At 32.3% G+C, this 72,089-nt stretch overlaps 4 protein-coding genes and 1 long non-coding RNA gene across 6 annotated transcripts; 2 read left to right on the top strand and 3 right to left on the bottom strand.

Moving 5' to 3' along the window:
• Nucleotides 1-2,278: 2,278 nt before the first annotated feature.
• Nucleotides 2,279-4,954, bottom strand: LOC143078363 (uncharacterized). Its single transcript, XR_012979192.1, has 5 exons — nucleotides 4,754-4,954; nucleotides 4,066-4,193; nucleotides 3,376-3,468; nucleotides 2,953-3,087; nucleotides 2,279-2,517 (listed from the first exon to the last, which is right to left on the bottom strand). It is a non-coding gene; the product is annotated as an uncharacterized LOC143078363 (long non-coding RNA).
• Nucleotides 4,955-14,748: 9,794 nt separating this feature from the next.
• Nucleotides 14,749-21,527, bottom strand: LOC143080521 (large ribosomal subunit protein eL13-like). Its single transcript, XM_076256397.1, has 4 exons — nucleotides 21,501-21,527; nucleotides 18,961-19,213; nucleotides 16,554-16,727; nucleotides 14,749-15,006 (listed from the first exon to the last, which is right to left on the bottom strand). Exons 2-4 carry the CDS (start codon nucleotides 19,204-19,206, stop codon nucleotides 14,788-14,790), a joined length of 639 nt encoding a protein of 212 aa, XP_076112512.1. The 5' UTR covers nucleotides 19,207-19,213; nucleotides 21,501-21,527; the 3' UTR covers nucleotides 14,749-14,787.
• An 8,455-nt stretch (nucleotides 21,528-29,982) lies between these two features.
• Nucleotides 29,983-55,138, top strand: LOC143080516 (uncharacterized). Of its 2 annotated transcripts, XM_076256388.1 has the most exons (15): nucleotides 29,983-30,132; nucleotides 36,330-37,252; nucleotides 37,794-38,428; nucleotides 40,607-40,760; nucleotides 41,311-42,114; nucleotides 43,129-43,304; nucleotides 43,782-43,938; nucleotides 44,424-44,540; nucleotides 45,149-45,264; nucleotides 45,492-45,653; nucleotides 48,884-49,087; nucleotides 51,082-51,179; nucleotides 51,637-51,802; nucleotides 52,504-52,649; nucleotides 53,116-55,138. In XM_076256388.1, the coding sequence occupies exons 2-15, from the start codon at nucleotides 36,367-36,369 to the stop codon at nucleotides 54,173-54,175; spliced, it is 4,881 nt and encodes a 1,626-aa protein (XP_076112503.1). In that variant the 5' UTR covers nucleotides 29,983-30,132; nucleotides 36,330-36,366; the 3' UTR covers nucleotides 54,176-55,138. The 2 variants fall into 2 exon arrangements, with proteins under 2 accessions (XP_076112503.1, XP_076112504.1); XM_076256389.1 differs by lacking the exons at nucleotides 29,983-30,132; nucleotides 36,330-37,252; nucleotides 37,794-38,428; nucleotides 40,607-40,760 and having other exon boundaries at nucleotides 41,302-42,114.
• LOC143080519 (centromere protein N-like) lies at nucleotides 54,864-65,883 on the bottom strand. Its single transcript, XM_076256391.1, has 9 exons — nucleotides 65,641-65,883; nucleotides 64,642-64,690; nucleotides 63,209-63,268; nucleotides 61,737-61,822; nucleotides 60,640-60,816; nucleotides 59,447-59,548; nucleotides 57,980-58,055; nucleotides 57,463-57,590; nucleotides 54,864-56,666 (listed from the first exon to the last, which is right to left on the bottom strand). The coding sequence occupies exons 1-9, from the start codon at nucleotides 65,797-65,799 to the stop codon at nucleotides 56,340-56,342; spliced, it is 1,164 nt and encodes a 387-aa protein (XP_076112506.1). The 5' UTR covers nucleotides 65,800-65,883; the 3' UTR covers nucleotides 54,864-56,339.
• Nucleotides 65,884-65,894: 11 nt separating this feature from the next.
• Nucleotides 65,895-71,452, top strand: LOC143080522 (COX assembly mitochondrial protein 2 homolog). Its single transcript, XM_076256398.1, has 4 exons — nucleotides 65,895-65,979; nucleotides 68,777-68,871; nucleotides 69,825-69,896; nucleotides 70,668-71,452. Exons 2-4 carry the CDS (start codon nucleotides 68,791-68,793, stop codon nucleotides 70,785-70,787), a joined length of 273 nt encoding a protein of 90 aa, XP_076112513.1. The 5' UTR covers nucleotides 65,895-65,979; nucleotides 68,777-68,790; the 3' UTR covers nucleotides 70,788-71,452.
• Nucleotides 71,453-72,089: the final 637 nt, after the last annotated feature.

Here is a 72,089-nt window from a genome sequence, read left to right as displayed (position 1 = left end):
CTCAAAAGATATTCGATTTCATCAACTACACAATTAAGTTATATCTTATAGCTTATCATAACTTAATGTATTGGACCAGTTCTGTCAATTGAGGATGAAAATCAACTAAATATACAGATTGTTTATATAATATTTGCACTTTTTTACACCAACAACCTCCATATTTCCGGCCCAAAAATTTGGTGAAGGAACCGATTAAGGGCATACGATACAGTTTTGATCCCGTGTTTAAAGTTTTATGAAAATTTCAGTATATGCTATTTTTTGCCTGATTAAATCAATTATGTAATAAAAAATATACCTTCATGTGCTACTTTTTTAGTTAAATGAGGTCGAAATTTTGTATATTTGCTAAAAATTCAGATTTGTGGCCGCTTTTTTCCCTTTCGAAAAAGAGACATAACCTTTTTTGTTTTAAAAGATAAACACAAATTGTTTTTTGTTAAATAATTTGTAATTTCTGTATTTTATAAGTATCCTATACATTTATTCATTTTTTATTCAGAAATAACTCATATTTATCAAATGGTCATGAATTGAGAAAAAAAATTGCACTATTTACTGTCTTTTAAAATTTGGTCCACATAATCTCCCTGCAAAATGAAACAAAATTTCTTTTAAAAAAGGGGTCCATGCACTCGTTTCAAATTTAAATCAGTTCGAATTAAAAAAAATCAGTCGAAAAATGCACCTTTTTCCGGACGTCCCGAAAATTACATTTTACGTTAGCAACGTCATTATATCCCCTGTAACTGTTTCTTATGCCCTTAACGCTCTTGTACAAAGAATATATATTCTTCTGAACAACACAATAGCCGGAAGTTCTATAACAACTTCTCATCGTTTTCAATATACATATAAAAAAATCCAAATACAAAATATTCTCAACGGTACTACAATCTGTTGATACCATTTAGTTTGGTATTGCACAAGGTCGTGTTTTGCTCTGAAAGTTAATGACGTCTTTATTCTAAATTTATCGGTTGTTGGGACTTTGCTGATCGATACTTTTACAAGATTTTTTTATAAGTCGTTATTGGCTTTGAACTAGTTGTCAATAACTGTATATACTCATAGATCTGTACTTTGTGTTTTGTTTGTTGTTGGGTATGTATAAATATCATGCCACGTCCGGTTTGGTTATTATGATGTTTTTCTGCTTTGTATCTAATAACAAAAGTATTGAACTCCGAGGAAAATTCAAAACGGAAAGTCCCTAATCAATGCAAATGACAAAATCAAACGATAAAACACATCAAACGAATGGACAACAACTGTCTTATTCCTGACTTGGTACAGTGATTTTCAAATGTAAAAAATGGTGTATTGAACATATTTGCCACTGGACGTACGTTAATATACCTTAAGCCCTCTTAGATTAAGTTTAATAGTTTGTTCTTTATTATGTTTTGATGTAACACCACTGCCCCAGGTTAGAGGATGGTGAATCGATCACAAACCTGTCCAACCCTGATTCATTCTTTTATGTGCCAGGTACAAGTAGGGAGCCTGTTGGTCAATGGTTGCCGTTATTTCATATCAGCCATAGTTGTTTTTTGTAAATCATTTTGTTATTAATAATGCTGTTAGTCTTCACAAGTGAAATGTTTAATGTTTGTATAAATTTGGCATATCTTGGAATGCTAGGTTGATTAACGCCCATAAGCAAATATGTAACACATGTGTGGGACGATTGGTATGACTATCTTTATTTTGCTTGCTGATTTTGGTAGTTCGAGTATGGATTAAGAGTTTGCAACATTTAAAAAGGGGCAGAAAAAAATAAAAAAGGAACATTTAAACTCATAAGTTGAAAACAGAATGACCAAGCCATGGCAAGAATATAATTACAACATAAAAAAAACTGAATACTTAGCAAGACGAACCCAATCAAAAACTTTGGTAATCTCAATTGGTGCTCTGGAAGAGTTCGAAAATTATTCTCCACATATGGCACCCGAAATATTGTTCTTCAAAGGTCAAATTCATTAATGTCACAATTGAGCGACAGAGGACAAAACTGTTGCTTCTAGAATTAAACTTATCTGTTATCATAGCAGATAACGAAACAGGCCCACCATATCATCTCTGCATATATTTGTATGCCTTTTATACTTTATGAGGTTTTTGCGCTGCATTGTTAAAATGCATACAGTGACTTGTCATAATGTTTCAGTGGAAGTAATACGTTCTTCTTCGTATCAATAGACTAAGATACAATGCATTTCTTCTTTTGTTAAGGTATTCAAAAATTAAAAGCCGATTTTAACACGTTTAAATTATTTATTCATTAATTGACATGAAAACTGGTTTTGGCTCTCACATCTTCAGCACTTGTATCTTTTACATTCACAACACTGTGGTAACCTTTTCTCTATTCTGATGTACTTATACGGGAATCTACGGTCACCAGTTGGACAAGCTATCCACATATAAAAGGAGCGTTTACAAGATGGAACACATCGGTAAACGTATGGGGTCCATTGATTACACGGAACGTTACTGCAACTTTGCTTCCTGAAATGAAACAAAAAGGTAATCATAAAAATTGCTCAGTATCATGTTAAAATGAATTCGAAAAAATGGGGGAAACAGATAGCTGGAGACCTAATGGGACATTATTGAAAGAATGAAGGTGGTACCATACACCTAGACTAAAATTAATTTGGCTGGTTTAAATTTCATCAATTTTGACAAAATATTTATTTTGACCCTTTCACAACAACATACAATATTCAAAAAACTTGATCAACACATTTTATTGGAAAAATGTCATAGAGAAGTTTTGACAAGCACTAGTTTTAATCATTGAAAAGTTTTTATGCATTTCCTTAACAATTAGAACGTGATTAATACGTTCAGTTGATTCTGACAGAGTTATCTCCCTGTTATGTAATGATAGAGACTGGTTATTTTGGTACTAACAACATTAAAAGTTACACATGTACTTACGGACAATATACGTGTCTCCAGATTTGATACCAGAAGTAATGCAAGACATAACAACCATTCCCTTGGTACACGACTTTTTTGGAAGGTGCATAAGATCGGTATTTATATCTACACATTCCAACCGTCGATACAAACCTGAAAACAAATCAACAATTGATATCATCCATCAATATGTAAATAAAAAAAATAGAATCCTGATTAAAAATATCTAAAAAAGCAATCAACATTTATTCATCAATTTGCATGATAATTTTTTTTATCCTGTAGAAATAATTTAGCTAACTGGTACTTTGACAGTAACAGTTAACTGTATTGTTTTAAATATTGAATCGGATAATTTTATTACATTTATTAATTTTTTAACATTTGTCTTTACTTAGTTAGTAACTTTTTAAACTGCAGTACAAGAGTATAAAAACTTACACTGGGTTAGCGTCAAACATTAACTCATTGACAGCTTTATCTGTTTCGACCTTAAGCATTGTGTCCCTATCTAAACCTTTCACTATTGCAGCTCTGAAAATACAAAAAAAAATGTATTTTGACACAAACACTACAGACAAACTTGATGTTTTTATAACAAAAATATAACACTAATGATGACAATGAAAGATGGAATATAAACAATAAAAGATCAAGTTTCAACAATAATCAGAAGGATAAGGATAAAGATGATCTACAACCTTTATGATAATCATATTACAAATTAAAGTAACATAAATAAGTTTTCACATCATTCTGAGTTGTCAAAGATTCAACTATTTAATCAGAACAAACATAAGGCACATTTGGCCGCTTTAAAATCTTCTCGCTCTCCCTTGCCACCATTTGCTAGTATTGTCTTGAGAAATGATGACAGTACATCAGAATGGGGACGTTAAATGGCTGAACCGTGTTATGAGAGAGCCATATCTCTTGCACGTAAAATACATCCTTGTAGATGTCGAAAAAGAGCAGGCTAATGCCGCTACAAGGCAGCACTCGCACTTGCAAAGTGGAAAGGGATTAGAATAAGATGCAAAATCTTGTTTCCCAATTCACTATTAATAAATAAACTAAACGTCAAATTTAACAGCCAAATTCCAATAGACTTTATATTATAAATTTATTTACCTTATGTTTTCATCTTTCTGCTCCAAGTCCCCAAAATAATCATCATCCTCAGGTGCTGGTGGTACACATATTCTTGTAGGGACGGAAACTTCAGCATCAACAGATTTATACAGGACAACTAACACAACCTACATAAAACTTTTTAATGAAAAACTAACACAAATTACGTAAAACATCTTTGTAAAAGACTAACATTCCATAAGTAAAAATTCAATGGCCAAAAATAAACAAGACCTTTGCAAAAATTCTATGGTCAAAACTACCACAACCTAGGTAACACTTCTAGTTGAAAACTAACACGAACTTCGTAAAAAATCTTTATAAATAAAAATACATTTGATACTATATAGTTACATTGCATGGTTCCAACCTTGATACACAAGATTCGCATTCTGACAAATTATCTTTTTAAGAGATGGCATAGGCCAAAAATATAGTAAAATTGGAAATACACGAGTAAAATGCTTTGCTAGAATAAATGTATACATACTTGTAGTGTATATAACGCTTTGGTATTTAGATGACAAGCACACATCGCTTACAGTAAAATAAAGCGCATGGAAACGAATTGAGAAACACGCATATAGTTTTTTTTTAAATATGAGCATTTTTGATAGCATCTATAAAATGCAAACACTGTATATATTTATTTTTCGTATTGTTTTACATAAATATTGATGTAACTTACGATAATTTTGTGAAACAACATGATCATCTCTGATCGTATCTAGAATATGTATTTATTCAGACCTACTCTTTCCTCTACAGTTGTACATAAACCACGTGACTTTGTTTCTGTCAATTTTCAGAAACTTGACGAAGACCTACATGATTGACATCTCCATCAGAAATATGCAAATGAAATTAATAATCACCACGTATATGCAACTGACACTGAAAAGACAAGATGTATGCAAACGATGAAGTTATTCATACAAAATATGTGACAGTTTGTTTTTAATTTTTTCTAATTGACGTAAATCAATGACGCTTAAAATCGTGATTTATGAGTTATCAAGAGTTGCCTTTTGGTATATTTCGCCTATTTTCATCATCCGTTAAAATTTTCGGACTTCTAGAAATTACGGTGTAGGGGGCCTTTCTCGGATTTTTTTTTTTGTGGCTGTGTAAAAGATTGTCGTTTATGCACATGTTGCCAAAAAAACATAGAAAGTGTTACATATTTGTTTTTCGTTCATTTTTTTTTTACATAAATAAGGCCGTTAGTTTTCTCGTTTGAATGGTTCTACATTGTCTTATCGGGGCCTATTATTGCTGACTATGCGGTATGGGCTTTGCTCATTGTTGAAGACCGTACAGTGACCTATAGTTGTTAATGTCTGTTTCATTTTGGTCTTTTGTGGATAGTTGTCTCATTGGCAATCATACCACATCTTCTTTTTTTATAGAAAGAAGGAAATAGAACTTTAACCAAAAAAAAAAATTATAAAGACAAAAAAGAGCAACGAGTCAATTAAATCATCATTATCATACTTACACAATTTAATCTGATAAATGTTATGAGTGTGGTCATCTGTTACAAAACGAAGTGTTTATTCTGTAGTAAATGGAACTTTGTCTAGAGAAAACTGGTCTAAAAAAAACTATCAATTCAGAAGACGTAAAATCGAAGACAAAACTTATGATTTCGGGAAAGCATGGTATATATACATTAAAAATCTGTACATGTTATGGGGGTATAGCCCACCCAAAGTAATCCCTTAACTTGAAACTATTTTGATGTTAATATATTGACGATATGTGCAAAGATCAATATTGTCTATATCAGACAGCAACGTCTCGTGTGACAACTGCTTTGTACCTATTCGGTTATACCACTGAAGACCCAAAATCATATCATATGCTCCAATTATTCATCCATCATGCATGAATATTTCTGTTGTGAACTATGACCGTCGCCGGAAAAGTGACCATCGACCAAGTCGTCTGTGTGCATTATCAATAAAGACACATCTTAATCTTGGCCAAATTAAAAATCGTGGTAAAATTCAATACATTTTAGTACAAAACTCAGTCGTTTTCTCGATATTTGAAATTTATATGTTCCTCAATCCATCAAATATCTCTACGAGTGCATAAATCATCTGTGCATAGGTAATCTTGTACAATACATTTCAGTGCTAAAAAAAATCGCAGGAATAGGACAGAATTTGGCATTTCTTACGTGAATGAACTATATGGGTCACCCGTATACCATACCTTAATTAGGACCAAATAAATGCCACCCATATCCACCCCTCCCTCGATCGGTGGGTGTAATTTTATCTAGAAAGTACAAATAAACTTTAAAGGAAAAGGTATTTGAATAAAGTAATATAAAATATGTCTAATGACTTTTTTTCTTGCGTATAGTTTAACGTTTACATTGGGATGTTTATAGATCAGTTGAAACAACCTGTTATCAACATAAAACTCATTAAATATTTCAATGTACTCATCTGCTTTCTTTTGCTATAAGCAATCCCTCATATGTGCATAATTAAGCAGAAACAGTTGTTAAAACGAGTTAATTATGTATAATACACTCGTGTTAATCAAGAAAAACACTTATGCATTGTATACTTTATCTCGACAATTTCTTCTCTTTTATCACTTTAATATATCAATTGCCCCCTGCATTTTCTTCATAAACAACCTGAAAGCCATCCTATGATTTTAGCCAACACTTATGGTCCGACTCCCTGAATAAAAATTAAAATGTCTTGAGTAGAAGGCCATCATTGCACGTTCTTCTACGTTTCACTTGGACCATAATTAACAGATATAAGTACACGATGTGTACCATTTTTATCAACGCTATAGATCTAATTATATGCTTCACATTGCTTTAGAAATGGGAATAAACTATTTAAATCAAATGTGGCGATACGATACAATTGTCCCCGCTTTCAGTCCTATTTTGAAAAGTCAACAGTAATTCTGCCAAAAGTCGCTACTCGAAACGAAATAAACTGTGAGTGATAATTATACATTAGGTACAAAATATCATGTCTATGTTTGCAGGAATTACTAAAAAAAATCATGATTCAAAGGTTTTAATTCTGATAAAAGTTGGTCAACTGGCACGAAACGCCACATCAGCACAAAACCGCTATATCGCAGCTACACTTTACATAGAAAACTGTAGGTTGGAAACACGAATCCCCGCAACTTAAGGGGGAACTTGGGTGTCCCGGAAGAGATTTTTGTGAAAACTGCTTCTTTAAAATTAGGTATTGACACTCTCGCAATAAGGTGGTTAATCAAACCGTTTACAAAATCGAATCTCCCTCTTGGTTGACAACTATTTCAATTCCAATTGATGTTGATGTCATTTCCTAGATACTCGGGCATCATATCGTGCACTTGTACATCACATTCAGCGCTGTAGGAGCGTCTTAGTGTACCCGCTAGTTTTTGGAATCAAGTCAGCACATCACCAATCGATTAAATCTAATTTAAGTTACTTATTTATACACCCAGCTCAAGCAACTAATCTTAACTGACAAGAAAAGTAAGGGTACACAACCGACATCAGTACTGCTCGGGTTACCGGTTTCATGTTACATTATCTCAACGGCATTTAATACATACAACCAGGCATAACTTTTCTTTACTAATGATTCATTTTTCCCGATTTTCAACCTCTTTATAGTGTTTTGGTCAGTTTTACCCCCAAAATGACCCTCAAACCCAACAGAAGCCAAATTAAAAAAAAATATGATAAAATCGTTTAACCCTTTAGCCCCCAATCCCACCTGTAGGCGTGATGGCGACAACCATTATTTGATGGCCCGTATGACTCTCCATACTTTTTTTAACTGTCCCAGCTGAACTGTAATGATAGCAGATACTTCAACCAAGCAATTCATGGTCCATAAACTCTTCTCAGATGTCTGTTCATGAAAATATGGCAGTTTGAAAGCCGTTCGAGAGTTTAAAATCGGAAAAACGTGAAAAGTAGCCAGAATCAGGTGGGGTGGGCATCTTTTGATGGCACTACGTAACTGGAAGGGACTGTAGGTATAAACTATTATCCTAAATGCATGCATAGTTGGTACAGGAACACAACGAGGTATAATATGGCCAATAGGAATTTAGTTTGTAAATTCTAGGTCACCGTTTTGTCAAAAATCAGTAAAAACGGACATTTATGCAGACCTGACTTGACAATAATAATTCCCAAGCAAGACACTCAAGTCCCACATATTCCCAGTTAGCATGAATGGACTGCTGTAACGATAGGGTAAATACCCTAATGACAAAAAAAAACACAGTGTTGTCAATGTTCACCTCTCAAGGTCGTTTTAAAATTGGAAATAGACGGAAAATTACCATTTTTCAGTGGGGGTGGGTTCAAACCCACGAGAAAATGCTGGATGCCAAACCTCATTTCACCTTTCATCTTTGAAGAATTCTGATACGAAGATATGTATTCCTTTCAACCGAATACAATTTAGCTATTGTTTGTAAATAATATCCGAGAAACTCAAATTCACTATTGTCGAATGAATTTTAGACATGAGGGAAAGGTAAAAAGAACTCTGCAGGAAAGACAAGTACACCGTAGAATATGGAATTAGATTATTTATTTTTACTGTTTCCACGGGTCAATCAAAGGGAATCAATAATTTTTCTTGACAAGCAGTATCACAAATAATCAATTTGAAAGTGCTTGCTAGCATGCTCCTTTTTTTCAGTGGAAAGTTAAAATACGCATTGCATTACGGACGAAAAGACAACTCTATTTTTTAAAGATTACACCATTGATGATTTCAGACCATATATTAGATTTCTGCACCTTGCACAAGCTATGTAATTTTCTCGACAAATACAACATCATTTTATAACTTGAATATCTGGAAATGTTCATGGATAGGATGTTCAGAAGGTTATGATGAATGCCCTATATTTTGTGCATCTCAAAATAAAGTGATAACCCTAGGAAGATTTAGATATTAAATGTCAGTACCATAGGGTTTTGATTGATTTTCATGCATTCTTTAGCACAAAATGGGTGCAACGGGTTTCAAATTCTTCAAAACTCCATATCGATTGTTAATTCAACTAGCCCTTCTGATAGGGTAAATTTCATCTTTCAAAGCCACATACTTCTTAAATTCAATATGTGCAACATGTGCAATGACTAGTATCAATCCACCAAAACAACTTATTCTAAATGATAACCAATGTATCACTGTAGTGATGTGTATTTATATCTTTTAATATTGTTTTTATCTGTATTAATATTTGTTATCAGTAAATTAAAACCATACTATGATGGTTATACTTATATATTTAGTTTCATTGTACTAATCTGTTGATATCAATATTTTGGCATGGCACAAGATCGGGTTTTTCTCTTGACTGTTACTATTTGATGTGTACTGATTTATATTTTATATGTGCCTGTTCAAAGCCAAGAGCATGTAGTTCAGTGGTTGTTGTTGGATCCTGTCCCGTTATATTTGTTGTCTTAGATTTTCTGAAAATTCTTGTAGGGCCTTCTACAGTAGACTATTTGCTATGGATTTGTTAAGAGTACCGTATTGTCGCCTAATATGCATCGTTGCTACATGTAGCCAAGAATTAGAGACCAGTCGTTCTTTAAAATGTTGGCTTGATCTGCCAAAGATGGAGAGAACTTCTGAGGAAAGGACTGGATTGCAGTCCTTGGCTAGCGAAGATGTCTTATTGGCAATCAAACCACATCTGCATGTACTTATTTTTATATTAATATATGTAGATCATATTGTTGTGGTGATTTTTACTATCTAAAACTTGTATCCATCTGCATGTGTTTAAGGTTAATAGCAAATCAAGAGCTGCACCATGAGGGCATGATACAACCGTCCCTTTTTTAATTAATTAATTTCCATAACTCCTCAATGTCACCAGAAATTGATGGAAAAACTTGCGAGGTTATATTATATATAAAATTAATTCCCCCAAGTTTCATGCAAACAATGTTTAAGCATTGTCCAAAATGTTGATAACAGAAAGATAAAGGTATACCATAATACGTCCTGTAAACGGGCATATAAAGATTACTATAGACTTGATTTTGGTTATATTGTTTCTCATTATTCAACTGCTTGTACATCATCCATCCTTGGCATTCAACATTTTGGGCTTTATATGGTTTCTCATGAAAAGCAACTTTTCCATTCCTGCCCACATTTGCTTTACTACAACTATATTAAAACCAACATGTCAGCAAGGGTCCTAGCCTGCTTGCCAAATTTATTATGTGGTACAGAGACTAAAGTATACAAAGCTGTTTATGTTCCCGGATTGTCAATTTTAATAAATTTGAAATGACCTCCAAAGTGTTTGTCAATGAATACAAGTTTAGTTAAATAGATTGATTTTTTGGTGCTTTATCGCCACTTTGGAAGCTCGCGGGTACAAAAATTTCAATGATAAATTAAAAGTTTGTTTTTTCATTATAAAATTTATTTATTACACTATTAATTATTACTTGATGATATGGTACAAAAATCAACCACAAAAATCGATTCTGTTTCGCACCAGATGACTTAAAAATATTTTTATCATGGAAAAGTTCCAGATTATCTCCCTTTGATGTAAAAATGCCATTTCACATTGAAATTGAAATATCTTTTTTAACTCATCGATGACCTATATTTTTATATTATTGTTTTCAAATAAGCTGCACATACACTAAATAATTGTAAAATTAAGTGATTTTTGTTATTAAGTTCTTTTTTTTATTTCAATATTACCTCTATTTGAATTTTCTCCTATTAGTTCAACAGAAAAAAAGACTTCCAACAAAAATGTATGCTTCTTTCGGATGCAGATTGTTAGCTTAAATGAACGGTGACCCCATTTTTTTATTTCATTTTTGTATTAAGTATATGGTAAAGTTGATTTATAAAAAAAAATACAGCGAAATCCTATATTAAAAAATACAAGAGGCTGTCACAACGACAGCAAACCGGATTTATTAACATTTATTTGTGTCCTGGCAATATCACAAGAACCATTACTGATGAATGGTGAAAGTGAAAATCGTCAATATCAAATTTGACCTCCATTTTGTCATCAGTATCAACATATTAAAATTTGAAAAGCTTAGATTGAATGGATCATGAGTAAATGCAACAACGTGAATGGAAACACCATTTTGCAATCTTTCAAGAACCATAACTCCTGAACGGTAAAAGTCAAAATCGTCATTATTGAACTTGACCTCTATTTTGTCATCAGTAACAACATATAAAAATTTTAAAAGCTTTGGTTGAATAGTTCATGAGAAAATGCACGGACACGACTGGAAACACCATTTTTCAATCTTTCAAGAACCATAACTCCTGAACGGTAAAAGTCAAAATCGTCATTATTGAACTTGACCTCTATTTTGTCATCAGTAACAACATATTAAAATTAGGGAAGCTTTGGTAGAACAGTTCATGCGTAAATGCACGGACACGACTGGAAACTCCATTTTTCAATATTTCAAGAACCATAACTCCTGAACGGTAAAAGTCAAAATCGCCATTATTGAACTTGACCTTCATTTAGTTGTCAGTAACAACATATTAAAATTTTAAAAGCTTTGGTTGAACGGTTCACGAGTTAATGCACGGACAACATTTGATTGCCGCCCGCCCGCCCGCCCGCCGTACATCCCCAATTCAATAACCGACATTTTTGTCACAAAAATCCAGTTAAAAATCGATTTATACCACCGACCTTCAATAGACAAGAGTGCACACGCTGAAATGTCTCGCCTTCTATACTATTCATTGATATTATGTTGATAGTCCTAAGTATAAAGCTAAGCTTTATTACAACTGTCACATAATCTTAACATTAGGCAAGATAACTTAACAAAGACCAATGAACCTTGAAAATGAGGTCAAGGTCAGATGAACCATGCCAGGCAGACATGTACAGCTAACAATGCTTCTATACAACACATATAGTTGACCCATTACTTATAGTTTAAGAAAAATAGACCAAAACACAAGAACTTAACACTGTGCAATGAACCGTGAAAATGAGGTCACGGTCAAATAAAACCTGCGCTACTGACAAAAATCATAAAATATTTTCATACACAAAATATAGTTGACCTATGGCATATAGTATTAGATAAAAAGACCAAAGCTCAAAAACTCAACTTTGACTACTGAACCATGAAAATGAGGTCAAGGTCACATGACATCTGCCTGCTAGACATGTACACCTTACAATCATTCCACAAATATAGTAGACCTATTGCATATAGTACAAGAAAAACAGACCAAAACACAAAAATTTAACTATAACCACTGAACCATGAAAATGAGGTCAAGGTCAGATGACACCTGCCAGTTGGACATGTACACCTTACAGTCCTTCCATACACCCAATATACTAGCCCTATTGCTTATAGTACCTGAGATATGGACTTGACCACCAAAACTTAACTTTGTTCACTGATCCATGAAATGAGGTCGAGGTCAAGTGAAACTGTCTGACAGACATGAGGACCTTGCAAGGTTCACACATATCAAATATAGTTATCCCATTACTTATAATAAGAGAGAATTCAACATTACAAAAAATTTGAACTTTTTTTTCAAGTGGTCACTGAACCATGAAAATGAGGTCAAGGACATTGGACATGTGACTGACAGAAACTTCGTAACATGAAGCATCTATATACAAAGTATGAAGCATCCAGGTCTTCCACCTTCTAAAATATAAAGCTTTTAAGAAGTAAGCTAACACCGCCGCCGCCGCATCACTATCCCTATGTCGAGCTTTCTGCAACAAAAGTTGCAGGCTCGACAAAAAACTTGCAATCCTAGTCAAATAAGATTGGAGCAAGTTTAGTTAAAATCCAATACTATGTATTTTGTTTTTTGAAACAGACAACCATATTGCAATAGCAAACCATACTGCACTGTGACCTGGTGTCACATTTGTTTATACCTATATATCACTTCTGTTGAAATCAGACATGTAGACAGACGGACAAAGTGGTTACTATATGGCATCCAAATCAATTACCAGAAACTTAAATTAACCAATAGGAGAATCCCTATGTACCCTTGAATCTCCACCAAGTTATTAAAAACACAATTCAAGCTAAAATATTCTGCAGTCATGAAATGATTGTATTGATGCTCAGGCCTAAATTAAAATATTGTTTGTTTGCCATATTGTTTTTCCGACCCTTTATTTTGAAACAGGGTAGGTAGGTAGGTAAAATATTTTATTTTTTTCCCCAAAAAAATAACTTGGCTCGGTACATTTTTGTCATGGGTAGGCAGGTAGGTATAATATTTTATGTTATAGATACAAAATCTGACTGATATCATTTTTGTCTGTATTTGCTTTTGTTTTAAGTATGATTTTACTGATCTTTACATAATTATTAAAGTTTCTGGGACTATCCCAGGAAGTTATGAAAAGAAAAATATCATGTAGAATGTGAAGTTAATTCATATGCACTACTATGTTTTCAAATATCAAAATATAGGGCTGTGCAGCATATTTTCAACGTTTTTATGACTAGAACTTGTAAGAGTTTTAACTTGAACTGATATTCTGTACTACATACATGTACCTTGTACGCTTAACTCGACCGAGTGGTTTATTAATATCATATATCTTCCTAGCATGGTTTGTGAAACAGCTGTACAATGTGCAATCTATAGCATGTTCTATTCTGACATTCTACCAATTTTATCAAAATTTGAACTTAAATTATCAGAGATGATATCTGTGAAAAAAAGAATATTTGACTAGAATATAAAGCCACTGCCCAGCAGTGCATTTCCCACCATCATCGCCATGCAACCAGTTAAAAGAGCTAAAACTAATCATTTGTCTTACTTTACTTAAAACCCTAGAGACTGGGTGTTTAAATTTTCGTGTGTCCCGGTGTTATCAATAAAAATTTAAAAGACTTGAAACTCAATTGTCACGTATTTTACATCGCATTTATAAATGGTCTGTAAGGAAAACTTGGCGATTTTACTGTCAATTATTCTCCAATTTACAGGACTTCCATTCATGTAAGATATAAATAAATGATGTCAAAGCTGGTCAAAGGCAGGGTTAACATAATCATCCCGATCTACGGCTCACCAAAGGCCATCCCTACATCACTGTACATAGGATACAACGTCCGTTAACAAAATATTTTGTACACACGTTGATAATTTTGTATTGGACGAACTTATTTGAATGAACCCTGCTCTTCAAATATAAAGGGCAACGTTCGTCATACTTTCAACATCGACTTCAATCAAATGCTTTGAATCTCTAAATGCAAGTGTCCATGCCAAACGCTCATGTGATACCAAACGGACTTAACCTTATACAGGGAAGATAAAACCCGAGGATTCAGTTAAAAAAGTTTTGAGCGGGAAATACAAGTATAAGATTTTCGGTAGGAACGAAAAAAAAATAAAATTAAATATTGCCAGTAAGTAGAAATAAAAGATTTTCAGTCGGAACGAATTAATAGGGTCAGTCGGTAAAGGGCAAACAAACAATATTTTAATTTAAGCCTCATGTCATAAAGTCCAGTAGCATATATTTCATACATATTCAAGACTAATTAAGAAAAAATAGGACAAGGAATGACTTTTTCTCATAGAGCTAGTCATCCAGGCCAGGATATCTATAAAACTTTTTTCTCTCTCAAATAATCAGAAGAAATTTTTTCCATATTTTTTTTTTAATTGACACAAGAGTAGTTTATTTTTTAGGCTTGTTAGCCTCTTCCTCAGCCTTCTGTTTAGCCTTCTTCTCCCTGTATCCCACCAATCTAGATGCTGCACGGGCCTGTCGGAGTGCAGTGAAAGCACTGAATTTCTTCTCCTCATCAGTGATCTTCCTTGCTTTCTCTGTTTTAGCGATATTGGTAATAGGCATCACTGCTCCCTTAAGTTGTTTAGCCATCTTTATCTCTTCAGCCTGGAAATTAAATCATAAAAAACTTAATTACAGATAATTGTAACTACTCAATGACAGGTTATTTTCATATACCAATATGTTATTCTTTGTATATAGTCTGAAAACAGATTTACTTAGTATAGCACAACAGCAAGAATTTTTCAATTGAATATAAATTTAAATCATAAATAGTTTTAAGTTCTTTGAACACATTTATTCTGTGTCGGAAACCTATGTGTCAAATGTTAAATTACAACCTGTATCAAGCTTGAATATTGTGTCCATTTTTGCCAACTGTTCAGAGTTGGACCTCTGCAATTGTATCCAGCTGCTCACGGCCAAGCTGTTTATTTGTTAATTGTTTAATTATAAATCTGATTGTCAGTTTTTTTTTATTGTATTGTTTCACACTATCATGCCTTTCACAGCCAAGTTTAAGCTATGGAGTTTTCTCATAGTTGAATAGGGCTGAGTGGTTTAAGTATTAACACTTTATGTATCTTTAGCCTGTCAACATGGAGGTTGTGAGTTCGAATATGGCACCTAGCAGGTGTACTCAACACTAAACTCAATTGACTACGATTGTTTGAAATCAAAATACTAAAACACAAGTTATATATAATTCTTGACCTGAAACTAGTGTCTTGGGGCCCCTTTTTACCCTGTTTTTAGGATAGGACCATCACCCCCCTCCCCATCAACAACAATTCCAACCTTCCTTTAATGGTATTGAACCTTCTGGTTAAATTTTAAAAAGATCCATACACTTTTTAAAACTAAAGTTATTGTCTTAGTCCAGTCAAAGTAAGTTTGAACATCAGATTAATTGCAACAGAAAATGTGTTAACTCTTATCTATACCATTTAGCCCAAAGTATACACAGAAAAAAGTCCCATAAAATCTAACTGAAGGAAAACTCAAAATCAGCAACTGTTTACTGGAAGTGATGCGGCCTAGTAAAAACAGTAAACAGAAAGTAGAAAAAAAATGTTTTGACTTCAGGATTATGTAACTTTTTATTCTTCATGGCATGACCCACTTTTTTTTCTCGATTAAATCACAATTCCACATTAGTACATACATTATATGAACATGAATTTTTTTTTCTATGAATCATTTTTTATTTTTTTATCTTCAACGATCAGTTTTGCATGTACATTGTAAGCCTATGGAGCAGTCAATTAGAAGACTGCAACCTTTAGAGTTGTTTGTTATACTCTAATGACGGCTAAAATATCAAGAATCAACACATTCCTTTGAATAGAAGTAAGAACTTTGTATCAATTTTTATTGATATTTTTGCCTTTCTTGTAGTTATCTTATATTTCTATGCAAATCTCAACAGGAATTTTAAAATTGTTTATTTTTAGTTTTCCTCAAGTTAGATTTTGTTGGATTTTTTCTGTGTATATTTGGGGTATAATGGTAAAGATTTCTTAAAAATCTTCTGTTGCAATTACTCTAAGGTTAGGGTCAAATTTATGCTAGATTGACTGGACTATCTTGGCAATAATTAACAGGCGACTGCTTGCAAAATACTATGGTGGTCATAGCGGTTAAAAACTTACAGTGGCATCACCCTTCCTTGGTCGGCTCATCTTCTTAGGGAACAAAATCAATTTAGATTTGTATTCCTTTAGTCGCTGTGCATTTTGCTGTATAGACTCAATAGATTTGTTCTTTCTCCTGTAATCAACAGCAATACCAATGCTCAAGGCTTGTCTCTTATTGATACCAGCACTCTGTAACAACAATTCATTTTCTTTCAATTTTTGGCGAATTTTAATGTTTGTAAAAATTGTATCAATAAAAATAAACAATACAGCTGATATATACATGTAAATATTGGAATGTGAAATTCATATAAAATATTTCAATTGCTTTTAAATTTAAAATCATGATGCCAAATAAAAATATATGCGTGGTTCCAGTAACCCTACCGTCCCTACTTTTTCATCTTGAAATTAGCCTACCTTAAAGATTTTATTGTCATTTTTCATTAAGCACTGTTAAGGTCAGAATAATGCTCCCATAGACTCAATGTAAAAAAAAAACATAAAATAAAAAAACATCCCTACCTACCTACTCTAACTTTTTTTCAGATGTAACTGGAACCACACATTCTATCTTATTTGGCCTGTGCTGAAATAACTTGTGATTATCCCTCTTTGAAATGTCTCAAAATACATTTTTAGTTTATAGTTATGGAAAAAGTCCTAAAATTTTCTTTTTTTTGAGTAAGTATGATAAACAAACTACTAAATACCGTTCATATTATATACTCGGTTGATAACATGTTCTTGTTGATGGCAGTCGTAAGTGAATTAAAAGAAAACGGGATGCCAATAATTTAATAGCAGAACATTTCTGAAGAAATACAGGATTTTATTTTTAAGAAAGTCTTTGTACACATATTTAAAATCAATAGTAAAAACTAGAGGCTCTAAAGAGCCTGTGTCGCTCACCTTGGTCTATGTGAATATTAAACAAAGGAAGCAGATGGATTCTTGACAAAATTGTGTTTTGGTGATGGTGATGTGTTTGTACATCTTACTTTACTGAACATTCTTGCTACTTACAATTATCTCTATCTATAGTGAACTTGGCCCAGTAGTTTCAGTGGAAAATGTTAGTTTAAATTTACAAATTTTATGAAAATTGTTAAGAATTGACTATAAAGGACAATAACTCCTTAGGGGTCAATTGACCATTTCCGTTATGTTGACTTATTTGTAAATCTTACTTTGCTTAACATTATTGATGTTTACAGTTTATCTCTATCTATAATAATATTCAAGATAATAACCAAAAACAGCAAAATGTCCTTAAAATTACCAATTCAGGGGCAGCAACCTATCAACGGGTTGTCCAATTCATCTCAAAATTTCAGGGCAGATAGATCTTGACCTGATAAACAATTTTACCCGATGTCAGATTTGCTCTGAATGCTTTGGTTTTTGAGTGATAAGCCAAAAACTGCATTTTACCCCTATGTTCTATTTTTAGCCATGGCGGCCATCTTGGTTGGTTGACCAGGTCGCCGGACACAATTTTTTAACTAGATACCCCAATGATGATTGTGGTCAAGTTTGGTTTAATTTGGCCAAGTAGTTTCAGAGGAGAAGATTTTTGTAAAAGATGACTAAGATTTACGTAAAATGGTTAAAAATTGACTATAAAGGGCAATAACTCCTAAAGGGGTCAACAGACCATTTTGGTCATGTTGACTTATTTGTAGATCTTACTTTACTGAACATTTTTGCTGTGTACAGTTTATCTGTATCTATGATAATATTCAAGATAATAACCAAAAACAGCAAAATTTCCTTAAAATTACCAATTCAGGGGCAGCAACCTATCAACGGGTTGTCCGATTCATCTCAAAATTTCAGGGCAGATAGATCTTGACCTGATTAACAATTTTACCCCATGTCAGATTTGCTCTAAATGCTTTGGTTTTTGAGTTATAAGCCAAAAACTGCATTTTACCCCTATGTTCTATTTTTAGCCATGGCGGCCATCTTGGTTGGTTGGCTGGGTCACCGGACACAATTTTTAAACTAGATACCCTAATAATGATTGTGGCCAAGTTTGGGAAAAATTGGCCCAGTAGTTTCAGAGGAGAAGATTTTTGTAAAAGTTAACGACGGACGCCGACGACGCCGGAGGCCAAGTGATGAGAAAAGCTCACTTGGCCCTTTGGGCCAGGTGAGCTAATAAGCATTTTAAGAATATAAATTATACATGTATTCACCTTTTTTTGTCAAATTATCGGTTGTATAGCTTTAATCATGTTAATCTGATGCTAAAATGTGACTATTTGAAATGATAATTTGTAGATTATATTATTGATGCCGTCATACATCCACATTATAAAGATAATAAATATACATGTATACATGTACAACAGCATCTAGATTGAAATTGATAGCGTTATATAATCAAACATTTGTTAACCCCTGTTGACAAAAATACCTTCAATTCTTCAAGGGTGAAACCTTTTCCAGATCGAAGTTTAGTGTTGTATTTTACTGTTGGACAACGAACTATGGGTCTAAGCTGACCAGCAACTGGACGAGGGGCAATCTTCAAAGCTTTCTGGACTCTGGTCCTGTGCCTCCTCTTCTTCCTCATGGGCTGGTTGAACCAAGTCTTGACATATCTCTGCCAGTCTTTTCGGAAATGCCCATTTGGGATTATGTTGTTTCTTTTGGGGGCCATTGTTTAACTGAAAAACAAATTTATGAATAAGTTTCAGTCAATTCATGCATTATCATGTGTAAATGTGTGATTCTGTCTTTGCCAGATTTTTTTTTCAAAGGCTGTAAAGAAATCAAGCAATGTCTGTTTTCTGTTTGCTTGTTGACCTGTCTTCATAACTCCTTGAGGATCGTTTTTTTTGTCTGTATTACAAAAGGATGCTTTACTAATATGCTAAATGATCCTTTGTTAAGCACACACACAACTGAATAAAAATCATTTCAGATGTCTCAAACCATATCCTTTTTCGTAACGCTGTCAGAGAATATTAAAATATATTTTAATAATCAAAGAGCAGATTGCTCTGAGGGATACGATTGCAATTGTTTTCATTGACACATGTATACATGTAGCTTGATAATATTATTTTCAAAACTAATTTGACTTGTTTCTAAATTTATAAAAACACTAAATATAAATACTGCTTGATTCTGATTTTCCGTGTTGTTAAAAACATGCCTATAAGTCGAGGGAAATATCAAACATGAAGATTATGAAAAGAACATTATAGGAAAGTTGTTTAAGGTTCATCATAACCTTTTGGCTAAAATGGCCGTATTTACACCCCAAATTTTACTCTGAGTACAGACTAACCTATACACCTGCAACAGTTTTAAGGGATGGCAGGAACTAGATATATAAATTTTAAATGCATTTTATGTTTCAGAAAATTATAAACTTTTCTAGATTTTGCTATCCATTTTTTTTCGTTCCTGCAGAAGGAGCAAAAATTAACTAAGTAGTGAAAACGATTGAGAAGCTCCCCTCAAGGCTCATATAATCAATGTTGTGAGTAGTATTGATTTAAATGGACAATAGATGGACAATAGACACCTGTAAACAATAGGTGATTTAACAGGTTTAAACTGTGTAACTGAGTGGACCGTATCAAATGAAACTCGGGTGTTTGTTTATTTTGCTATCTTCTGCAGACTGGAAAAAAATGAACATCAAAATCCAGTTAAGTTTTTAATTTTCTGAAACGTAGACTTCATATAACTTTTATATATCTAGTTCCTGCCATGCCTTAAAACTTTCCTGAATGTACCAGTTTGTCTGTACTCATAGTAATTTTGGAGGTGTAAACACGGCCATATTTTTCAATTCCTTATGATGAACCTTAAGATCAATCCCTTTGTTTTTACCTTTTAAACCAAGACAATCATCAGAATCATCAGAATCTGAGATGATCCTTAATGTTTAGAATAAAATGGTTGACATGAGGGCATTGTCCTGAGCCACTGGTATAAGTCTACAGATTGCTTGAAAGCAATCGTATCCCAAAAACAAAGCGCATGCTAGGACAAAAAGTCGATTCAATTGGTAAGCAAGGTTTGATTTTGTTTTATATTTGGAAACAATTAGAACCGGCAATTTACTTAATTATTTGAAAAGGGGAAATTTCATATGCTGCTGAACCCTGCCTATGGATTTTACTAACCCTCTATGAATCTGTAAAGGAGGGGGGGGTGGGCAGTTGCAAACCATACAACTTATAATAGGATATATCTTCTTTTTCATATAATCCAATAAAGATATTATTTTTGATATGGGGGATTTAGTGCCATTTTCTGAATTGCCTGTGTATCTTACCATCTATGGGTACATAGTGGATCAGTAGTGAACAGTGTAAAAATTTAATCTCACACAACTTTTCTGTCAAATTTTGAATGAAAATCAGAAATTAACATTAATACTAATAGTAGTCGTAGACGTGATATGTTCATCAATGATCATGACCCTATATAGATCACTAAATCACGACATAACTGGCCAAGCTTTGTGTTTTCATTCAGGGACAAAAGCTAAGGACTACGATAATAAGGTGTTTTCAACTGAGACTACTTTATATATTAGTCTCAGTTTTCAATGACAGTACTACTGACGTACAAATGTACTGTACACAAGATTAATTCTGAAGATGCGAGACTCCACAGGACCTCTTATGATTCCCTCGAAGTGTCAAGACTGTTCAAATGTACATGTTTTAGACTTCAGCAGCCTAAACTTTATTAATACATATTCTACAAATAAATCGGACGATACATTGCCGAGAGAGCTCATCGAGGACGACAAAACATTGACGGTGATATCATTGAAATTGCTAGTTTATTTCGGTGTCGAGCAAAGAAATTGACATGGCAGCTATCAAATATGAATACATGTAGTTATATTAATTATTTGGAAGTTCAATTGTAATTGTCATTTGAACAGATTGATCAGATTTAACAATGCATAAAAATTATTAGACATACATTCGTATGGCCGAAAATGAAAAAGGAAGAGGAAGTCGAATACTTAAAATATTCCGGTGACGGGATGACTAGAGAAAACGGATTTGAAAAACAAAACAAATGCAAGAAAAGAGGAATAATAAGATGTTTAAAGCTGTATTTAAAACGAAATTAACTAGAAATATTAGAACAAATGTATTCCAATAGAATGTTGATAAATATAATGATAATATGAAAGGAATTAATATTTTATTACTCATGATTTTTTTAAGTCATGATCGGCCGCTCGCATGATCAGTTATAAAATAATTATTTCCACAATTATATTAAACCATGCAAAGTCTTTCAAAGTATTTCAGGTCCGTCATACAAAGTTATCAGCAAATTATACAACCCTTTCAAATTACTTCACTTATTTTTGTGTTTATCAGTAGTTGGAGATCAAATTAAAATGTTTTGTGAAATAAGACATTATAACGTCGGACATTTGAAAATTGAAATTCGTCTCATCTTAACTAACACCAATACCCTTTTATTAAAAACTTCATATCATAGTCTATATTTTCTAGGTAGGAAAACTAACAACCAAATTATACATGTATAACTAACGAAATTGTGATTACTAAGTATAAAGGTCATGTAAATGTCAGGCACTGGTTTACATATGGGCACTAGACGTTTGCACACATTTTTTTAGCATGCAACGGTGCCAAATGGAAACTTGCGCCCTGAACACTATCGACATTAATTTACTCTTTAAACTTTAGTGCACCTGTATGAAATTAACCAGTCATTTGCGCTTTTTATAATATAGATTCTGAATAATTTTTAATCATTAAGCATATTAAATATATCAGTTACATGTATTTGTACCATTCATCAACAGTAAATATATACGTTCCTCTGGTCCGAGTACACAGTTATATATATATAGTGTCTAAAAATAGCAACAATCAACATTCAATCTATCTAGGTGTGGATCAGTTTGTAAATAAACTGATGCAGTTACTAAATTAAATTATATAAGTGTCTAAGAATGTAACTTTAACACACTAATGAGTGTTATAAAATTAGTTGTTATATTTTATATATTAATCACGCAATATTTCGCTAAACAAATTAGCTTCATCGGGCGTGTGCATCTATCTAGGTGAAATCGGATGCATGACAAAAAATATCTTTGTAGCTTGACGTTTTTGTGTAAAAGTTTAATATGTTGATTGATGGGGTATATACAACATATTTTTGCCGTTTACTGTACATAACAATTTTTAAATCTAAACAAATAGTTGTTTTAGTTAAATAGAATGAAATTCATGATTTATTCCTTTGGTTTTGGGTAGAACTGTTTTTCATCCCTCTCATTAAGTCCATCAGGTTCAAGAGTACGTAGCTGATGCATCCAGAACCTTTCTCTCTGTTTTCTCCTTTCGGAGTCCCAATTTTGATTTACCTCAATTATTTGAAAGGTGATATTATCAAAAGTATGTCCTGTTCTTAAGAGGTGTCTCGTAATTGGACAGTTTCTTCCTTTTGTATAGAACGACCGGTGATTGTTAAGTCTGATGTTGAATGTAGTTTCTGTTTCACCAACATACTGCAGCTTGCAAGTTCCACAAGTAAGAATATAAATACTATTTTCCGTTTTGCAATTAGATGTAACATAGATGTTGTATCGTTGCTTTGTTACTGTGCTGCTGAAAGAGTGGTCAGTGTTGGCGGCTTTACAGCACTTACAATTGCTTCTACCGCATTGTTTGTAACACCCAAATTTAGAAGTTTCTTGTTTCTTTACTTTTGATGTCACAAGTATGTCTTTGAGATTTTTGGGTCTGCGATAGGCAATAACAGGAGGTGATGGAAAAATTTATTTTAAGGAAGAGTCATTTTCGATAAGACGCCAGTGCTTTCGGATAGTAGATGAAATATTTGTCAAATCGGGATGGAAGGTTACAACAAACGGAATTCTATCTGCACGGGTCGTCTTATCTTTGTATTCCATGAGGCTAGCTCGATCTTTTTCTTGGGCTTTATCAAAAGCGTCTGTGATGTTTTTGGTTTTATATCCTCTTGATTTCAGCTGTGTTTTTAGTTGTCCCAAACGATAGTTAAGTTTGGATTCCGAGGAGCAAATTCGCTTTAATCTGATGGCTTGACTGTAAGGTATACTCCTGGAGCAGTGTTTCGGGTGACAACTTTTTGGAGAAAGGAACTGGTGTTTATCAGTTTTCTTTGTGTGGAGATCAGTTGTCTTGACCCCGTTCTTTACAAATGTGGTGGTGTCGAGAAAAGCAATTTTCTCGCTTGAAAATTCAGATGTAAATTTAATTGAGTGATGGAACTGATTACAATGATCTAGGAAATCTTGCAAATGTTCTGCAGTATCGTTCCATTTCATGTCAATATCATCAATAAAACGGAGCCATGACAAGGGTTTGTATGGCACACTCAAAAGGATGCGTTCTTCGAGATCCCCCATAAAAATGTTGGCAAAAGAAGGTGCCATTTTTGTTCCCATACTAGTTCCGTCAATCTGTAAAAAGTGCTTGTCGTTGAAAATAAAGTTGTTATTTTCAAGCACTAGCTTGAGCAATTGAACAAGACAGTCAGTTTGGGGATGTTTATCCTTTCGAGTATTCCATATTTTTTCACACGCGGCAATTCCTTCATCTTTTGGAATATTTGTGTATAAAGAACACACATCCATTGAAACCAAAATTGTGTTGTTAGGTAAAGGACTTAAGGAATTCATTTTCTTCAAATAGTCAGTCGTATCTTGAATATGAGATGGTAGTTGTTTAACATGTGGTCTGAGGTGGTAATCAACAAATTCTGAAATTTTTTCGGTGGGATGGCCATTAGCTGATACTATAGGTCTCCCTGGGATCCCTTCTTTGTGGAGTTTTGGAAGTAAGTAAAATCGACCGGCTGTGCACGTTTCGTCTGGGCGTAGATAATCGTACGTATCGTCATCAATTTGTTTATCTTTATTCATTTCTGAGAGGACGTCATTAATTTTTTTGCTGATTTCTTTGGTTGGATCACATGCTAGTTCTTTATAAAATTTAGCGTTTGAGAGTTGACGATTTCCTTCTTCGATGTAGTCTGCCTTGTTCATCACTACAACGGCACTTCCTTTGTCAGCTTGTTTGATAACAATTTCGTCACGGTCTTTTAAGTTTATCATGGCTTGGCTTTCTGACTTTGAAATATTTCTGACTTGTTTACCACTGATTGAAGATCTGACTTCAGCTTTGACTGATGTAATGAATGATTCCAAATTGTCGTTTTTGCTTTTAGGGGGATTCCATTTACTTTTCTTTTTAAATTTTGGAATGCATATGTCTCCTTCATCACTCTCATAATCAGATTCATTCATTCCGGCTTCTTTTAAATTTTTCTTCTGTTGTCTATTGAAATGTTCTTTCAACCGAAGACGCCTGGCAAATGCTTCTACATCTGTCTCAAGTTGTAAATTGTTGACGGTTGCTGGAGCTGGACTGAAAATTAAGGCCTTTACTCAATAGTTTTTCTTCAGAGGTAGTTAGTTCTATTGATGACAGATATATATATATATATATATATATATATATATATATATATATATATATATATATATATATCGTCCTTTGATTTGCGTTGTTGAATATAGTCCCTAGTGTGGCCAGTGTGTTACTTACCATCTTTTTTTATACCCAATCAAAATGTATTTCTTCATGTGTTATGCCTCAAATAGCAAGTAGGGGGATGAAATTACACTAAAAAAATATGGGTCATGAATTACATTAAAAAAAAATGGGTCATGAATTTGAAAGTCAAGCAGTGATTTGGTTCATCTAAAAAAGGTTACAAATTAGCATTTCGGAAGCTGTAAAAAGATTTTAAGACCCCCTTAATACAAAATTGCCCATATTTTGAGATAGAGCTAATGAGGTTTTCTATAATTTTGATATCATTTGTCCCAAAAGTAGTACAACACACTGTAAAAATATTATTCAGAAAGCGCAAGTGCGACTTTTTCCCCATTTATTGTCTAAAAGAAATGCACTACGAAATAACTGTGATCTCGGAACCTCTGCTGTCAATCTATTTCATGGAAAGTCTATGCGTCATTGTTTATCTAAGGTTATTTCATTTACGGAGATCAAAATTCATGTTTAAACCAACGTCTGTTCCTCGTGTGACATCTCTATCTTTCAAATGTTTGGGTGTGAGCATTCCTCATGATTTCTGCTGAAGTTAAATTCAGAAAAGCGCTTCAGACACACTAAATCCATGAAGTGTCATTTTTCGTCCAAAAAAAAAGTAAGCGCAAATGTCCTTGAAATTGAAGCGCTAAATAAATGTCAATTTGAAAGAGAGAAAACCTCCTGCGCCGTTACATATAAGGCATGAGTTTTATTGTAAACATGTCCACCTCAGTGTTTTGGATAGGATTCTAAAACATAATGACACAGTTTTAAAGATACAAGTCACGGCTTATGCATTTCTTGCCTGAAAACAGAAAACTAGGTTATGTACATCTAGACAAAAAAAAATAAAAAATGAAACGTTGGAAAAAAAAATGATGTATTAAAAGTAATTTGAGCTGTAAAAAGCCTCTCCTAGAAGTTATTTTTTTTTTCATGTGCATTTGAAAATATCTATTTTAATCGTGACGAATATCATCACTGTATACAAAAATAAAATCCAATTTTCAAAATTAGTATTTAGCATGGCTTAAAATGCTTTTAATTATTATTTCTTATATTCGTTTCAATCTTTTGTCGAATTAGTTAATAATAGTGAGAACATAAAAGTACAAAAAAAAGAAATACAAAATATGCGACATCACCATGTTCTACAAGTTTGATTTTTACACTAAATAACCCCATCCAACTAATTTTTGGAGGACATGAATTTGATATTTGAAATGTACAGATTAAGACACTTCATTTGATATACAACAACCTTATCTTAAAAGAAAATTTATTTTTTTGCACTCAATGACCCTACCCAACTCATTTTTTGGGGATGCCAAATTTGATATTTGTAATGTACGCCTTGTGGACTTTCATTTGATATGCGACAACCTTACCACTACACCCTTCCAACTTGGATGAAAAAGGGGTTTGAAATTTTCATTTTTGAGGAGAACTCATTTAGACGTTCAATTTGATATACATAATGACCGCATTTTGCAAAGTGCCAAAAAATGATGTAATATAAATTATATAAAAATAGAACCAATGAAACTTACATAGTCAATGTAAAAGATGAAAATTTGAAATTGACTTTTTTTTTTTTTAGTTTTTCATTGAAAGTTTTTGGTAATTTGTCAAATATATTGCCCTGTTAAACTCTTCAATTCCTGAAAATTTCAGGTGGTAACCTGTTGTTGATTTAGAAATACATGCCTCCGCTCGCAAAATGTCAAACTGTATTATCTCTTAAACGACAATAAATATCTCAAATTTGTTAAAAGAAAAATGATCTGCAGCAGCAGTGAAAGAACAACATTTTAGAATGATTGATTGTTGGTTGCTTAACGTCCAGTGGCAAATATTTCATGCATATTCAGGACGAGAACAAGTTCACAATGAATACAATAGGTAGGCTGATACAATAGAGGCCATCCGGGATGATGGTCGGGGAAATTTAGACTGCCACTAGAAAATGAGGGTATATTGGATATGGACAGAAATTTTGCCTTGCAACAGGCCACCTACGGACCCCTCAAAGAGTTGTTGCAAGGGTTCTTAACGTGCAAAGAGTGTGGCACTCTTTTTACACGAGGCATCGGATTTAACGCCCCCCTTCTGACCGGACGTGACTGCGAACTTGATACACCCCACACAGCCAAACGGACGCCCCACTTCGGCAAGCGTTTGACTGCCGGTCGGAAGAAGACCAAGTGACCATATTTCTATTCCCCAGTCTCCCTTTTTTAAAAAAAAATTGGGAAAATTTCAAAGTTCATCAAGGTCACAATGAATAATCAATTATATGATGCAATACCAAACTTGATAACCGGAAGTCATATAGACATAGGACTACCACCATACAACTCAGGACCACTTGACCTTTCAATTATCACAAGTTCAAGGTCATACTTCACTTTAAAGGTCAAGGTTACATTTCATCATGACCTGACATTGACCTCGAATTGAAAGTCTCAAAGTACTGATCATATTTGCAATCTATAGCAGGTTGATATCTGCTACCTTTTTCGAAGATATACACACAATACTATACTTTTAAGAATTATCTCATCGTAACGTTTGAACAGACGGTCGGAAATTTTTGGGCTTAATGTATAAAATGTAGAACATCGAGATGAACATTGTTATTTACAGTATGTATGCAGCAAACTCTTACCGTTTTCTTAATATGTAAGCTTGAAATTGCAGCGTACATTTTTTTTGCACTCGGTGACCTTTGACCTTGTGTGCAATTAAAGGTCACATGAACTAAAGATTATCGGTGAAGGTCCCAAATCTCTACGACTTCCGGTTCTCAAATCACAAATTTTCAAAAATTGTGTATAATATTTTAAGGGAAATAACTCCTTATAAGGGTTGATAACAAATAATTGTTTATGATTATTAACATTGCCAAATACTAAGGCTTTTCTACCTCAGGCATATATTACCTTAGCTGTATTTGGCAAAACTTTTAGGAATTTTGGTCCTCAATGCTCTTCAACTTAATTTGTTCCTAATTTTGGCTTTTTTACTTTTTTGGATTCGAGCGTCACTGATGAGTCTTTTATAGACGAAACGCGCGTCTGGCGTATATATACAAAATGTAGTCCTGGTATCTATGATGAGTTTATTCACAACCACTGGGTCGATGCCACTGCTGGTGGAGATTTATTTCCCCAATGGTATCACCAGCCCAGTAGTCAGCACTTTTTTGTGCTGACATGAATTATCATTGATATGGGTATATTTATAAATGAACTGTTAACAAAATTTTGAATATTTGAAATATTCAGGCTTTTCTACCTCAGGCATAGATTACCTTAGCTGTTTTGTCAACACTTTAAGGAATTTAAGTCCTCAATGCTCTTCAAATTTGTTTCTTATTTTGGTTTTTTTACTTTTTTGGATTCGAGCGTCACTGATGAGTCTTTTGTAGACGAAACGCGCGTCTGGCGTATAAACAAAATTTAGTCCTGGTATCTATGATGAGTTTATTTATTGCCATCTGTTCCTGTACATGTTGCCGTTTTCAATTTATTCTATCTCTAATACTTTCTAAGAAAAATACAAATAAAAGAAATTTCTTGAAGGGGATATAACTCTCAAAATGGATGATGAAATCCTACGCAGCCTTATACGATAATACATCATGATAATATCTACCTATCGTCCAAATAAGGTAATAATATCTTAAAAAACAACGATAGGGGGCCATGTTGAAAAAGCTAATAAAAGGGGGATGATGAAATCCTTGATAGGGTCATCTAGTAATACTTCATGATGAGGTTTGTCGATGGTTCATATTTGGTCTTGATAACTTCAAAAGAGACGTGGGGAGGACATGCCAAAAATATGTTGGAAGAAAAAAAAAAGAAAAAGAAAAAACATTAGAAAAACAATAAGGTCTTTCCTCACGTACGGAAAAGACCTTGATAAACACAGTATAGTAGAAATGAATAAGCTTTAGCGTGGTAATAGAATAAGCTACAACACGAAGACATAATGATAATGCGGTTTTATCCAGGAAGACACCGATGTTTTATTTATCATTTTAATGAGGTTTATGCTGTACGTTTAGAAGAAAAATATGGTTTGTCATAAAACTTCTACACTTTAAAAAAACTAGTTTGCGTGACATGGCAAAAATTGGAAAAAATATCGTTTTCTTTCATTATGCAATACAGGCCATTTTAGATAATACAAAGCTTTGTTATGGTATTTGTCTCCTAGCTCTGACTTTAATTAGCATTCTTTACTGATCTCTTTAAAAGGAAAATGTTAATTTATTGTCTTTTAATAATTAATAAAAACCTTATCTGGAAGTATTTAAACATAATTCTCACATATTGAATATTTCTTGTAGATTTCTTGTAATAAAATTAAGAATGGAAATGGGGAAGGTGATGAATAGACAAGATTAGAGATGATTATTTCAAACAAAAAACCTCAGGCCCAAAGAATTTATAAAATCCGTTGAAAAAAAATCTTTTATTATAGCGAAATTAGTCTTGATAGATACTAAACTAGTTTTCACATCATGGACGAACTCTTCTGGCTATGAATTTTACGTTATTTGTTCAGCCTGTTGTTAGATAACACACAACTGATACTTACTCTTCATGTACAAAATGTATGCCTCTGGAAGAGACTCTATTTTGTAACTTTATTTTTTATTTAGAGGTTATCATGCTTTGTAAAAAAATTTCTCGTCTTAATGATTAGGTATTACAAGAAATATTAACCAGAAATAGATACTCAAAATAAAATTGAACATAAACGAAATTTGACTACTTCCTCATGGGGGAAATTTCATTTCAAATTTTACCTGATATCAATTTTATTGTAAAAACTTAAAATTTCAAGTCATCTTCACCTGATATAATTTACAATGTTATCTAGCTTCCTCTTTGTTCACACTACAACAGAAGGCAATACACACACGATGTAGTAGGAAACAAACATATAGGAAGGTAAGACCATATTTTGTCTATTAATTCATATTTTTGTTGAGGAAATAATTAGATTGCGATTTATATAAGAATGTAACTTATGATACGGTATATCGCGGAAGGAATTATTGAAAGAAATATACAGTTATAATTCAATATTTGTCAGATTTACCTATAATAGAGAAATAATATACACGTGGGGACAATTATTTCACTTAGATTGATTGATTGGTATGTGTTTAACTCTTCTTTCAGCACTATTGTTCTATTTTGTGATCTTTCGTGGCGGCTAGATTTTATCGGTGGGTTTCATTAGAACTGGAACCTCTAAAATGAATAAATAATTACTTACTACTTAAAAATGCTTCTTTTTTCTTGTTGTGACTGTTGTACGACCTGCATGCGTTAAGCTAAGTTTACATATATAGTGGAATGTATTTCAGCAGTAAAAAGTTACTAGAATTATCTCCAGATACATGCAAAATGAAATCAATGCTATATGTGCAAAGCAAGCTGTAAATCTGATGACGATATATGACCATTTGGATGTCTGTATACAAGCTGAGACTACTATAACACTGTGTTATAGTAGTCTCAGATACAAGCTAGGAAATAACAAAAACGAGATATCGATACGAATGGCCGGACAAAACGACAGATAGATAGTGGACAGCATACTAACATGCATCGGACTATTTGAAATAGGCAATAATCGTTCAAATTTTAACCTTTTAAATTATAGCGACGAAATTGTTTTTTTTTTTTTTTTAATCTTTTTTTTTAATAAATGGTCATAAATGTACTAGTATCGGTTAGTGAAAGTGAAAATACAGGGTTTTTATTACTTTAAATGAAATTGAAAAGATTTTTCCTCGTACCTATTACAATAATGTGACATGTCATATATCCATCATCATAGTTACTCATGAATACATAATTGCATTTTTATAACTGGAATTTACAGCCAAATCTCAGTATTTGTACATTCACGAACACTAGACAAATAATTACTTGATATAACAACATATTCTGTATTAGCGTAGAATATCTGACCATTTCATTGTTACTATGCTGTCAAAGTAAAAAACAAATTGACTAGTTAAAAATTCAAAAAATCTGCAATTTTAATCAAATGAAACTGAAATTAAGAAGAACTATTTTCAAAAATAAAACAAAAAACATATACTAAATTAGAAACTCTAAATATAAGTTTATTACACAACACAGGTATCCTCTTTTTTAAGACCATTGCAACCGCCATGCGGAGCTGCAAAACACTAAACATCGGTTGATATGATGCCCATAACAATGATAACAAATGAATATAAAACAGTGAAATGCTACCAAACATGATTATAAATAATATTCTCAGTATCCAAAATTATAAATGAAAAATCAAAGCCAATAAAACATAGCTTCTAGCTGTTATATTCCACGAGTGGATACCCTTCCTCACGCAAACACTTGATAATATGCTGAAATTGGAAAGCAGTTCATACGATTCAATGTAGGAAATTCCTTTATAGAATACTACATGCTTGCCAACAAACCATCGCGATTATAGTTGTAAATATTTAAGCTACTTTCAAAGTATACACAGAAGCGAATGATGAAGCGATGACGGTTCAATTTAGCCGCTATATCAATAGTGCTTAATCTACTGTATAATATACCCAAAAGTAAATAAGAGTTATATCTAGATGGGGTTTTTTTCTAACTATTCACATTATATATTATAACAATGATAAGAATTTGACACAATTTTATACAGTAGGTAAACAAGATTTCAGATAAAATCATTACCTTCCTGATCTTACAATAAACCTATTGTCATCGATTGTCATAAAGTCATTAGATGTGGTATGATTACCATTGAGACAACTATATCCTAAAGAGTGATATTTGTCACCGCACGGCCTTAAACAGTGAGCAAATTCAGTACAAAAGCCATAATAACATGTAAAGGAATGAAAAACGAAAATACCTATAACCTGATTTATGACAAAACAAAAGACAAAAATAAAATAAAGACAGACAGACAGCAGCCTACGACAACCATTAAATAATAAGCTTCTGACTTTAGACGAGCACATACAGAATATGACGGGGTTAAACATGTAAATTAGTGGGAAATGGTTAGACTCGTCAGATCTGTATGAAACACAAAACAACTACTGTTTTCATGATACCTTGGCTGTTTGTACGTCGTACCAATCATTTGAGTTAAGCTATTTGCGATTACTGTTTACGGTTGGTTCTTAGATTACACAACTGTCGTAGATGAGGGAAGGGATGGGTGCTCAAAACAGTGCCTAACCTCACCACATTCTTTATATGCATGACCAAGGTCAGAAGTATAAAATTCAGTTGTTGTCGTTGATTCATGTCTGTCATGCTTGTTTTTTGTAAACTGTATTGTATAATTTTATTTCTCGTTTGAATTGTTCACATGTTTAATGACAGGGTCTTTTTATAGCTTACAACCTTAAGATATACCTTATGTTTCGTTTTCTCCTAGTTTGTGAAGGTTGTACTGTGAACTATTTCTCGCTTTTACGTTAGTCATTTGAATTCTGGTGGACAGTTTGCTGATTTGCATTCATACGACATTTCCTGGTTTTTATATTGGTACTCGTCTTATTCGTCATATATGTCATGTATTAATAATGATCAATTTCCCTTTGGTATATATTTTCAAATCAGATAATTTCTAAATAGATTCAATGCAAGGTGAAACGATGATTAATAGACCCAGTTAAGTTTCTTGAAATACATATGTTGGTGGCTGATAAAGGTATTCAGTTCCAATAAAGGTACATTCAGTTCGTCAAAAGTAATAAAATCAAAGCGCTGTAAGCGCTGAAGGCAGTTAACCAAAACCTAAAACCAAGGCAAAATGTTATTATGCAAACTGTGGCAATGTTGCTTCAACATTAAACATTCATATATAGTACATTAATGAATTAATTATTAAGGCAAACAATTTATATGTTATCAAGGTTTTAAAAGCAATCCATATATCAATGAATATTTTTTATGGTACAAGTTTGCAATGATTGCAGTTGTTTTACTTGGTAGTTAATGTTGGTTTTAGTTGACTACTAGTAGTACAAGTTGACTTAGTACGAACATGTAATAGTATGAATGGACTAGTTTCCCTGGAAAGAAAACTGAGTTTGTGTTCTATAGTACACAAGTTCAGACAAATGTTCACTACTACAGGGATCAAAGGTGAGGTCTGACTGACCTGCCGAAAGTAAATGTAAATGATTTGTTATTTTGTCCCATACATAAATATATATAGTTAAGGGGTGGGGATCTCGATGGTATTCAAGTTCTCAAATAGGAAGGGTAGGGTGACCCTAGGGACTTCCCGGGCCTACATTTCATTTCATTTGTTATATTGTCCCATACATAAATATATATGGTTAAGGGGTGGGGATCTCATCGGTTTCCAAGTTCCCAAACAGGAGGGGGTAGAATGACTCCAGGGACTCCCCTATATTTCAATCAATTAGTTATATTGGCCCAAACATGAATATATATTGTTTCGGTGTGGGGATCTCAACCGTTTCCAAGTTCTCAAACAGGAGAGGTGAGGTGATCACAGGGACTTTCCCTATATTTTATTTGCCATGATTTGTTATATTGTTCCATACATAAGTATTAAAGTTTTAGGGTTTAGGATCTTGACCATTTCCAAGTTCTCAAACAGGAGGGTGTACGGTGACCACAGGGACTCCCCCTATATTTCATTTGAATTGTTATATTGTCCCATACATGAATATAAATTATATGGTTGAGGGGTGGGGATCTCAACGATTTTCAAATTATCAAACAGGAGGGGGTGGGGTGACCCAAGGGATCGACTCCCCCAATATTTCATCTGATTTGTTATTTTGTCCTATACATGAATATATATGGTTTAGAGGTGGGGATCTCATCGGTTTCCAAGTTCCCAAACAGGATGGGTTAGAATGACCCCAGGGACTCCCCTATATTTCATTCAATTAGTTACATTGGCCCAAACATGAATATATATTGTTTCGGTGTGGGGATCTCAACCGTTTCCAAGTTCTCAAACAGGAGAGGTGAGGTGACCACAGGGACTTTCCCTATATTTTATTTGCCATGATTTGTTATATTGTTCCATACATAAGTATTAAAGTTTTAGGGTTTAGGATCATGACCATTTCCAAGTTCTCAAACAGGAGGGTGTACGGTGACCACAAGGACTCCCCCTATATTTCATTTGAATTGTTATATTGTCCCATACATGAATATAAATTATATGGTTGAGGGGTGGGATCTCAACGGTTTTCAAATTCTCAAACAGGAGGGGGTGGGGTGACCCAAGGGATCGACTCCCCCAATATTTCATCTGATTTGTTATTTTGTCCTATACATGAATATATATGGTTTAGGGGTGGGGGTCTCGACCGGTTTTAAATTCTAAAACAAGAGGGGTGGGGTGACACCCAGCGACTCTCCCTATATTTCATTTCATTTTTTCATATTGTCATAAACATGAATATATATGGTTAAGGGGTGGAGCTCTCGATCGTTTCCAAGATCTCAAACAAGAGGGGGTGTGTGACTCCAAGGACTCCCATTATATTTTATTTGATTTATTATATTGTCCTACACTTGAATATATGGTTCAGGGGTGGGGATCTGAACGTTTCCAAGTTATCAAACAGGAGGGGGTAGAGTGGCCTAAAGGACGTCACCTATATATCATATGATTTGCTTACATTTAGGTGTTATATAATATAGTTGCATTATTTGTGAAAGTAAAGTAAGAAACTTCCAGCTACTTTAATTGACCCTTCAAAATTGAGAAAAAAATTGCAGTAATATGTTTACACTTTAGAAGCATCTCACATGCATTATCATCATTTATCACTGATAAAGAAAATTTAAACTGTGACCATGAACATATATATTGTTAGATATACTGTTCCCAGCTGTCACATTGTATTGGATTTTGACATTAAAATTTTTCAAAAAGTAATTTTGAGTGTCTATATAAATATTTTGTGCTTTTTCTTTCTTTTACATATGTTTTGGTTTTCAATTCTAGTGTTTATATTCATTTACCATGCATAGATGTATTTTGTCACCTGCCTGGATTTTTTTGTAGAAGATCGCCAAAACCCGGAATTACCCTTATCCGCTTCCGGGATCGGATCCGATATTGTAAATTTTATCTTCACGGCAGCCATTGTGTTTACTATGTTGTTTTTGTCAATCAGATACCATTTTACTCGAATTTACACATTATTTGTCGGCTATTTTTCGTATAAAGCTAGCGGTTGAACAAAATGAACATCGCTGTCATGAATTATGATGAAAATAAGTTTTTATATCGTTTATTTGGAGATTTTAGTGAAAAGGTTTGCAGCAAAGTTAATACTTATTTTCTTTCAATTGGAAGTTGACTCCGTCGGGCGTACATTTGTGTAGCTTGAAACCAAGTCAAATTTCCTCGTGCAAAAGTGGAAGGTCGCGGACCTCGGATCACCGCTAATTTGCACCCCTGCCTCAAAATTGAAAAGATACGAAATTTTCGTCTTCTAATTTGAAATTGCCGCCAACAGCATGAACAGTTGGACTTATAAATAGACTACTGACGTAGTTATACTACGTATTGATGACAAACAATATTCCTACGACTTTTGTCATTTGGTAAATCTAAACTACTTGTCTTTAGAGATTTTCGGCGATTAAATATTTCATACAAATTTTCTTTGACATCGTAGCCAAAAGCACAGGTCATAATAAACTACACAAGGATTCTTAATGAGGATTACTTCCTACGTGCAACTTCAAAACTTTTGGATAAATCGACGATAATTTAAGGTTTTTCTGGTCATATTTTTTGTAATCCAGAATAAAAAGTATTAAAAACGTGTTCAATTAGTTATATATAACATAGTAGCCAGCTAGAAAATAACAATGACAAGTATTTCAGCCGATGATTTATTGGGTAGAACACAAATCTAGGGTGTTCGCATAATGCAGCTTAACTGCATAAAAAAATTAGCAACAATTTTTCCTGTGTTTCATATCTTTTGTTTCTTATTTTTTGTAATACATAAGTATCTTGTTTGATATGTATTGCATGTATCTGTAGTATCGTTGGGAATATTTTTATTCTTTTATTACTAAATAAAGTAATTTTTGAAATTGTTATTCCCTATTTTTGTTAACTACAGAGAAATGGCAGAACACTAAACATCACGTACATTTAGAATGTCATCTCCCCAAGCAAACACATTTCTGGTGCATTGCAGTAAATGGAAATGTAGTCAAGAAACAGTCAATAGTTTGTTGAGAGAATTAAAGATAAGAGGTCTAATTCCACATGATATCCTGACAAGCCTTTCTGACGAACTTCTGAAGAACAGTCTTGTGCATGTTCCTGAAGAGGCGGCAATAGTGTTTCATGTGTGCGACCATTCAAAAAAGAAAATCAGAGAAATAGTCAAGGATCATTTGCCGAGACGAAATTTTGCTAGGACTACCGTAATTGGTGGAGGTGGAAAAATTGATTTGAAAGATTTTAAAGAATTTACCTGCTTCCGGGTATACAATGAGCTTGATGTTTATAGAGTTGCAGAATCTATTGCAAAACTGTTTGGAATAAATATTGAAAATGACGATGATAACACAATTAATAGTAGAAGTGACGACGTTGTGCCTGAACATGCTGTTAAAACCACTACACATAGGTTTAAAGATGTGCCAACACGGATATGGACAGGTCACAGACAGCACGAACAGCACACAAGAATCAAATCTTTGGAGTATCAAAGACCCTCTGCATCGTCTGGTCAACTTAAAAGAGCTTCAGAAATACAGTACATAAAACGTTATTGGACAGAGGACGACGAAAATAGTACTGACGATGATGACACTTTATCACATGGAAATATGAATAAATCGAGCTATGATGGTCATGAACATGAAGAATGTAAACCACAGATGAGATGCAAGCCTAAAAGATCATTTAAAACAGTGAGAACCGATGATGTCACACCTGTCCTCAACATAGACAGTTTTGTTGACCATTATCTAATGGACGACAAAGAAGAACATATTGGATCATTCATTAAACAATCATCATCTCGCTCATTTGGTAAATATTTCTGTAAATGTGTATTTTCAAACATTGATTTGTCTTTTTGATAAGAAAGTTGCGTAAACAAAAAGAACATATGAATAGTCGAAATGAGATCAAAACTTTTAAAGCTAGCATCATAGGAAATTTTCAGAAAATTGCTATGTTTTTCAAACAAATGAATATTAATTAACAGTTTTTAGTATGAAACAATCATATTTTGAAACTTCTATACAAATAAAGAAGGAAGCGTGCACGCAAAGACCTTTTAGTCGACTTTTACGAAATTAGGTGTCTCTAGAATTCAGTTAAGCGTGTACACGCAAAGTAATAATCAGATAATATTGTAGTCTAAAACCACTGTTTTCAATGGTTACAAATAACAAAAAAAGAAATGATTTAATCAAACTATACATCTGAATGTAGTTTTATCCTGTTCAATTGTTTTACTACATAATAATATTTGCTGTTTTTATATATAGGTCTATATAGAATTCCCATTTCCTCTTAAATCAAACCAACTTATGGTTTGATGTGAAAAGTTTAGTTCTGTTTTCAGTAAAATGTGACCTGCCAATGGAGCGAAAATTAAGTCTTTACACGAAAAATCCGATGTTCGAGGATTACCAGAAAGAAATTACAACACGAATTATACCCAAACTTAGGAAAGAACATGATATTCGAAGTCTATCCAGATGGCTTAATTTTGACAATTATAAAGTTAAAGAAAAAATATTAAGTGAAATGGAAACGCTGTTAATCAGTGCTCCTATAAATTCTTCCAGCATTGGTGATGTAGTGCATATAACCGATAACATTCTGATGTGCTGTTTCCGGAGAGTTGTTGAAGCTGACGATACCATGTGTACAGCGTTACGTGTATTGACATCATGCTTAGCAATTCTGTGGATTTTAAATTCAGAGACCTCTAATACAACAGCATATATTCAAGTTCAAAACATTACATCGAGAGTACATGGGGATCTAAATACAATCAAACGAAATGCCTACACAATGGTGTCTGGTCAGATCAACATGTTGTTAGAATTGATACAATATTTCACTGAACATAGTTTTCAAAGAAATTTCTTAGATGAGATTCTAACTGAACCAAACAACGACAAAGCAATCAAAAGGTTTTCCGAAGTGGATCATCAAAACAAGTTCTTGTACATATTTGTACTTATAAATATGGTAAGGATAGAAGAGGATATTAGCATTTTTTTCTCATAATTTAATTGGAAGTCTCAAAAATATTTATTTGAAAATAAGAGGATGTGACATGATTGCCGATAAGACAACTATTCACCAGAGTTTTTTCATTTCACAATACCTTTTTATATAATAAATCGTATTTTATTGAGAGGGTATTGGTAGATTATGGCTTTCGTGCGATCGGTGAATAGTTTACAATACATCTTCATTAAAATTGGTTATAATTAAATCCGGCTTTCCTAGTGTGCAACATATAAAAGGAATATGAAGGGAAACACTTAACCACACAGCTAAAGAAAATTTCACCTGAATAAGTTGCTTTTATAAAATATGTTATAAAATTGTGTAAAAAAATGCACTATAAATCTTGAATTATGCCGAAAAAGGAGACCCTCTACATAAGAAAATACTTGTAACAAATCAGGAATATGACAGTTCTTACCCTTTCGTTTGATGTGTTTGAGAATTTTTATTTTGCCATTTTCTTTAGAATTTCCCTTGTGGTTCAGTATTTATTTTTTTTTACTTTTTACCTTGTCGAGGCACCAAGTCTTTCTCCTTTTTGAGTTCATACGATTCCTTCAGTTTTTGTTTACTTTTTAATCGATAGATGAGATTTGAACATCGTTAAACTACTGTTGCCTATACATATCGAGGTGTAAATCCCGGAAATATATTTTCAATATGCAATGTAGGTTAAAACTGATGACATCGTTTGCATCACCAGTTTGCGAAAATGGCTGATTCAAAACGTCTCTATTCGAATGAAGACACACTTTAGAAATGTACAAATCAGACAACTATTTTTGTACATTAGGCTTCAAGATCACACCAATCATTTTTTTAACAGTTCTAGATAGATAAGACCGACACAAATATTTTTTTTGTCAAAAACGAAGCAGCTTTTAAAGTATTTACGTATTTAGAGAAATTTACATTTGTTTTGAAGGACATTCATTCTACTTAGTGCTATCAGAAAGATCTAAATGGTTTTTTTCTTGGCTTTTCGCTAATTTGTTTAAAGTTTATTCACTCAGATTTAAATATATGTTAGATTTAAATATATCCTCTTTGTGATTTAGATTAAATTCGATAATGATTCTAACAGTTTAATGAAAAAGAAGAATGTTAGGTACCCATTTGTTCCCTGCAATATAAACTCATTCATGAATTAAACTAATGAAAGATTAGAAATTACTATAATTAATTTGAAGCAAAATATAAGTACTTGGTAGCTTATTTTTATTCTATCTGTGCTTTAAAATCGGAAATTATTATACGTTTCCGAACAGTTAAGCCAACTACCACAAAAAGGCCAACAAAGCAGCCGTACCTAAACAGAAAAAAAAATAAAATATGAAAATCTGTGTCTCACGAGAATTATGTTAGATTCGAGAAAATTCGTACTTCGGGTGTTTTTACGTAGAATAAAGAAAATCTGTGCATCGACAGAGACTGTTAGAATTGAGGTCATTTGTGTCTTAGTAGAATAATTAAAGAAACTTTTTGTGAACTGAAAATAACATGGCATTGATATATTAACAAAGGCAACAGTAGTTTACCGGTGTTCACAAGTCATAATTCGATAGAGATAGAGAGAATTTCAAACAATTCCGGGTTACAAACTAACCTAGGGAACACATCAACTATAACAAGAAAACAAAGGAACAACAGGAACACTAAATTGCAACACAAAAAAACACCGACATATATAGAAACGAACTACTTGATAACAACTGACGTATTCCTGACTTGGCACTGGACATTCCAAGAAAAGTGGAGGGCTTAACCTGGTTCTATAGACAGTTCAACCTCCCGCTCATATGACAATGTAAAAAAAATATCGTCAATTAAAATGATAATACAACGTGACAGAAACACAACACACAACACAAACATATGCAAGAATAATAATCACAAAGAAACGCACACGCATACAATATCACAGTCGACAAAACATTCAAACCGCAGAACAACAACCAACATCTTCCATCGACGAGAGACACCACAGGCCATCACAAACATAGACGAACTACGCAAATAACCTGCAAAGCATGTTTGCGTGAAACTTTTTTGTGTACCTTCTGCCTTAATCCTAGTTGTTATAAATATTTCTTTGTGATATGATATGTTTTATTTTTCTCATTTTATTACCAGATGTTACAACGGTCTTCAGAAAACATACCCGAGTTGCTGGTTGTGCTGCTGAAGTTGACATTTGATGTGATGGCGAAGAAGCAGAAACATAGGCAAACTCTGCATCCACTATTGTATGTTATCAATAAAGGCATAGTTCTAAGATTGTCAAAAGGTAAACTCATAGTTTTTGTTATATTCAAATACCTTACTATCTCAGGGTTAAAGAAAGATATAGTTACCCTTTTTTAAGCAAAATAATAATAAACTGTTTGACATTTTCTAATTTATCTATGATGGGTTTTGTTTACAATGAGTGCACTTTTAAGATGAATTGTATAAATCAAATCAATTCAGTAATGCAGTTTGTATAATAGATGCCTCTGCTGGTGGACTATTAGTCCCCGAGGGTATCACCATCCCAGTAGCCAGTACTTCGGTACTGGCATGAAAATACGGATTGTTTGTATTATTAAAATTTGCTGTTACAAAATGATAGAAATTATTATAAATTAAGGAATGTATCTCCCTCATGCAAAGCTCTGATTCCTTTCACAGATTTGGCTATACTTTTTGGACCATTTGGATTATAGCTCTTCATCTTTTATATAAGCTTTGGATTTCAAATATTTTGGCCACGAGCATCACTGAAGAGACATGTATTGTCGAAATGCGCATCTGGTGCAAGAAAATTGGTACCGTTAATTTTATTGTATAATTTTTAGGTCCATACCATGAGAAAAATTGGAACATATCAAAGCAATCATTGCTAACCTGCTTGAGAACATACATAACCAGTAGACGAATTGACAGTCAGTGGCGAGTAAAGTTACTTTCTTGTTTGAATCCGTTGTTGTTTGATGCAGACAAAGAAGTTGTTAAGGAGGTGCTTCAAGTTTTTGAGAAGTGCGGTTACAAAAATAAACATATACGCGATATTATCTTTAAACATGTGCAAAACCTTTTGACAGCAATTAATTTTAGAATGTTTTCATACAAGAAATATGAAACAAATCATAGACCAATGTGGTATGAAATTCCTGGAAAAATTTGGAATGAGATGGATGTATCATTGCACATTCTTTTACCCACAGTAAAGTGTCTAACGAGTGGATCAATGGAGGATTACAGAACGTCAGCGGAAAGAAGAGTCACAATCAAACACCTAAATAGTCTAGAAAATATGAGAATATTGCAATATGAGAATAGTCACCCAAATCTTGTCAAGCTAATTGCTTTTCAATATCGACCATTACCTTTATATTACTTGACAGAGAACCATAAAAACTTGCATACACATTTATTGGACAGACGACAGTACCATAAATGGCTGTCACGTGACAATCTTGGAAACATGACAATTAATGTTATAGACGCTGTACTGTTTCTACATAGTAAAGGTATGGTCCACAGGAATCTTACAACTCACAGTTTCTGTATTAATGAGCATGGCATTGTCATGCTGGAAGATTTCAGTTTGGTTAAAATACTTCAAAAGATGGAAAATGGTGACAGCAATTTCACAAATGGTATGTTGATGCTAATAAAAAGTATACTGATTTAATGCAAACTCATTTAAATTCCCAAAAAGTGTTACCTGCTTGGTACTTTTATTCAGATAGCTGCTTTGATTGGGGCCATCAAGGGTTCCGGATACACGATTAACGTTCATATATTTAGCTATTCAAATTTGCAGTCTCAAAATAATAAAAGTGTTTTAAGATGTACTATTTTAAAATTTATATTACACTTTAAGTTTATATTGAGACCTAAATAAAGGCAACAGTAGTATATAGGTGTTCAATTAATACTTATTTCGTGATAAACTGTTCACAGCGGAATTCAAAAGTCTTGCACACCATATTTTTGACATACTAAAACATCACTCCGTGAGTATTTTCAACTACTTTAGTAATTATATCTTATTATTCAGACACCTTTTCTCAAAGAACACTAATTTAGCCTTAATGTTCATATTTATTATTCAGAACTCATGCTTGACACAGATACACAACTGTAAAACTTGTATTCTAATTTTAACTTGGCAGTACACTATACAAGTTCAATTTCAATTTCAATTTTCCAGAATTTTTGGCGTGCCTTATATATGTATGTGAGTGATATATTTATATTCTGGTAGGTCTTGTTTACTTGAATGCTTTCAAATGTTTTCTTTGATTATGGCGTTTTTTACTTGAGCTTATCTGATAAAAAGTGTCTAGTATTTATTAGCAGATGTCGTGTGCTTAACTTTAAAGAACTTTCGGTTTCTAATTCTTTACACTCTTCAACTTATTTGATGATTTTAAATACATAAAAGTTGCATTTGAAAAAGGAAGTACCAATCATCTGATTTATGTATTATTTGTTCCTTGCAAAGATAGAATAGTTATCATTTGAGGAGAAAGATTTTTCTTTCATTAAAGACTTTGTTGTGCTGCTTGGTTTTAAAGTGTTGTTTTTTTTGTCGTTGTTTTTTTTTATGGGGCGTGTAAAGCTTTTTATATTGCTTAATGTTCGAATATCTCTTCTTGCAATTGCAGACGTCAATGATGGCGATATACCAGTTTTATATTCTGCTCCTGAATCAGTGTTGGAAGACAAATACGATTTTCAGACAGATATTTGGATGGTAGGTCTGCTGTTATATGGGATATATACACACGGAGGTATACCGTACACTGTATATGGACTTGCTACTGAACAAATTCTAGAATATGTAAGTATTTATTAGTTTGACATTTTTATTTAAATGTTTGCTATATGTATTTTCAACTCACTAAAATCAAATCACACAAAAGATCGCACAATAAAAATTGAAACTGAAAATTCTAATCATTAAATATTTCAGTTAAGAAAACCACTGAAAAATGGAATTACGTTTTAGAATACTTGCAATTCTCTAGCACAAAATTTGAAAAAAGATGTTTTCTTTCCAATTGTATATATTCTGTACCGTATATTCTGTTGTATTCTAGTTTTATTCGTTAATAAAAGCAATTTTCAGTTAAACAAGACATTGTTCTATGTAAAAAGTAAAATGTTGGACATATATTTGATATATAAATATATTAAATGAAGCTTTTTTTGTGTTCAAAATTATAATGATCAGTTTTAGATCGTTTTAGATAAAAGTAAGGATTTTTGAAAATCATATTAAAATCAATGTATTATTTATGATTTTTTTACATTGAAGGTTGTTTTTCAAGATCTTAAACCTACAAAATGGTCTTGCATACCAACGGAAATTTTTAAAGCAATTATGGCATGCATGAATAGCAGCCCCGACATAAGAGAGGAATTACAGCAAATTAGGAAGTCGATAGAAGAGTACCTCTCCGATAGGAATACTGGTAAAATATATAGAATACTGATATCAAACTCAAACAATTTATCGATATCATATAAATAAATAGAATGGAAAAAAAGGCTAGCCTTACAGTTAGTAGTAAAAACGGAATGATTATAGTTGATTGTGATTATTATGTTTAAAAATTATTTGAGAAGATGTGGTATGATTGCCTACGAGATAATTCTCCGCCGTAGACCAAATGACATAACAATTTGAAAATATGGTAACCATACACTGTAAGCCGTTTATAAAAATTCTAAAAAAAAAATACAGCACAGCGTGATGGTCTCGAAATGACAATATAAACGAGAAAAATAACGGCTTTATTTATTTACAAATAAAAAAAGAACAACAATTATAATATGAAGCAACACACGACAACCACCGAATTACATGCTCATAACTTTGGACACACACACGCACACACAGAATTTGACAGAGTTTAACATGTTTAAGTAATAAAAAGAATGTTTTTGTCTTTTTCAGATACACTGACTCGTTTGTCGACATTATTTGAAATAGACAAAATGTACCCACCACCAGACTGTTCAGAGCCAGAAAAGGGACTACCACAACTTTTTGTTAGATTAAAACAGGATCTCAGTAAGTAGACATTGACATGAAACAGAAAATGTATGAGATACAGTGAAATCTGTATTAACCGTATTCCTACCTGATTATATTTAATGATAAGACAGGTGTTCAATTTACATAATAAAAAATGCTACACATGATTACCATTAAGACTTGATTTCCTTGTAATTTTAGTAATACAATTTTGTTGTTTACTATTACATTTATTAGTCATAACAATTCAGGAACTTATAGATTGACAAGATTGAAAACATAAAATCGTACAAAAAGGAATTATTGGTATTTTTTTTTTAAAAGAAACACTTTTCTCAAATGTTCAGATGTTCAGTCTTGCGTTATACAATTATTGGTGTCAACAAAAATACTGTAAATTTAGAACCTTTTTCGATATTTTGTGATCGGAAAAATTGCAGAATGAAAGTTACAATCAAAACAAATTTCAAATAATGATTGCATTTTTTATGCAGATTAATCATTATATTCCCATAATTTTGTCCTTTCTTAAAAAAATTCAAATAAATTCTGAGTTTATAGTTAAATGAATTTCAGATTCACATAATTGAAACATTCATAATGAATAATTTCGAGTACTAATTAAAAAAATATGCTACTTGTAGATCCCAGAATGTCCTATTGTAATTTAAGACTAAGCAAGATACGTTCAAATAGATGTTGCATAACGTTATCTGACATTACAGCTCCAGACACACCAGTGCGTCACGGAAACGAGCATGTGAGTTGTTAATATTAACATTTATTATAGTAATATTTGAATAATTTCATTCAAAACCATATAGATAAACATTTGAATTGATCCTTAGTATTATTGCCAGATGATGCGTCGAAATCCATGAATGTAACATCCAATAACCAAGTATTGCTGTATTCCATTATGACAGACAATCAAGAAGGCTGACATAGTTTTTAGCCAGTGATAATGATGATGTTTTTAAATTACAGTCCAGGTTCTTAAGAGTAGAAGAACCAGTCAACCAAGCATTTGTCGAAGACGAATTACCTCAAATGACAGAAGAGCTCTGTCGAAAAGTTCTTAAGATGGAGGCATTACCAACAAAGATTAAACGGTTGCAACCTTCAGATACAGACTACACTTATGAACTTGTGAGTAGTGTATCTAATTGAATGGCATTATAGACATTGTAGGACACCTTGAAATGTGATAGGAAACAGGCCAACTACAAAATTATAACGTATCTGTGGTTGATATTTCGATAACAATTAAAATTTATTCCTGAAATATGAATCGCTGATTTTTTTGTAACGATCCAGATAAAAAACAACTATTGATAGACGTTTATATAAAAAAAAATGTCAACATGCATGTTCCTGTAAAAACCAATGGATTTTTAAAGCAGCGAAATGTTTTCGTTGAAAAAATTGTACGTACTACATCGTCATAAATACGGCCAATGATCCTCGTGTACGTTGATAACAGGAATTGTATTCATTGTAAACTTTCCTTGCTTTAATCCATATATGTTCTTTTTTTTTTCCTGATGAAGTATACATTTTTCTGTTTGATCTATTACACAGAGCATATGTTTGCAGCTTGTTATGTTAATATTACACTTAGTCTTATAACTGTAAGAATATTTCTCTCCGAGCCTTTTGTTTTGGGTCTACTAAGAAGTGAATCATAAACTACTTCTGTTCTGTACTTTTCTTTACCGACTTTTTGTTTCCAATCAGATCATGATGGTATATTAACGGCAGTAGCCTTTCTAGATAAATCTGCACTCAGAAATGTTCTCGACCGCTTACATTTGGTTATTGCAAGTTGACTTACTAAAGAGAACATTTGAGTACACATAGCTAATTACTTTTTGTGTGTTCTTTAATATAGGTTGTTAAATATGTTTCCTTATTCGGTTTTCAAACTATTGTTATGGCTGAATAATACGGTTAAAACTTAATTGTCGTATTTTCAAATACTTTTAAAATTACAGTATTGCATGTTTTAAGTCATACTAGGAAGTCGGGTCAGTTACAGAAAACTTTCTTAAATCTGCCTTTATCGTTTTTCGGACAAAAGACCTGTATTAAGTGTCATTGTTTATTGCTTCACCAAGCCCAGGGATAAGTAAATAAAGAGGTATAACAATAACATGTGTACAGGTTTAAGGAGACAAGGAAGACAAAATGTACATTCGTCATCTCTGTCTTATTTATAGCTGTTCCGTAATAGCATATCTGTAGGAATAAGGACAGTATAACACCTCTGCACCATAAGAATTATTATGTTGTTTTCGAACTGTAAAATGTACTGTTTATTCCATCACTGCTGGTTTTCTTCGACAATGCTCGTTCGTTTCAATAGATAAAGGAAGATGTGGTGTGAGTGCCAATGAGACAACTCTCCATTCAGATAACAATTTATAAAAGTAAACCATTATAGGTCAATGTACGGCCTTCAACACCGAGCCTTGACTCACACCGAACAATAAGCTATAAAGGGCCCTAAATTTACTGTATAAAACCATTCAAACGGGAAAACCAAAATGTTTGATTATCATACTCTCAATTACGGAGTGTTGCATGGTTTTCTGCATTCATCTTTTCTCTTTGATTATAAACTAATTAATAGCTTCTTTCTAAAGTAATGCACCGATTTCATAATATTTAGGTTTTTTTTCTGAAAATGGCGTGCATCGCTTTCGGGCATGCACGTTCTATTTAGCAACACTTTGATTTCTTACGTCCACTGAGTATACATGTTTTTGTTGATATCGTACCGTTAAATTGACGTTCATAACTTCCTGGCAAGCACATTATGTTTGACGATACTATAATTTCTTCCACCCACTGTGCACAGATGTTTTTTGTAAATGACTTATAAGAACTTGAAGAGTGTTATTTCTTGAACGTTATCTCGTATACGTTTATGTAATTTATATATCGAATAGTTTCCTCAATATAAAGTTTTCTTATATTTTTATAGTATTATTATTCATTTAATAGTTATGTTATTAGGTGAAATTAAAACGATTTAAAAGAACCAAAACCACTTCTAGGCCCTCAATAGTCCAAGGTGCTTATATGTGAAAACATTGATAGTAATATATAAATTGTAGCTAAAGAAATCTGAGTTAGCAAAACGAAAATAGAAGCTATTGTATATTTGATTACGACTTTTCATTGTAACTGAAATGACATTCCCTGAAAACCTGTACAAATTGTCACTATCATATTAAAAGAGAAACCAATAAGGGACTTATCATTATTTATCTGGGAAAGGGGGGGGCCTGGTCAAAATACAGAGGGGATCAAGTTTTTTCCTGTATGTGGAATAGGGGGGTTCAAATTTTATTGTAAATTCAAAATGGGGGGATCAATATTTTTTGCACAAAGAAATAAGTAGTTTGAACATCACTAATCATCGTACCGTTTTATTTATTTTAAGATCCCTTTGAGTTAATTTATAACTCTCATTCCCTCAAAATCTGTATTTTTTAGGCTAATAATTCAAAATTTTGAGGTTTCTATCACACATAAATTTATGAATGAAATGCGTCAATACATGAGTAAGTATGAACGAATGACCAATCCATATAAACCTTGTGGAGGTTTCAATAAGGCCTACTGTAAAACTTAAGTTTCAAGCAGCGTCCAGGAAAGGAACATATACTGCGGGTAATAGATATCCTACTTAGTAAATAATGTGTTGTTGCTGTATCAAAAAGTTTACTTTTTACAGAACTACTTAGGAAAAGTTTTCTTCAATAGCTCAATATAGGAAATTAGAAAAAAAGAAAGAGTCAGAAAAAGCTTTGCTGCCTACCTCTTAAAATTCATGGAAGAGCCCTATTTCAAGGCAATGTTCCCTCGAATATTGTTTTTGGGCTCAATCCACTGAGAATATTTAATGTTTGCCTCATGATATCTATGATATAACAAATATTTTGCATGTTACAATTTTGACATGTTTAATAGAGGGGGGATCACATTTTTTAAAATGTTTTTGTAGGAGGGATCAAATAAAAATAGTGAAATATTATGGGGGGGTCAAGAAAATTTTATATGTTTGAATTCAAAATGACCAGCCCCCCCCCCTCCTCCCAGGTAAATAATGATAAGTCCCTAAACTCCAAAATGAAATTAAAGCTCTGTTTACATCAAATTATACAACATGAATAAAGGCAATAGTAGTTTATCGCTGCTCAATAGTCATAAATCGGTCAAACTGAATAAAATCGCGGTCACGAACCAAAACTGAAGGAAACACATCGACTATAAGAAACAAAATGGAACTACAGAAACACCGAGCTGCTCTGTCGTTAACATAAAAGTTAAAAAGCCTTAGAAGTATCATTTATCTGTATTTTACTTTTTAGCATTATAAATGCCAGAAAGGTGAAAACATAATTGACATTGCCTCGAGAAACCATTATGGAGCACCGGGTATTGATTCCATCGATATTTTCTATCTTGGACTTACATATAACCTGATAAAGTTTGTACACAGAATGCATTCCCATCAATGGTTGTTAAGAGACCTCTGTGGATATTCTATTTTTGTGGACACAAACACTTTGACAGTAAGTATAAATATCAAACACAAACATTCGGGCACTAGAAGGCGGAAGATACCAAATAGATATCCAAACTCAAACGTCGATGACAAACTGACAGCGCCACGATAAAAACAACCGAAAAACCACAAAAAGACAAACAAAAGTATACAATACACAACATAGAAATATAATATCTGAGCATTACAAATCCTACCAACAACCAGGCGGATGATCTCATGTGCTGTTGAATGGTTAGCAAATCATACTCCACATATAACACATGTTTCTCTCTTTTTTTCAGGTAAAGGTAGGTTTTATTTCTTCAATAATACAGTCCAGTGAATATTATTTTTTTTTTTTAAATATTTATATCATGGAATGAAAAAAAATATTTGTATATGGCATTGGAATTCTGTTTCGGGAAAATCGTCAAACTTATTAATTGTGAAGTTTAACCAGATATATTTATAACGTCAATAAAATGAAGGATACGATGGTCACCTCTTTTCAAAAGATATCTGAACATTCAACTTAGTTCTAATAATGAGGACTACAGTTGTAACAGCTGTTTTTGTGAATAGAATGTTTTGTTGCAAAAAGATATTATAGAGTCATCGAAAACTTCCACAGTGTCAGTTAACGTAGGCGACCGTAGTTCACAGCTGTTCAAATCTCTTAAAATGGTTAGGAAAAGACAATTAAGCTAAGACAACAAACACACAAAAAGAATGAGGGAAATCAAGTTCATAAGTTTGTCATTGGTCGGATGATAATATAAATTGCGTAGTATTTCTCCGTAATAAAATAGAGTATAACACATTAACCATTAATTTATTGAATTGTTCAATTTGGACTAGGAAGTTGGGTCGTTACATAACACTTGCTGTATGATATTGTATGACAAAAGCTGTGTATTAAATTGCTTTATAGTACGCTCCAGTAGACAGATGGAACAGTCTGAATAAAAGTACTGACAAAGGCTGTCCGATATTTCTATTTATATTCAAATATAAAACCCACAAAAAAATCCCTGCATCATTCTTTAAAATGTAAACATGTTTGGGCTATATTTTAAAACTCACGGAAATCTTATTCAGCTCAGTAGTCAATACTTCATTCCTTTCATGTTTAATCACAAAATTTCCTATTTTTTCCCCGTTCACAAATTCTGAAATTATGAAACAACTTAGGTTTCTACTCCATCAGACAAAGCTGGCTTTAATTAGTTCATAGGTACGATACTTATAATTTGATACGTCATACGCGTTTCGTCTACATGAGACTCATCAGTTACGCTCAGATCAAAATCGTTAGAAAGCCAAACATGTAAAAGTTGTAAAAGGATTTGGCTATTAATTTGGATCCCTTTTCATTTAAGAGCTCTTCCACTGTTTTTGTTCACTCCATCTTTGACTTTTAAATTTTCGGCTTTGAGCGTTTATGATAAAAGTAAATCAAGAAAAGCGCATCGGGCATATTTCATTTATAATGTATTGTTTTCATTTGTGATTCCATGCATTTGATGTGTCTGTCCGAAAAGAGACTTCCTCTATATGAAAACATGCTTTTGAATTTGACATAATGTGTTATACCATAAGAATAAGATGTGATATTAATCCAATGAGACCATTCTCCACATGAGACAAAATGACATAGAAAATAAAAATTGCATGAATACCATTATTGCTACCATATGTAAAGAGAGCACCTGGTATTTATTATAGTGATATGGCTCTTTCATCTTGCAGATATTTTTAAAGACGACATATTATTTAACATTTCTAAAATTTTGAAAAAGTGTTAGTAATCTGATATTTATATTAGTATAACCTCAACAAACTTTCATGCACAAACTTAAGACATCATCGAAAACTTCAATCCTTATAAACTGTATGTCATTGAATTTGTTGTACCGCGTGTCTCTTCTCAAATGTCTAGCCGTTATATGAAGCAAAACCATAAATATGCCAGCTCTTGTGAACACAATTTCGATAAAACGGCATTTTAATCAATTGCAGGTTTTCATGCCAAGAGTAGGCAGATTCAGACGAATAAATTCTTTGGTAAAATTGGATGACTGTTTACTTGATGAATCTTTTCCTGACAGACTGCGTTGGTAAGTCATTTTTGGATATCAAACACGTACCCACCTCACTCATTGATACTAACGAAAACTTGGAGATAAAAAACAACTGACGTATTCCTGGCTTTGTTCAGGTATTTCTATGTAGAAAATGGTGGATTAAGTCTGGTTTTATAGCTAGCTTAACCTCTCACCTGTATAAAAAAAAGAGGAACGAAAGATACCAAAGGGACAGTCAAACTCATAAATCTAATACAAACTGACAACGCCATGGCTAAAAATGAAAATGACAAACAAAAAACAGCACACATGACACAACATCGAAAATTAAAGAATAAACAACACGAACCGTCGCAAAGAATTCTATTATATATACAACCATGAAGAAACTTACAGGTACTAAAATCTAATTTTTCTGGTTATCTTTCTAAATCTTTTTCCTTCTCTATTGAACACTATTAATTTGGCCTTCTGATGTTTTGTCCTACAGGTCACCGATAGAGGTTATACAAAACGGACTTTACTCTAAAGAAAGTGACATCTACATGCTTGGAATGACTATTTGGGAAATGTATACAGCGTTTAATTTACACAGAGACGATCCATCAGTGAATCCACTTGAGGGAATTCCATTTGCTACCATACCAAAGAATGAGGTTAGAATGAAGCAACGAAACTAAACAAATATGAAATTTTATGGATTTTGTTTTCTGACATTGATACACAGATAAAGGATTTATGTTAATAGTCTTATACAAACAAACGCATGGAACTGACTGATATGATTGTCAGTGTAAAAAATCTTACTTGTTATAAACAATTCGTTCAAATTATTTTACATATTTCTTATTCCTAACAGTTATATGTGAGAAAGGAGCAAAGTCTAATTTTTAGACGTGCAAGTTACATTAAAAATAAAATCACAAAAATACTGAACTCAAAAAAAAAAAAAATTCAAAACGGAAAGTCCCTAATCAAATGGCAAAATCAAATGATAAAACACATCAAACGAATGGACAACAACCTCACATCTAAGGTATAAAATATTGGTACACCAACCACATAGTTTGTCTGTTAATTACTATAAAAGTAGACAAATTCATATTAAAGAATGCTTGCAGTTACCAAAAGCAAGTTCGGAATATTTAACCTTTTGACACTAAATAATGTAATCATGTGCTATAACATCGGTGCATACACTTTATAGTACATGGCATACATTTCACAGAAATACTGAATTCTCGGTTTTAACATTTCAAATGCGAAATATAATAATGCAAGTAACAAATCAGACTATTTCAATTATGGTTCAGTTTGAAAGTGTCATTCAACCTCAAATATCATTCTGTTGCTTCAGTTGTTGACAGAGCTCTACAGTGGTGAGGTACCAGACATGCCCACTAGTTGTCCGCTATGGTTGTATGACATGTTAAAATCTTGTTGGAATCGAAATAGAACATTCAGACCATGTGCTGACCAGTTATTATCAGAGGTGAAAGACAGGTTTGTAACTTGTGTTTATTTTAAACCTTTAAGCAATTCCTGTTCAATATTAATTTTGAATTGTCTTTAGTTTGCATTTTGTTGTGTCCAAAACACATAACCTAAAAGCAAGTTAAATGTAAAAATGTTAGAACTACTTACCAAGAAAAGAAATAAATGCTACATATATTTTAAGTCTTTTATATTTGGTTTGTTTAACTATAGTATACCAACAATTGTCTCTCATTTACATTTGATTTTCTTGTATTTTCCCCATAATATTAACGCTGACAAACTAATATTGACTCCTAAATCCTTTATTGTTAGTTAATTTCGGATGATTGGGTTAACATTACATAACTCGACTGTAATTTTCTGTTATCTATATCTCAAATCATACAGGTTTTTCAAATCAGAACAGATTCTGCATGCAGATCAGCATCTTCATTCTTCCATATTTTAACTACTGATGACATTTTTATTTTAGAATTCAAAGTCATCCTAAGAAAGAAATGATAATTCAAATGGTTGATTTGAGACGTCAACCAAATGTGTTACAAGAAACAAGAAAACTGCCAAAGGTTCCTTCCCATGCTTTAGATATCTCATTTTCTAAAACATCAAAAGCCTGCTTTAGTGATGATGAAGATCCTTACCTACTGTCAGTACATTCAGATTCGAGATCTGATTCACTTCATGTGGATAGGAGAAAGCAAATCACAAAAAGTCCTCAGCTATCACCAGTGATTAAAGGGAGAAAAACTCAAAAGAACTCGTCTGTTCATCAACTTGAAGATGATTATCCAAAGCTCAGACATGATCGTGGACGTAAAAATAGAAGCTATGAACCATCTGGTTATTATTGCAATGAATCAGATTCCTCATTTTTGAATATTTCACAATCTGAAACTCAAATATCTCATGAAACAATTCGTGAAGATAATGATAATTTTCAAAGTGTCATACAAGATATCAGTCATGAGACAAATGAACTCAGACATAACAGTGCTATAGGACAAGCTTGTGAAAGAAAGCTCTCTAGAATTGATAGCGGAATTGTTGATGATGCCTCAAATCAGCAGCTAAAAAGTCCTCGTTTGAACATCAAAACAGATTCTTTAATTTCTGAACAAAGAAAGAGTGGTATGACAGATCCATCTTCAGGATATTCTTCAATGTCCAAGCTTAAGACAGAGAGTGAGGATAATAAACCCCCTCCTATTCCTCCAATTCCAGTGGGAAAATCTGGGAAAATCCCAACTATCCCATCTTCGAAACAACATATTAATGTCAATAAAGATAACAAGACATTAGAGCAGATGAATGACTATATTTCAATGTCATCAGTTTGCAGACAACGACCAAAGACAGATATTTCTCAGAGTTCTGGACATAGCGTTAATAATTTGCCTTTGCAAGATATTACAATTAAAAGTAAAGATGACCTGGATACTGATGAGTTTAAGCCTAATTTAATTAGGTTTGGTAGCTGTAATCTATTAAAATTTGAACAACAACTGTCTAATGCAAGATCTAGCTATGTTTAAGAACTTCATGAAAAAGAAGGTTAAATTGGATAAACAACACACACAATTTTTAATTTTTACTGTGTTATTATGTTGATTTAAAGTCTAAATTCTGTAATAACAGAAGACTACTCTAAACTATCACTGTTCAAGAAAACAAAACTAAAAATTTTGAACAGTTGAAATTGTTATTTAATTTTCTGAATTGGAAATTGTATTAGGATGGGCTGCAATATTTGTACTCATAATATAATCAGTATAAATGTAATCACTTTTTTTGTGTGTGTATAACCATATTAAGCAGAATACAACTATCCACTATTTTCATGACAATGAATCACAAAACATGAACCTTAAATATTTCTTTATGCATTGAATCTGTCTAAAAAACAATTATATACGAAATGTTTATGCAAAAATCATTTTGTTAATACTGTTTTGTTTATTGTTTGTCTTATGACCATTTACACAATTTATGTAATTCATCAATAAACATGACATATCTATTATGGGTTTTTAGTGAAGCAACTGTTTTGTCATTTGATTAGTCATTTGATTTAGTAATAATGCAATAAACAAATCCTCATACAGAGAGAATTGGGTCTGAAGCATATTCACTGTTACAATAAATCACAATATCATTATCATGTCTTTCGTATACAACATCAACGGGGTTTTCTAAATTACAAAAAATATGATACAACAGTAATTTTCTTACATGATTAAAAATATATTTATTTCACTGTAAATTTTATGATTCATCAATCCAAATTTGAGGGTGTAACTAGTTGAATATTCCAAAATTAGTACTGTAAATTCAGAATTTATTGCGTGCATTTATTATTGCGACTTTGTCATTTAAGACTAAAATGTCCTATTAATTTTTGCGATATTGAGAAAAATCTTTTTAAATTCATATAAAAAATTTCAAAATGCGAGTTTAAATTATTGCGATTATAACCCTGTCGCACTTTTCGCAATAATTTCTGAACTTACAGTAAATGAATGGGGTCAACAAAATATAATTATAAAATAAAATTATTGGAATAAAAATACAAATCATTGCTACCCAATTCTGCTTAATTTTCCTTCTGAAAAAAACTGGAGGATAGTGATGGTTTTATACTTAACTCTAAGAAGTTTTCAAGTAACAGATCAGTACTTATTTTAGTACATGTGCACTGAGATATATACTGGGTATATCTCATTGACACAGCAACTAATTCAACTAATTGCGTAAGATAGGCTTGTAGTAAAAATAGTCGAAAATATACATGTTAAGGTAGTCTCATTGGGAATTTTATCACAACTTTTTTTTCAAATATAAATATATATATATTTTTTTCACTTTTTTGGTCTTTTGGAAAAAATTTCTTTATTTATTATCCAAAATTGTTGTTCACTCAATAAATGACTTATAGTTCCTTACATCAAATCATAAAAGGAAAGATATATACTCAAAATGGTCATTTAAGAGACAAAAAGAAGGTTCAAACTTGGTTTTGGCATGGACATTCAATCTATCAACATGATCAAAGATGTAAACCATCTACCTTTACAAAGAAATTTTAACATTATGGATCTGATATTGAACCAAAAAATATGAAAAACTTGATCAAATGCAATATCAGTTCTTATTGCCACTTAAAAAGAGGAATAAACCATGGAGCAGAAATGAAACCTTTTTGTCAAAAATCCATTTAAGATTATCTCATTAAATTCTTTAATGTTTTCATAATTTTTGAAAGAAAAAAGGTACAAATGCTAAAGGTATGAAAAATCTAGAGATAATCCATTTCCTGCCAAATTTTCAAGGGTAATATTTCAAAATCAGGGACACAAAGCTTAATTTTTATCTGCATTATTATTTCCCTTTATTAATACATAGATACTTTGAAAATATGATGGTCTTTTAAAAAGTTTGCTCTTTTTAAAAAGAACACCAAACATCCCAAAAAATCTTGGTTGACAAATTAAAAACTAAATGTTAAGCATATAGTTTGAAATTAAAATATTTCTATATCTTTTTTATACACATTATACATCAAGTTTACACTTTCTAACTGAATAATACAAGCATGTACAATAATAACAAATAAAAAAATCCACCATTTCATTGTCAAATTTCTCAAAAGCCAAATATAAATATCACTATGCTTAAAGATGTTCCAGGTTCATATCACAGTTATGTCCTAGTCCTGGTTTTTGGTTTTGACCGTGACCTTGTATTCTTAGCAGGTGTATTTTCATTCTGTTCTGCATGTGACTGGTTAACTTGGCTTACATTATGTTGCATGGCAGTTTTATCTGCGAGTTTAATATGATTTTTTCCAAGGGTATGTACTGATCGTAAATACTTTGGATATGGCATTGTGACAAGTCCACACTCTGCCAAGTTTCTGATACCGTCTATTACTGATGGTCCTTCAAACTTAACTCGACATCGGAAAGGCTGCATGTCATCTACTGGTATAGAAGGTATAGCACTGGTTCCTCGGAACTTCACAGCAACCTAAGAGGAAGAAATACAGGATGTTGTAATTACTCAATCTGATTTAAATTCCATTTGCTACTGATTATTGACCATTTGCTTAAATATCTGGTGAATCCCAAGACCTTTATTTTGGGAGACTTTTTAAAGATGTTAGCTCCACTTATATTTGAATTTTTGTCAGATATTTGGAGTCCTCTGGATTTATCCATGTAGTTCAACTAAAAATTTTGCACACTAAGGCCTACTTTTCTTCTCATAATTTTATAAAATATAGTTTTTAAAAGCCATATTTTATTTTTTTTTTAAATCCTTGCTATTTTTAAACTGTTATTGAAGGGAAAAAATGCAAATGTCAAATGTATGAAAAGTCTTAAGAGAATCATTTCTTGCCAAATTTTCAATGGCTTATATTTAAAAAACAAGCACACAAACCCTTATTTTTTTCTACTGTTTCAGTTCCTTTATTTTTATACTATCAGTTTATAAAAGTCTATTTAAAAGCTTGTTATTTTGAAACAGTAGCACACATCCTTAATTCTGAATGAGACTAATTAAGATAATTCCTGTCAAATTAAACATGCCATTTCTCACATGAATCTCTCATTTCATACTCCAACAACTGTTGTTCTATAAGAATGAGAGGAGGTAATGTGTACATGTGAATGATACAGCAACCCAACAGCACAATAATCAGAAAAGAAAATGCCAAGAAATTTCACAGTTGATATATGAATGTTTCAGTACACAGTATATTGAATTTCTCAAGGCCAATGAAAGACAACTCCAGCAAATTGCTTAACTGTAAAACACTGACCTTAAATTCTAGTTTTTGAAGAAGTGGTTGTTCATTTGGTCCAAAACATTCATCAAGTTCTTCTGTTCTTTGTCTTTTAAGTTTTTCATCTTCACACTGTAAATTAGGTTCTCTCTCAAACTCTGAAACTAGAGAAAAATAAAGTTATAAAGTTATAGACTTAATTTCAGAACTAAAAGTATAGATGGTATTCAGGTGGTTTACAGCTTTCTGTCACTTAAGTTGAAAATAAAAGAAGAAATTGTCTGACAACATGAATGACTTCACTCAAAGTTTGCAATTTGAAAAAGTTAAAAGGGGTATAACTCTAGAAACAACTGCCCGAATTAAAATGTCTGCAAATTTTGATTCTTAGCATGGTGTATGGGTTTCATAAATTTAAATTAGATTGTGCAAACAAAAATGAGATGGACAGAAAGATTGACAGACAGTCAGGGGTATTTGTTGCATACAGCAGTGGCATAAAAAAACCTATATGTGTCAATCATTGTTGCATACTTCAATTTTTCAAACATACCTTTCCTTTTCTGTGGTGGCTTTTGCAAAAGTGGTAGATTTTGTACCTGTTGTAATCTGTATCTACTGAAGTCACCCTAAAATATACAAATGTTAGATCTTTATAAATTTTTATTATAGGTTTATATCAGCAATGTCTCTGATTGGTTCTAATATCAGTGCTAATCAACTATTTTTTTAATGTAAACTTTTACCCATATATTAAAATGCAGTAGTTTTCATGACTGAATCATATGTAATTCCCATCAGAGAAGTGTTCAATCATAACAGACTTAAGGTGGCTCCTGGGTACAAAAATTTCAGCAAAATATGTGCTGAAACATTCACATTACAACTTCTATTTATTACACTATTAGTTATTACTTTATGACATGGTACAAAAATCAACCCAAAATATTGATTCAGTTTGGCGCTAGATGACTTTTAAAATGTTTATATCATTGAAAAAGCTCCAAATTATCTCCCTTTGGTGCAAAAATGCCATTTTTTGGCATTAAATTTGAAATATCTTTTTAAACTCATCAGTGACCTATATTTTTTATTATTGTTTTCAAATAAGCTGTACATAAACTAAATAATTGTAAAATTTAAGCGATTTCTGTAATTAGGTTATTTTTTTATTTCGATATTACATCTTTTTCTCCTATTAGTTCAACAGAAAAAAAGGACATTAACAAAAATGTATGCTTCTTCCAGAGGCAGATTGTGGGCTTAAATGAATGGTGACCCCATCTTTTTATTTCATTTTTCTTTTAAGTATATGATAAAGTTTATTTATAAAAAAATATAGTGAAATCCTATATTAGAAAAAAAAAATTGATTTATACCAAGGAGCCCCCTTAAGCTTACATCAGTAATAGTCAGATAAATCTTTTGTTTTCAAATACAGCTACAGATATATTTCTATTTGTATCCATCTGATGATTTAAGCCTTTTTCAACTGATTTTTATAGTTTTTTATGTTGTACTGTTACACCACTGTCCCAGGTAAGGGGAGGGTTGTGATCCCGCTTATATGTTTAATCCCGCCACATTCTGTATGTATGTGCCTGTAATTCAGTGGTCGTTGTTTGATGATGTGTTACATATTTGTTTTGTTTTCTTTTTTTTACATAAATTAGACCATTAGTTTTCTTGTTTGAATTGTTTTACATTAGTCATTTCGGGGCCTTTTATAGCTGACTATGCTGTATGGGATTTGCTCAATGTTGAAGGCCGTATGGTGAACTATAGTTAATTTTTGTGTCATTTGGTCTCTTCTGGAGAGTTGTCATCAATCATACCACATCTTCTTTTTTAAATATTATGTAATAACATTGAGTATGGAAATGGGGAGTGTGTAAAAGAGACAACAACCTGGCTAAGTCATTCATATTAATAAATCATATTTGACTTCAATTACCTGACTTTAAATATTGAATGCCATGTGTAGTAGCATATCAAACAATAACTAACTTTTTTAACATACCTGACTTTTCCTGTCTAGAGCCAGCTGTAGTAGTGATTCATAGTGGGTACCAGTAAGAAGACTGTTTGTCAACTTGTCACACCCCATTACATTTTGAATACTCTAAATACAAGAAAACACAGGTTAATATGTTCTCAGTCCTATTGGTTTCAATATGAGTTGCTATTTAAAGGCGTCATTTATTTCTAATAAAATTTACTAGATCTTAAAATTATTAAATGAATAAAAGATAATTACCCAAGTTATATAACTTGAAGCATAAAAAACTTGATAGAATAAAACATTTACCAAAGTAAAAGTCAAATTCGATAAGAAAGTACTGAAAAGTTTGTGGCTTATTATCAGAGGAATGAATGTTGCTCAAAAAATTCTAAACACGGTCCAAAACACATATAATATATGGCCTTAATCAAACCATAAAGATAAATATCATGTCTATTATAAGTATACACCATTAGGTATGTTTCTTTGAATCTTTTGAGGGATGTCAATTAAAAACTGTCTTGGGACCCATGGAAGGTACATTGAAATCACAACTATGGGAGTTTGTCAAATAATCTTTTGTATATTGAAGATGTAGGTGAAATTCTATAATATCTTCAATAGGAGGTTAACACATTTTCACAGTTCCTTTTCTGCGTAAAATGTTTAATTGAACATCCCTGAGTATGATATCTGAGTATGATATATTTATGTGAAAATAAGAAAAATGTGGCATGAGACAGCTATCAACATGGTCAATCAGAGTTTAAATGTAGTGCTAGTAAGCAGTTATAGGCCAATGAGAAGAAAAATTAATAAAACAATTAGTCAGCTATAAAAGGTCTCATCAGTCAACATTAGTTGGAGTCAACTTTTTGATCTCATAATTATCTATGATACTCCCATTCGTTTAAGTAATTATAGATTATTGTTGATCATCTCAATGAGATTGATTTTCTCCTGTGAGCCGGGACAGCAAAAGTGAAAAGCAATCGATTTTAGATGACCAATGTAATCTGTTTATTGCTTTTCTACCTATGATGACGTTGTCAATTTCATGTCAATTTCATAAGCAACACCACCTCCCCCTTAGTTTCTAGCATAAATTATAATATCACACAACTTTGTTTTCATATCACGCGACACCGTTTAGAAAGAAAATTATCAGTCAGTAAGATGAAAGTAAAACTTTGTAAAATAGCCATAATCACCTGTATCAAATAACTTTCAACTGATTTTTTATATCTACTGAGGAGTATATATTGAGTTCGAGGATAATATATAATGTAGACTGTATCACTGTTACGGTACATGTTTCTAGGCCCACTCTGTATGTACACCCTCATCCACAACACACCATTTAACATTCTAACAGATACTACATTCTCCTGGCAAAAGAAAAAAATAAAATATTAAAATACACAAATAAAAAACTGCACCATGAGCACATAATATGCACACATCACCTTTAACCAACTCTAAAAGTCCTGTTCCTGAGAATAATAAACCTAAATTTCTAAAAAATTTTAAAAAATACTTTAGTGTACAAAAAAATCTGCGAAAAGCCTTCAATAGACATTTTTACAGGTTGATGATGGGTTCTTTAAAATCTGCATTGGACAACAGTTACAAGTACATATATGTTCAAAGCAGATGTCATGAGAGACTTGTAACTTGGTATCGGATATGTTCCTTACGTCGTAACTACAATCCCCTTCCCTTTCATGAATGTGACCTACCGAATTAAGACTATTTACCAGATTTGTTATAACATGAGCAACACGACGGGTGCCACATGTGGAGCAGGATCTGCTTACCCTTCCAGAGCACCTGAGATTCCCCCCAGTTTTTGGTGGGGTTCAGGTTGCTTATTCTTTTGTTTTATTTTATATGTTGTGTCATGTGGACTATTGTCTGTTTGTTTGTCTCTTTCATTGTTAGCCACATGTGGCGTTGTCAGTTTATTTTTGATTTATGAGTTTGACTGTCCCTCTGGTATCTTTCGTCCCTCTTTGGTAAATATTATCTATTAACTAATTCAAGTAATACAATGTATCTAGATGGTACTTTTTTCTCATGGCACAGCATCAACTAATTGTTTTCTAATTTGTACCAATAAGCTTTACAGCTATTTGTGAAAAATGTATGGGAGACTTTGACACCAAAATATTTATTTCTGTAGATACATTGTAATACATTTGGAAACTCTGTGTCAAATGAAAATAAAATCCTGGATGGTGGGGTAAAAAGTATTGTTGTCCACCCATACATTTTTGAGTGGAATAATCCTTATACAATACACACATACTCTCTCAAAAAATACAGTTATCTCACTCTTCAGTTTCTTCTTCAGTTTCAGTGGATTTGAAAGATTGCTGTCACTTATATAATGTTCTGAAAAAGAAAAATGATTATATATCTTTCTGTCATTTTCTGAATGTTTTACAAATAAAAATTTCAAGCAGAACATAATTCCTATCTATCCATTGTCAAAGAAAAGAAAACACAATAATTGAGAAAATTCAAAAACAATAAAATTGTTTTTTTAAAATTGGTTAAAATATTTTCTGGTAAGCGGTAAGCTGATCATGATTATTATGTGAATAATTTGCAGTTTCAAGCCTAACTGATTATATTCCAGTTTCATTTAAAAACAAACAGCAATTTCTACTGTAAGAAAATACATGACACATAAGGTATGCAAAATCACTCAAATATTACAGGCAAATGACATAATCCACTGAAAAATATTAGAAATATTTCAATAAACAGCAAGTTGCAAGATGTACGTTAAACTGTAATTTTTATAAGGGTTCTGTTTTTTTTCCAAAGTATTGAATGAGACTTCCATTTCTAAAGACAAAACATAGAAACCAATTTAATCTGAAACATAAAATCAAGCTTTGAATTCTAGAAATAGAATCTTAGAATGATCTTTTTTTTTAATTTTTTTTTTAGCTCAATTATGGTTTCTAAAATCCTTGACTTAAGGTAGCACAATACAAAGATTTTTTCACTCCCAATCAGATAACTTTAAACTGATGTAATTCATTTCATCCTTCTTTATATTTTATAAATGAGGTACCAAAAGAAAGAAGAATTAAAGATTAATCTTTCAAATTGTGATAATTTCATTATGACATAATTATTATATATATCAATCATTTGTCAATTGTTATGTAATTAGTTGCTATATTGTGATATCCACACTTGAATGAATTTAGCTTCTTTGTTCTTCATAGCATTCCAAAATATTTTATAGATGCTTGACCTCCAAAACTGTGTCTCAGATTTCCAAAAACATCAATAGAACAAATTTTATACCCAATTGAATTTAGTGATCTCTTATGAATTGATGTTGCAAACTTCATTGAAGATTTATGAGAGAATGAAATACAATAGGAAAAATCTGAGAAACTGTTTGGGAGGTCAAACGGTGTTGTGCAAGAATCTATAAAATATTTTGGGATGCTATGAATAACAAAGAAGCTAAATTCATTCAAGTATGGACATCACAATATAGCAACTGATTACATAACAATTAATTATGTAATAATATGTCATAATGAAATTATCACAATTTGAAAGATTAATCATTCTTCTTTCTTTTGGTACCTCATGATCATTTATAAAATTTAAAGAAGGATGAGTGGAATTACATCAGTTTAAAGATGTCTGATTGGGGATGAAAAATCTTTGTATTGTGCTACCTTAATTATAAGCATATAATTTATTTTCAACAAATTTAAACTCAACAATCTAATATACATGATATATTACCATCCTCTTTCTCCATTAAAAACACACTCCATTGTTTCTTTGTTGAATACTCTTGTGTACCTTCAAAAAACATAAAAATACAAAATATATATCTAGAACTAATGAACTATATGAAATCAGAATCTTTACACAAAGTGTGACAGGTATCTTTCATATCCATGTACATGATGAATATTATAAATGTGTATTGTATACTTAATTACTCATTTCTCTAATTTTGTGCTATTTTCACATTTCTTGATTGGAGTGAGAAAAATGCTTCTCGTCACTAGTGAAATATCTGTTCTTGGCAAATGATTAGCTGAAATTTAATTATGACGTCAAATTTTCTTGGTTTCTTCTGAATTTTTCTATTGTGGCAGGCATCACGCTTTATATGATAAAAATTTTAATATCTTGGGTGGCGAATTTTCTTTACACACTTTTTCTTTAAAAACACAGTTATACACTACAGGGGTTTTTTATTTAAAAAATTGAAAACCAGAAAAAATATAATTGAGCAGTTGATTATCATGCAATGAAAAAGCTTACTATATTTGTCAGTTTAATTAGTTTAGAAATTTTCATTTTTAATTGAACAGGAGACAGAATTTTCAAAGTAAACAGAATGCACTCCTAGGAATAAGTAAATCAGACCAGACAGAATGATTAACATTGTATATAGTAGTGTTTTTGTATCACAGTAGCAGTCTCCACCTTTTTCCTTACTGGTGAAGTTATGTATTTATTTTTATGTACTACCTTGACCTTTACTTTTGAGGTGTTTGACAAGTAAACATCATGAACCAGATCATACTGTAGACTTGTTAGCACTTTGCACTTGTTTCCTCATGGCATTGTTTGTTATACTTTGACATATGATTTTTTAGTATCCTTTTTGGTATCTTCTGTTCCCTTTTTAACTCTCCCTCATTTAAATTTTGACATACAGCTTACAAACATTTAAACTCTATTCCTTACACACCATTTGGTGGTGGCAGCCAATAATATTGAAGTATCTTTTCAAAATATCTTGCAAGCTGAGGCATTCTACAATTATGAACTTTACTACTTAACACAGTCAGAAATATAGACAGACATACCTTGGGTATTTCCAGTTCACCTTTTTACATGGTCAAGAACACAACTAATATACTAATTTACTTATAATCTGTGTACATTGAACAGATATGTTAATTTCAAACATACAACATGTATATAATTAAAACTTTAGATAAAAACAAACCATTTAGACAGGTTACCCGTATCCAGTATTAATTACATTGTGTCATCTAATAAAAATAAGTCAATTGCATCCTTTTAGTTTGATGTATGTATATCATGTATATGTAATTATTAAGTCATATATTACATGTACCATGATGACAGAGAATGATGGACTATTTTAAGTATATAAATCCCAGCTATTTCTCTTCTCAATAATATAAACTTACAAATAAGATCCAATTCTCCACAAACATCTTTTGTTAAGCCCTCTTTTTGCTGAAATTACAAACACAATACGAACTGATATACATTTGTAAATATTTTTGCATGAACTTCACAATAACATATCAATATGGGCAATCAATGTTGTGATGTTACACTGATCAGTATTTAAGGTTAGGGTGGAGGTTGGTGCCTGTTAAAACGATAGAAGTTTATAACCCACTGCATTTGTTTGCACCTATCCAAGGTCAAGAACCTTTTGTTCAGCCGTAGTGGCTTGTTAATGTGGTTCAAAAGTTTTTCTCTCTTTTTTTTTTATATGTATTAGACTGTTGGTTTTCCTGTTTAAATGGTTTTTATACTAGTCATTTTAGGACCTTTTACAGCTTGCTGTTTGTAATTAGCCAAGGCTCTGTGTTGAAGGCCGTAGTATGACCTGTAAGGGTTTACTTTTTATAAATTGTGTCTTGGATGGAGAGTTTGTCTCATTGGCACTTATACCACATCTTCCTATGGTCTAACTTTTGTATGGGTAATTCATGTGTAAATATTATGCTGATGTTTTAAATGGTTCTGATTTTTTTTAGATGTGTTCGAGTTACGGTAACGAACTTCCAATCATCGAGGATAAAGGTGTATGTAGCACTTGCATCATATTATTTTGAGTTTTACGCAGGTCTGCAGCTAGTCCAGATAATCATGCCGTCTTCTGAGGGTATTTTTATTTTTGGATTTTTTTAGTTCCCTCGCAGGAGGGCGTCCAAAAAGAATTATAAAATAGCCGTCCAAGGCGTCATAATTATTTGGACTAGTCTGCAGCCAAAAATTAAAAAATGCTGAGAGTGAAAAGTCTCTATAACGATAGTCCAAATAATTATGACATCTGGCAAGGCTATTTTAAAAAAAATTTGGGACGCCTTTCGTCAGAAATAAAATTAAAAACGCCTTGCCAGACGTCATAATTATTCTGGGATAATGCAGCCTTTCATACAGGTTGTTCTTACATTGCAAACTTCAATGAGGGAATTTGTGATCTCTCTTTTCGTTTTACTAAGATCAATCTGTTCTACTTCTTGTTCCAGCCAGCCCCAACGTTCTAGAATTGGTTTCAGGTCTTTTGTTCTGGTTCTCGATACAACATGTCCCAAAAGCTGTTTTTGCATTTTTGTAACAGAAAATGGATTTTTTTTTTTATGTCTGTCAAAATTGCCGCTTTGGCTCTCTTCAATGTGTACACAAATTCCGATGACGTATTTCACGACCGGAAGTTAACTTGTTTCATAAGAAGAGCAACGAAAATCTCTGTCACAGTCTGTGCTTGGCATTGCATGTTACATTTTTCTGTAAGCACCACTAATATAATAGAAATATAGATTCCTCTAATACTTTAACTGGAGGAGTTAGTTATATCAGCGTGGTAAACTTTGGAAGGGCAAAATAATGTACCCAATGCGGGCCATGGCATGAGTAAAACAGTACAGTTTTATATAATTTTGCAATTTTTGGCCTTTGGCCACAGGGGTTTGTTACAATTTGCCAGGTTTACTATCCACAAGAACCCTGAAAAAGATAACAATTTGCCTTTGGCACTTGCGGACCATGCTTACAGCAAGACGTTTCGGCCACATTGCAAGTTCAACAAGAGAATATTTGGCCATAAACATGATAAAGCCAGTTTCTAAGTTAGGCCTAGTCTGAGATTACTCTGAAGTTCAACTATTTTGTAAAACAAGCTGGGGCCGTGGGATGTCAAAGCTCATCCCATATGGATATGATAAAAAAGTATACATTTGCTGGTTCAAAATAGATGCGCTGCTTTGTTGCCTAGAGCCGACAGCTGACTGCCCTGGAAATGTATAAGTCGGGCTCAATTTGTTTATTTTTCATTTATCTCTTCATTCATGTAAGCTTAATCGAGTATATTTATACTTTTAACTTACATAATAACTCTCGTATCTAATCATGTTGTTAAAAACAGGCGTGTAGCTGCCTATACTCTAACACATGCTATCACACAGTTGTGTGCACATGGATTTGGCATTCCAAAAAAAAATGGCAAAATAAAAATTTATAAATTGAATGTTAAAGGAATCAGCTATTTTGTCACTTTTTTAATTGATGAAATATCATTAAATAATGGCATTTGGTTTCAAAATAAAAGTTTTATTGGAGATTATGACAAAATCTGACAGTAACTTGTATATATTTTACAAGATTTGAATTTGTAATACTCAGTCTAAAACATGTAGTTTTGGAGCACATTTTTAAACAGACTACAAATCTCAACATTGTCTGAGACATACGAAACTGACCTGGCATGTAATTTTGACAATTTCAGTTGGGAGGTCGCTCAATGCCAAACATGTACGCTGGTGTATAACATCTCGCGATTTCTACCATGGAGATCTATCGGTGTACTACACATGTTGAAAACAAATGTAAGATCAACAATGAACAACTACAGTTACTAGCATGCATTACTGCATATTCATCGGGATTACAGTGTGAATATTGACAAAGTAATAGAGAAGTTTGTTTCTGCCTAGATCCGAAGAGCAGATTTTGGACAATTTATAGTAAATTCTGTATCACAAATATGTGTTGTTTATGTATAACTCTATAGATACAGAAGATTGATTAATAGTTTTACATTCATAAATTTTTTATAAGTCCTACATGTATCTACATATAGCTCCTCTTTTAACCGTTCTATGACCGAAAATCTAAAAAAAAAAACATTTTTCTGCATAAAAGGGTCCCAAAATTTTTTTCCCTCGCTTAGGTCGCAGTACTTGCTTGCGCATCATTTCATTCTAACTATGCCGCTGAATAACATTCGTGGCATTTAATGCAGGGAACCAGATTTACTTCCATCAATAAAGAATTAAAACAGGGCAACACGACAAATTAAACTAATTGGTTCTGTCGATAGACATCAAATTATATTAAAAGCAATGGCACTTTTAAAAACTTAAAGGGGAATGTTTGCTTAGAATTCACCTAGGAAAATAGGTGATATAAGGTACAAAGCGAGATACCGTCTTTCTATATAATATATCAGTGACCGCTGTGGATAGTAAACTTGAAATTGATAGTAAATAGAAAATACAAGTTATTTCTAGTATATATATGTTCATTTTGTACTGTAAAACACAAAAATAATTGAAATTAATATTAATCATGTTAATGGAAACAAAAAAATAAAGGATTTTGGAAAAAACCTATGATACTTTGTAAAGTCGTTTTGATGATGGTGTTTATCAGGTTGGGGACAATGGTTATTATGACATTAAACATGTTTAGAGTTCCAGTGTACATGTAGTTATTACCACACCCTAGTTAAATCGGGATCTGATCAAGTAAGCATCCATAACAGTTATTTGGGCATCTAAGATTAACTTTAAAAAATGTTGTTCTTTAACTGTAGTTGCCTCAACATGCTCAAACAAATTAATGTTATGAAACTTATACACAATGCTTATCACCACAAAAACAAATTAAGGTTGAATTCTGCTGGCATCAATTTTACCATACTAGAGTTTTGCCCCTTTAAAAATGGAAAACAAATGCTGAATTTTTCATTTCCTTTCTCTAACTTTAGTTTGCTTCAATCAATTCTTATGAAACTTATGTGCAATGCTTATTACAACTAAACTTAGCTCAAATTTTCTGTTTTAAAGTTTTACCTCTTTACACATGGAAAAATTTCTGGATTTTTTGTTTTGGTTTTTTAACTACAAAAATGTAAAGTTTGCCTCAATGTTGCTTAAATTATTTTCTGTGATTAATGAACATAAATATATATATACTAGATATAGTATGTATTTTCTATATACTCATCAGGTCCTAGTTTACTATCCACAGTGGTCACTGGAAATTATATATTTAAGAGAGAAGTTATCTCACTTTTTACCTTATCACATATTTTCTAGGATGAATCCCAAATCTATATCATAAAATATTTAATCCTTCCAATACCTATATTATTGCTATTTTTATATTATCTGCCAGAAATATTTTAAAAGAAACATCAGAATATATATTCCATTTAATTTGTTACTTTTTTATACAAATGCTTGCTGCAATTGAAATTAAATGTACATATATTGGATAAAGTTATTATTATATTTTCTTTTTCAGAGCTTTAATCCAGAATGCATACAGACTTATCAGCACATCTCCATACAGAAGAATGCAACAAGTTTATTTATGCTTATAAGAAATGCATGGAAAATGTATGTATTTAGAAAACATCTGCTTCTTCATCTATTAAATATGATATTATTAATTTTTTTCTTCAACACATGTCCAATGTGTTGTCACTAACCTAGCCCTGAACCTCCTCATGTAATTATAGATTAATCACATGTTAATAACAAATAGAAACATGAGAAATAGAAGTAAATATAATACAATTACTTAAGTAGTGGTAAAAAATTTCCAAAGCATACACATGATACACAAAAATTGAAAATTAGTTCCGGTATACAGACATAATATTAGAAATAGATATCATGGATACGAGATTAATATCAACGGACAGCCACATGACAAACATAACAAATATTTTATAATTTACAGTTTTAAGATGCATGACATATTACTCATCTTTGCATTACAAATTTGTTCAGTGGAAAGAATGAAATGTGCGTAGTTAAAAGAATGATTGTAGTCAAGTATTTATTATACTGCTTTGTTCTGTCACGTTAGTCATCTTTTAAGACTTAATTACCAGTATTTAATATTTTGATACTAAATATAAGAAGATGTGGTATAAGTACCAATGAGACCATTTTCCATTTTTTAAAAGTAAAAAAGTATAGGTTGAAGTACATGTATGGCTTTCAATTCAGAGCCTTTGCTCACATCAAACAGCAAGCTATAAATGGCTCAAAAACTACTAGTGTAAAACAATTTACATGGAGGAAAACCAACGTTGTATATGGATTGATTTCCCAAGGAAGACAAATGTTGTGAATAAGATGACACTAGTATTCACACATTGATAATACACATACTTTTTGCAGTGTTATGTATGCAGTGCCTTACATTAGAAATTCAACAGTAACTAACAGTGTTCACAGGTTAATTAATCAAATTTTACTAAGTGAGATAGTATGATAGTCAAATGATTAACATATATATTCATGATAACAGACTTTTGACAAATATTATTATTGTTTTTCAGAATTTTTTCTCAAAGTTCTTCGGCCATTGTGACAGACATGAACATTGGATGTCAAAGTGTCTAAAGAAAGAGGTAATACATGTAATACTAATAGCATCTCATTTTAGACTATTGTCCAGCATGCAACATGTTGTTGTGGAAGTGAAAAATAGTGACCCACATTATTTTATCAGAGTCAATTTTTTGGTCCATTCTGTGGTTAAAGTTTTTTTTAAATTACAGTACTTTTTTGTCAATTTTTCATGTAATTTCATGAAACTTAGACAGAAGCTTCCTAATGATCAAAATATAGTGTCTGGAGCAAAATTCAAAATGTTTTTTGTTCATTTTTCCATAATTTCAAATTATCATTTTAAAATTATAAGATACAGTCATACAGTCTAAGGTAAAAGTTTTCGAACATCAATACTTTTGTTAAACCTTCACAAAATTTTATGAAATTTGGACAGAATCTTAACTTTGTTTATAATAATTAAAAAAAAACCAATTCAATGTAAAATTCAGAAAAATATTTTTGTGCCTGTATTTTTAAAACTGATAAACTGACAATCCTAGTCAATTAAATTGATAGAGCACATCTGCCACATGCAGGATAGGAACTAATATCCTCAGTGTTGAAAGGCTAGTGATACAGTAGTTTGATTACTAAAGACCTCTCAGCCACCCAGGCCCCTGCATAATTTTGAAAACATTTCAAATTTGTTTTACATATTTTACTAATAAAAGGACTAATATGGTTTTGCAGTTGAAATTATCAAAGCCAGGATTTAAATTTTGTAAACATCAATATCTTTGTTGAAGCTTCATAGAATGTTATTATACTGATATAATTATATTTTATAGAGACTGGCAAGAAGAAAAGTAAATGCAGATAAAGCAAAAGCAAAGAATGTACAAAGACAGTCAAATATTGTCAGTATTTTTGATGATGAAAGATGGAAATTTCTGGATTCAGACGATTGAAGTCATTGTTGTATAAAGGAATTCTGTTTGGATGTGTAATGTTGAATGGCAGTGTCACATGAAAAACATCATCAGTTCTAGAAACATTTTGGAGGAAGGTTTTGAAAACTGTAAATTCTTGTGAAATATTCTTCAAATATACATTTCTAGTCTTTCATCATACATGTCATAAAATCTTATAATCATTCAGGGTATCAGGAAGTTTCAAAATGCCTTTCACTCAGTAACGTGTTGGTTTTACTGCAGACAGTATTAGCAGAATTGTCCTGTGATATAAATTGTCACCACTTATTAAATCTATAAATAATTCCCTTCATACATGCACACTTATGTCAACATGCTCATGAATTTATTGTAAAAATCTATTACTAAATGATTTGACTAGTTAACAAGTATTCACATACATGTACCTTTTGTAAGTAAATTTAGTGAGAGCGTGCCACTACAAAAAGTTGTCTTTTCCTCAATCATGATAATGTGTAGTCTTTTGGGCTAGATGAACTTAATTTACAATTTCGATTGCAGCTCATATTTAATGTTCTTTTCATTTGCCATGTCACGAGTCTGAGGATGAGAAAATGCTGTTTAGTTGTGATACATTGTGTAAATCATTTTATTGTAAATATACATAGTTTTATTTGAATTTATAAAAAAAATGTTTTTTACACTTTGTTTTAATTCTGTATGCCAGATCCTCTTAACAAAAACATGACACAATTTATGTTAGACTTAAAACATTGACCCATAGGGGTACTCAGGTAAATAAAAATAATTAGGAAAAACAAAAGATTCCACTTTAAATTGTCCTTGAAAACAACAAACCTGCCGTCATGGAGCACATAAATAATCCAATTTAATGCTTATTTATTTAAATAAGGATTGCCAACAGCCCAACAGCTACTACTTGTTCTTAACAAAGTACAAGACAAATAAATAAATGTATAATATATGAATCAGCACAACAGTTTATTTACACATGAATTCAATGAAGGCATAATATGCAAAAATAATGTTGGAAAATCATCATTAGTAAGCTATAAAGGGATGACTGAAAATTTTAGTCCTTTTAATATATTAGTGCCCTACTGGCTAAGGGGACTTTAGGTTTACACTCTGTCTGTCTGTCTGTTCGTTCCAGTCTGATGATTTTGTGTAGAGTTATTGTTCTTTGACATAGAAAATTATCTAAAATAATAAGTTTTCTGCACCTTTTTTGTCATTCTTGGAGATATTGATTTGATAATTGGTATATAGTTTTATCATGAGAAATTACAGTTCAACTATGAATTTTGTCTCGGTATG

This window comes from Mytilus galloprovincialis, chromosome 6 (genome assembly GCF_965363235.1).
Source record: "Mytilus galloprovincialis chromosome 6, xbMytGall1.hap1.1, whole genome shotgun sequence".
Taxonomy (NCBI): domain Eukaryota; kingdom Metazoa; phylum Mollusca; class Bivalvia; order Mytilida; family Mytilidae; genus Mytilus; species Mytilus galloprovincialis.
This window is presented reverse-complemented; position numbering and strand designations above follow the sequence as displayed.

Bases quoted from the DNA above. Each gene is read 5' to 3' on its own strand.
- LOC143080521 (XM_076256397.1), bottom strand. From the start codon at position 19,206: ATGGCCCCCAAAAGAAACAACATAATCCCAAATGGGCATTTCCGAAAA. The intron at 16,728-18,960 runs GTATTTTTGTCA...TTGTTGTTACAG, and splicing joins TCACCCTTGAAGAATTGAAG to AGTGCTGGTATCAATAAGAG. The intron at 15,007-16,553 runs GTAAGTTTTTAA...TTTAATTTCCAG, and splicing joins CAAGGAAGGGTGATGCCACT to GCTGAAGAGATAAAGATGGC.
- LOC143080516 (XM_076256388.1), top strand. From the start codon at position 36,367: ATGTCATCTCCCCAAGCAAACACATTTCTGGTGCATTGCAGTAAATGG. The intron at 37,253-37,793 runs GTAAATATTTCT...TTCTGTTTTCAG, and splicing joins ATCATCATCTCGCTCATTTG to TAAAATGTGACCTGCCAATG. The intron at 51,180-51,636 runs GTAAGTCATTTT...TTTGTCCTACAG, and splicing joins TTTCCTGACAGACTGCGTTG to GTCACCGATAGAGGTTATAC.
- LOC143080519 (XM_076256391.1), bottom strand. From the start codon at position 65,799: ATGCAAAAACAGCTTTTGGGACATGTTGTATCGAGAACCAGAACAAAA. The intron at 64,691-65,640 runs GTAAGAACAACC...TTGTAATTTCAG, and splicing joins CCCTCATTGAAGTTTGCAAT to CAAAAAGAGGGCTTAACAAA. The intron at 58,056-59,446 runs GTATGTTAAAAA...TGTATATTTTAG, and splicing joins CTCTAGACAGGAAAAGTCAG to GGTGACTTCAGTAGATACAG.
- LOC143080522 (XM_076256398.1), top strand. From the start codon at position 68,791: ATGCATACAGACTTATCAGCACATCTCCATACAGAAGAATGCAACAAG. The intron at 68,872-69,824 runs GTATGTATTTAG...ATTGTTTTTCAG, and splicing joins ATAAGAAATGCATGGAAAAT to AATTTTTTCTCAAAGTTCTT. The intron at 69,897-70,667 runs GTAATACATGTA...TATATTTTATAG, and splicing joins CAAAGTGTCTAAAGAAAGAG to AGACTGGCAAGAAGAAAAGT.